Source organism: Dermacentor silvarum, chromosome 9 (assembly GCF_013339745.2).
Source record: "Dermacentor silvarum isolate Dsil-2018 chromosome 9, BIME_Dsil_1.4, whole genome shotgun sequence".
Taxonomy (NCBI): domain Eukaryota; kingdom Metazoa; phylum Arthropoda; class Arachnida; order Ixodida; family Ixodidae; genus Dermacentor; species Dermacentor silvarum.
In genome coordinates this window covers 49494727-49554814 of record NC_051162.1, presented here as the reverse complement: position 1 = coordinate 49554814, position 60088 = coordinate 49494727, and the positions used below count along the sequence as shown (strand labels likewise).

At 46.0% G+C, this 60088-nt stretch overlaps 2 protein-coding genes across 5 annotated transcripts; one reads left to right on the top strand and one right to left on the bottom strand.

Moving 5' to 3' along the window:
• The first annotated feature begins 46186 nt into the window (after window positions 1-46186).
• LOC125940379 (uncharacterized) lies at window positions 46187-48825 on the top strand. The gene is made up of 3 exons (XM_049656470.1): window positions 46187-46306; window positions 47201-47325; window positions 47578-48825. The coding sequence occupies exons 1-3, from the start codon at window positions 46221-46223 to the stop codon at window positions 48711-48713; spliced, it is 1347 nt and encodes a 448-aa protein (XP_049512427.1). The 5' UTR covers window positions 46187-46220; the 3' UTR covers window positions 48714-48825.
• Window positions 48826-50353: 1528 nt separating this feature from the next.
• On the bottom strand, window positions 50354-56202 carry LOC119465230 (uncharacterized). 4 transcript variants are annotated; one of them, XM_037726027.2, is made up of 6 exons: window positions 54447-56201; window positions 54076-54195; window positions 53115-53219; window positions 52866-52952; window positions 52685-52765; window positions 50354-52207 (listed from the first exon to the last, which is right to left on the bottom strand). In XM_037726027.2, the coding sequence occupies exons 1-6, from the start codon at window positions 54871-54873 to the stop codon at window positions 51117-51119; spliced, it is 1911 nt and encodes a 636-aa protein (XP_037581955.1). In that variant the 5' UTR covers window positions 54874-56201; the 3' UTR covers window positions 50354-51116. The 4 variants fall into 4 exon arrangements, with proteins under 4 accessions (XP_037581955.1, XP_037581956.1, XP_049512424.1 ...); XM_037726028.2 differs by having other exon boundaries at window positions 54082-54195; XM_049656467.1 differs by having other exon boundaries at window positions 50354-52765; window positions 54447-56202.
• Between the last annotated feature and the right edge of the window lie 3886 nt (window positions 56203-60088).

Here is a 60088-nt window from a genome sequence, read left to right as displayed (position 1 = left end):
ATCGTCAGTTGCACGGCGCCTGTTGGGCTACTATCAAGTTCGGCGCCATTCTCATGGCCGGTCATTGCTAACCCTCCAGACAGAGCGAGACTGACTCAGGGAGCACCTGGCGTTGCCACACTTGGATCGTCGACACCTGTGCCCAGGCAGAGTACTTGACAGTGGAGGCCGCCGCATCGTTACTTGCCTGGTTAACAGGCTCTTTTTTTTTGTTTGTGTTTGCGTGAACAAACAAACTGGGGGTAAGGGGGTGTGACGATTATGTGACGTCACCCCAGCCATATTCTTCGTTGGCCCATTAGACTCAGTGGCCAGCCAAGCTCGGGGGGCAACATTGGTTCACCGCACCGAATAAACACCGATGAGCACAGGTGCTCGGGGTCAGTCATTGTTCACCACCAGCAGGCTGCGTGTCGTCTCTGGGCAAAGGTTGCCTGACGGGGGCCCCCCTTCGTTCACGAGCCCGGGGCAGATCGTGACACAAGCATTTTGCATTCGCTACCATCAGAATGCGGCCGCCGTGGAAGGTAATATTGTGGGTAAACATGCTGCCCAAGCATTTAGATAAATCACATATTCCTAAGAAATGTGTAATATGACAGTTCGGATGGTTTATAATTGTCTGCTAGCTGAATAATCTCAGGGTTCAAACAAAATTAATGCCACATGGCTCAAAACTTTTCCGCTAACTCAAAGCTGCATGTCTAGCAATTTACTGGGTTGGCCTTGCTTTGAACTTTTGTCTAATACCTTTATAACTAAAACTGTTTTTCTTCGTGTGATGGAGTTCACACAAATTAGCCTGCCTTTCTTTTTTTTTTTACTTGCAACGACGCTCACAGACCGGCAGGTGTCATCTCAAGCAACCGCAACTATCGAAGAAATAAAAAAGTCTGTAATGTCCTGGTTTTGTGATGCATCAGAGCGAGCAGCTACATTGGAGAAGAAAGGAGTGGCTGCTCATTACTCAGCTGTGAGTGTGTGGTTTTCAACATTCTTGGTTACTTCCTGCTTTTGACGTAATTGAAGGTGTTGCATTTTAGATAGAGGTTTACTTTAGCTGTAGGCTCTCATGGTACTCTCATTCAATCAATTTCTGATGCTTCCCCAAGGCCTCTCTTAAAGTGCTATTCTCTACATTGATATATTGCTGATGGTGACATTGAAAATCAGCAAGCAACATAAATCTCATGAATTTGAACTACTTTGGGTCATATGTATTTTCAGTTGTATCTAACATGGTCAAATGGAGGCTGAATTCACTCTTAATTGCTGGACTGCGATTTTTGGAATCGAGTCACCATAGCCGTTTTGTGAAAAACTGGTAGTAAATTTGCTTACTCAGATATTTCTTTATTCTCCCCTTAAGTATCTTGCTTCTTAACTGAATAACTATGCAGGGCGTACGTTGATTTCGTGTCCAGAACAGAATTTTCAAAAATTGCCTGTGGCAGCTAGCGTAATTGTAATCCTTGATCTGGGTTGCTTGAAGCAGTAGGCTTTACTTGCCAAATAAATCGAAATGCATAACAAACTAATTAGCAGAAATACTAACTCTTAAACTAATTACTTAATAGCACATATTGCAATTTGCAAATTGTAGCCGTCAAGTCTGTAAGGCATACCTACTAGGAGCAAATAGCAAGGATGACACTGGTTTTGTGATACACACCGTCAAACATCAGGTAAAGATGCACTGTTCCACTTCCTCAAGGATATGTTCTGTGTACTGAAGTACTACAGTAACGGGAAGCTGATTTATTCTGGCGTCAACATGAAAATTGGACGAAGGATGAAAAGGTTTTTGCGAGGCAGACAGAATCCTCACGCGCGCTGCACATAGCGCATGTCAGCGATCTAGAGAAGATTAAGTAGGAATTTTATCTGATGGGTCCACTATCTACGTGACTGTTGTTGTATAGACCTTTTCACAAACCGACGTTTGAGCAGCGCCATTGGCCGACACGGGCTACGTCTAGCGTCAGAACATGTTATGCCGCCATTTTGGAGTGTGCGCCTTGCGAGCGCAGGCCGGCCGCACTTCGGTTGTGTGATCTTCGCCGCGCTTTATTTCAATTGTTTTCTTCCGCTTCGCTTGTCTTGTGCCGCTTGACTTGTTATATGTTTCACGTGCTCGCGTGAGCGCTCAGTGTAGTGTGCCATAGCAACAGCAAGCCCAGCCAGTGGATGTGGTGTTTCGTCGTCGGTAGCGGCGGCAGCCGCGTCTGCTTCGTCGAGACCTGGCGTGCTAATCAGCGGTATATTTCATTGTTATTGTTTGGTACATGTGACCGTATCGTCGATTGAATCTGATCACCATTATGTTTCGCGGTTGAGGGTTGCCTCATTTAGCGAAAGCAGGCGCATACATAGCTGTTGGGCAATGCTAGAACCAGGCGCCGGCAGCCCGGCGACGCGTCAGTTGTTGGTAGATATGCACTGGTTACTCCATACGCTTCCGACGCAATGGAACAGCTCAATCATGCAAAATTTATTGGATCTGGTGCGGTGCGGGGTGCTTATAACCAAATGTCAAAGCATAAGCGTGGCGATCGAGCAGCGCAACACCTGCAGCGAACCGACGCGTAACAGTGATCACAGATGCCAGCGCAACTGATACAGCTCAGGTGCTAGATATTTATTTTTAGTATTTATTTATTTATACATACTGTCAATCCCAATAGGGATTATAACAGGACTTGTTATAAAGATATATTTGTTTACCTATTTTTATGTTTGTTTACCTGGAATGGCTTTTCTTTCGAATGTCTGAATTTGGAACAAGCTTCGCTCACGCTGAACCTTAACGTAGATCGTGCGCGAAGTTTGTATTGAAGATATCGCGTACGGCAAGAATTGTTTGTGTATGCTATCTCTGAAGCGAAATAAGCCAATAATATTGCAGCGTTAGGGCCATCTCTGCTCTTTCTCTTGTTTCCCTTACACCGTCTCACTGTGCTATGTTCATAATAAAGTAATGTCGAGTCTTAACAATTGACGAATAAATACATATGCATATGACTGTAAACCACTACTGACTGTGAGTGAAAAGCGCTTAGTGGTCAGTGAAGCGGTCACTGCATGCACGTAAGTATTTCACTTGATCGACTGTGCGAATAATTTATTAAAGACGATAGTCTTTCTTGGGGAACTTAAACGCTGAAAATTTGGTCTGTCTGTCTGTCTTTCTGTTTGTCTGTCTGTCAACCGATTCAGCCACCCGGCCAAAGTTGGACCACTTGCTTACCGCCCACACTACTTAAACTGGTACGGCTGTTCATACTTATGAACGTTATCGATCAAAAAGTAAATATTACGCATATCTGAGGCACAACATCACTAGGTAAGTATTAGGAGGTGTGTTCCCTTAATAGAAAATACATAGATACGCAACTCTAAAGACCCTAGTTTCTTAAGCTGCGCTGAAAATGCCATGCTATGTGCGCCGACGAACGACGTTCCCCGACTGCGCGCCGACGAGCGCCCTCTGCCATGGAGGAAGGAAACCCTCTGCACAAGCTCATGTTTCCCGATGTATTGCCAGATGGCGTCCATGTCTCACGCAGCGCCTCCTCAATTTTATCAATGCCAGCCAGATGCGGCCGATTCAACATAAAGGAAGCGCTGTCTGAGGCAGGGCAAAACATAAATGGCCGCTTGATGAAATACAACCCACTCTACAAGACATGCCCAGACAACGCAGGGAAAAGACCGACGACCAAATTGCAGCGGAGAAGCGCCGGCGTGCAGACGCTCGTCGTCTCAAGCGTGCCCAGGAAACGTCCGAGCAACGAGCCGAGCGGCTAGCGCAAGATCGTGAGTCGAGGCGCACCCGGAGGTAACAGGACACAGACCAGGTGCGCGACGCGCGAATCGTCAGCGACCGAGAGGCTAAGCGAGCATACCGGGCGGCAGAAGAGACGCCCGAAGCTCGTGCCGAACGGGTAATCAAGGGCCGCCAGGCACAACGGAAACGCCGGGAAACAAACTCCGGAAGATGGCGCCCAAAGGCGTGGAAAAGACCGTGAAGCCAGGTGAGCCCGCCGTGAGACAAAGGAAATGCCAGAAGCGCATGCCGCGAGAACCACCAAAGACCGCGAGGCCAAGCAAGTGTACCGGGCTACTCAAGAGACGCCAGAAGTGCATGCGCGGGCTAAACGCGGGCTAAAGAACGTGGAAGTACTGAAGTACGCCTCCTACTTCAGCGTACACAGACCTCTGCTCTGCTTGGTTGCCAATGCGTCGGACGACGAGGGATGTCATGTTGACACTCAGTGTGCCAATGGTACCAGTGCCACTGTGGAACGTGATCGTGCCTCACACCCTGGCGTCACCGGAGACGGGAAGGCGTCTACTTCGGCGCACCAGTAGTACATGCGCACAGCCATTGACCCTTCCACGCAATAAAATACATTCATGTCTCACAAATGGTTCTTCTTTGCAAACTATCATGCTATACAGTATACCACACGCGACCGAAACATTGCTGACATATCGTGGAGGTACGAACACATGGCATGCCAGCAGTGATAATGCGGTAAAATGAAATCTGTTCAAACAAACCTCCATTGCATTTATCATGCCAGGACGGAAATGGTACGAGAACAGCATCACGGGTGGCCGCGGATCAGACCAGCACTCATGTAGTACGGCCGGCAGAAGATCGTCTTTCGACAACATTTGCAGCGAAGCATGCAGATAAGCGGCCATTTTTTTTTCGTTACTGTTATTCTTGCAAGCATGATGCTATTGTCCGCGTACCCATGAGAATACCGTTTTTTACGTTCTTACTTGCGCAGGCTCATTTAGCGCATTTCTACGCCACGCACAGTTAGCGCATTATGGTTCCCGAACTCTAGCACTCGCGCTAGGCCGCGCTGATGAGGTTCACACGTTTGTTTTTGCATTCTCTTGCTGCCCAAGCACATAGACGCTCAAAGATGGGTGAGCTCGATGCAGCACCACACTGTTGAAGTTAATTACATTTATGGGCAGAGCCGCGCAGGGTGCGTGTGAATGCAGAGACAATGTTTTGGTGGACACAGGGTCTGCATAAATCTTCCATATAGGACACGATTTTTCCAGATCGTTGCGAAGTGTATTTACTGACTAGTTCTCTTGCAAAGTGCTCCAATTTTTCTTATACCGGTGTCACACGGCCACTTTTGATAGCGATCGAGACCAATTCGAAATGTTCGACCGCGATTGGCTCCCTTCCGCAGATAGAGCAAAGAAGCCAATCGCGACCAAGAAATTCGACCCATATCGGGCTCGATCACCATTAAAAGTGTGCCGTGTGACCTCCGTATTAGGCACTGGAATGAAGTCGTGTTTGAAAGAATAACAAATGTAGCCTCTGCCACTACATACGAGAAAATATTGCGTCGAAGAGCTGACAATTCTTGCAACCTATTGGGAAATGTGCCGAAAAGAGTTTACCAAAATGCATTTACTGATGTGTGCATTGGTTAACATTAGACTGAAATGCCAATTCCTCAGGTGATGCAGGAAACCGGTGAAGCGTGAACATACCACATTGCGGCAGTGGTCTCATGGAATGCTGTGTTGTGGACACAGTCCCCAAAATCATTATTTTCCGCTGGTTGTTTGTGCACCCATAAACTGCACAGTGCTGGCCTCTAGCCTTTTGATGAGTATATATGCTATTATTTACGAACGTAAGTCATTCGTGACAAAAATAAACGGATACATTGAAGGAAAGCTACCACTCCGCAATGCAAGCGCAAGGCAAGCTCACAGTCCAGACCGAACAGGAAACACCTGACACATACTCTCCACGCCAGACCGTCGGAAGCGCCCTCGTGAAAATGTCTATACGCACGATGGATAGAACTTATCTCATGCCAAGTGAAGTTCGCGCGCTGCATGCTGACAATCTAGAAAAATTGACTTTCATTCACCTCAATGCGCAGTCTGCACGAAATAAGGAAGATAATATTCTTGCTCTGATTGCTGAATTTGGTTTTGAGCCTGATGTTTTCATGACAGAAAGGTGGTATAGGAATGATTCTGATGTTCTTAGGCCCCCAGGTTACACATCCTACTTCTTAAACCGTTCTTCACGTTTAGGAGGCGGCATGGTGCTAATGGTGAAAAATAAGCTAACTTGCCGTCTCATACAGCCTTATACTCTCAATACAGATGATTATGAATTGTTGAGTGTACAATGTAATATTGTTTTTGGTGTTCTTTATTGGCCCCTGGCGTGAAGTGTTCCAAGTTTTATTTCTTTCCTTGACAATTATCTACGTTGGGTTAACGAGAATGACTTCAAATTGGTTCTGGCAGGCAACCTGAATATCGACCTACTAAAAGTTTCTGCGCATGCTATGGAACTGAGCAGAACCCTGGATATAAATGGTTTCTCAAACGTAATAAATTTACCTACAAGAATTTTTAATAACTCATTTACTTTAATTGACGTCTTTGTCACAAACCATGATGATTCAGGTCTCTTGTCAGGTGTAGTAAGCGCACATATTAGTGATCACCTGCCCATATTTCTGATCGTCAATCATAATACATGCACAACTGAGAACAAAGACAATACCAACATAGTCGTAAGGGATGTTAACGAATATAGCCTTAATGCTTTCCGTAGGGAACTGTCGACAATTGATTGGTTTAATATTTATGGCATCAAAGAGCCTGAAGTAGCTTATGATTCTTTCTTTTGTATGTTCAAGTCTGTCTATGATAAATGTTTTTTTATACAGAACTCTAAAACCTTACCGCAACAGCAAAAAACTAAGGATAACTAAGAACTGCACGAAAGAGATACGCAAGAAAAATAAATTATTCAAAGTCTTCATAACTACGAAGAGCACGGAATCTCTTAAAAATTTTAAAGTACAAAGAAATAAGGTCAACAGCCTTTTACGAAGTGAAAGACGAAAATGTTTAAACAACCTGTTTAACTACGAGGTAATGAAAAAAAAAACAGACCTAGCCTGGAAGCAAATGAATAGGTTCCTCGGGCGCCGCGGAAACGAGGCGAATACATTAACAGAGATTAGCATAGATGGCAATACAATTTCAGACCTGGACTTAGCAAATACTTTTAGTAATTATTTCGTGTCCCTAACACATCGGCCGGATGACCCAAAGTATGCAGAATTCCTGGGTCACTGGCAGAAGGAAAGTGCTTTCCTGTTTCTGTTGTCTGCAGATGAAATAATTAGTCTATTTAGATCCATAAATAACAGTAACTGCTGTGACGTTGATGGAATTCAAATCCGTCCAATTAAATACTGTCATTGACATAATTGCCCCTGTACTGGAATACGTATTCAATTCTATCCTCACTCACGGAGTTTTTCCTAAGCAGTTACAAGTTGCTAAGGTCGTAGTTCTGCACAAAGGCGGAGATAAGAACCTGCTTGCCCACTACAGACCTATATCCATTTTGCCAGTATTTTCGAAAGGTTTAGAAAAATTAATTCATGTTCGTATGACTTCTTTTCTTAATAAGCATAACATAATAACACCATCGCAATTTGGCTTTCAAAAAGGTCTTTCGACAGAGCATGCTCTTTTGACACAAAAGCAAATAATACTAGACGCCTTTGAACGCGAGGAGTGTGCATTGGGTATCTTCGTTGATTACTCAAAGGCATTCGACCTTATTAAACATGTCACTTTATTCGAAAAGCTCAGCCACTATGACTTCCGCGGTGTATTTTTAGAATTAATTCGATCTTACCTTCATTACCGCCAGCAGAAAGTCATTGTTAGAACTATTTGTCTGATTTAAGAGCTTTAACATCAGGAGTGCCCCAAGGAAGCATCCTGGGACCTCTATTGTTTTCTACGCTGAATGACAGCACTATACTAATTACAGCGAGGAACCCAAGTTATGCACTTCATAAAGCAAACGACGTACTTATGAAATTATCAGTCTGGTCTACTGCTAATTCTCTTGTAGTAAATACTGCCAAGACAAAAGCTGTTCTCTTTAGGCCCAAAAATCGCAAAATTGATAAAGAAGCTGCGCTGAAGTTTGAAAATTTATATGTGGAACTAGTGCCTACAGTTAAGTGTTTAGGTGTTCTTTTCGAAGAACATATGTCATGGGACCCTCACGTAGAAGCTACAGCAACTTGAGTCGCCGGTATACTTTCGAAACTACGTTATTCAGTCCCAGCAAGTGTGAAGCTTCTTATCTATAACTCTCTATTTACGTCAGTTTTAAGCTACTGCTACCTAGTATGGGGTACCACAACTGTTTGTAACATTAAAAAATTACACATAATAAAAAAAAAGACTGTTCGAGCGATCGCGAATGCCTCATACGAAAGCCGTTCTGAGCCTCTAGTCAGACAGTTGCATTTAATTTCACTTCCTAACCTTTACGAGCGTACACTCATTAATCGCTACGAAATGGAACTGAGGAAAAAATACAATTCGCTCCAGACTATTGCCTGTTTGACGTACAACCAAAATACACACGACACTCGATTTCACGAAATGTGGGACATTCCTCGTTGCAGAACCCACTATGGTGATCAAAGATTGTGCGTGCAGTTACCACGTCTTCTAAATAAATAACTTCTGATGCGTATGCACTGTATTGGTCTTGTTATTTTTAGATCCTGTTTTTTCACATGTTGTGTACTATAACTGTAGATTTTTGTAAATCTTGTAATATGCCTAGTTAATTGAATTGTTTGCTTATCAGCGCACGGTACTCAGCATATTGCATCATGAGTTCATTTTTTATGTACTTCTTCGATTCTTTATTATTGTCATATGTACATTGTTTTCTTCTTTTTGGTATGTTGCACTGTTGTAGTGTCGTCTGTCAAATGTGATGGTCAGTGCATGCGTTCAAGCCCATTTTTGCGGCTTTTTGTCCACTGCCCACAACATCATTGTCTTCTGATGTTGAAAATAATGAATTGAAATTACAAAGTGCCTGTCAAAAGAATGCATCATTGTATAATTACTTTCAAATTATCTGTGTTAATAAAATTAATTCTAAGAACATACACCTTGTGATCTCACTGGCTATAAATTCGGAAATTGCAACATGTGCTGTGATTTCATTAATTAAAAGTGTAATCAGTTAAGTTTTCATTTGTTGATTATGCATTTAGATTTCATGTGCAAGTAATGTTCACCACTTTCAGTAACCCAGCACAATAACTACAATTACACTAGCTGCCACAGTCGATAAACTGACAGAAAAAATAAATAAAAAGCACATGGCTTTTTTTGCACATAAGAGATTGCTTTGTACATAAGAGAATGTTCATTAACATGCTGGCCTACATTTCGTCATTGGAAGCGTTTGTTGTTCGATACTAATTTCCAACAGTGGCTGCTTATTGTACTTTGCGTTTACTTCTTAATTGTTTTTTTTTTCGATTTGTTTTTTCCCTTCTATTAGGGGCCTCTCAAGCAATTGGCAAGATTGCTCACCTCGAGTCCCATTCGCGACGTTGCTGGCCCTGTCGTTCCTGTCGATTGCGTTCCCATCGATCTGCACACCACCACTGTTACTTTGGACAGGAAAACGGGTGTGTCCTGCCTTCGCAAGCAGTTCTCCATAATGCAAGCGAGCGCCGTCACTATACGTAAATTACAGGACGGAACATACAGTGAAGTGGTCTACGATTATCACAAGCACCACCCACGGAAACTCGTTTACGTTGATTTAAGTCAAGCCACCATTCTGGATGGACTAGACACACAGAAGAAAACATCACCTTCTACCACGGAAGAGAAAACCCGGATCAGGCCTTGTCCAACGAATTTCGTCGATTAGGAAAAGCATCCACTGAATACGACTACCGCTAAGTGCTTTGCCTTGCTCCTGTCCCTGCACACCTTAGCATTATGCAACATCAACGTAGACTCATTGCTCGCGTAAGTCTTTGGTGTCTCGCACGACCACGTCATCTGCAAGATGCGGGCCTGATGACTAGTCGCAAAGTTCACCCACTTAGGCAGCCCGATGACAAGTTGCAATAAAGCTGCGCAAGTTTTACAAGGTTGCTCCACTCATTTACATGCGAAGGCCACAATGTGCCTAGAACAAGCATGAATAACATCCATTTCATGTCCTGAGCCTGGGATATAAGCTCCATTCTGCATCCAGATGACATCCAAAAAGACCCGGCCAGGACCTCCATGGGACATCTTTCGGTATTTCACATGGGAGGTTTTCTAAATTAGTGTAGGACATTCTAAGAACATTCCTAGGATCTGAACATCCTTACAGGCACATCCATGAAACATCTTTAGGATGTTTATTTGTAACACTGTTTTGCAAACATTCTTAGCTCTCATGTATCAGTTTTCTGCAGTCATTCGTCCTACGACGCCCCCCTTACTCAATGCTCCCCTTGGCGCCTGTGAGGTACTTCGAAATAAACAAATAAATAAATGTCTGTGTGCTGTCTGCGTGGTGCCAACACAAAGTGTGCCCGTCATCAAATGCCGCCCGTGTTCCAGGACTCGACTGCAAACATGCACTTTTGCCGCCCTCCAAGAATTGGCAAGAGCGGCCCGCCCGAACATGGAGCGCACAGGGCGCAGGCTGCGGTTCCACTGTGCAACCATCACACACAAGACAAAAAGCCGCGGATTTGGCTTTCGTTGACTGGCCAGTCGCCACAAACCATGTCTTCTCTGACTGCACTTATAGTGCAGTCAGAGTACGTATTAGCTGAACAGTAGCTGCCGCAGTGTCTGATGGTCTAGGCATGCCGACTGCTGTGATGAAGCAAATAGAGATGGGGTCAGTACCCCTAAGAAGTGACAGGATGCGGTGGAGTCAGAGAGCCGTGATCAGAAAAGAGGATTCATTTTTGCTGCAGCACCATTTACATGTTAAATAACCGCCTGTGATCTAATAATCGGACATTGGTACAGCCAGATGCAGCTTCCTGGAGCTGGTTGTACGAGACTTTTCACAATATAACATGATCTTGTTAAATCGCAAGTTTGCAGTTTAAACAGAGATTTCAGTAAACTGATTTTTTTTATTGTTTAGGAAAGTCACGATTTTGATGAGCCAGAGGCATCTCTACACCCCATACGAACCTCCGGCACTTCTGCAACCTGACAACACGGCAAATCGTCTGATCTGCATGTTGCGACAAGGTGTGTACAAAACGGTCACTGCCACTTACACGAGCTGTAGGTTTTGTTGGTATAATTCACACCTAGCAACTCTCCTGAGTTGCCCGACAAAAGCAGGAGGGCTTTGGTTACCTTTATTGTTACAATTTTTTGTAGACTTCTAACATCCGTGCCTGCACATATTCCTGTGTTCTTAATCATATTTCCCTAAGTAGTCAATATTGTGTATTACATTTTTTTTGGTGCTGCGGTGGGTATTTATTCACATAATACTACAGAGAAAGGGACCTCAAAACAAAAAGCCACAAAAGCTGGTTCAAAAGTGTTCGAAGCCTGGAATTCAACATTCTGTAATACGGCACTCTGGATTCCAATTCATCTCTATTCCGGGTTGTCTCAGTTGACTTATCAAAATTCAGGAAATTGTTCAAGCTGCGTAACCATTGTATTTTGCCAATATACGGCAAGACATTGTTCCTGATATTGTTTCACGGTTGTACTTCCCAAAATATGTCCCTAAATTATGTCTCTGAAATTCATTTTCCTTCTTTTACAGAATATACATGCAGCAACTTCAAGTGCGCAGACCTCAAATTGGAAAGGGCATAGGCTCCATGCTGCAGAAAATGGTGCCCAAGAGCGACTCCTCTTCCAAGGAATCAAGTGGCCAGTAGATACTCACTGACTACTTCATCGTTCATTGTGTTGGGGCAGGCACTGTGACACACAAAGGTAGTGAAAACAAAAACACATGACAACTTGAAGCACGAACTGTCAACTGAGTTTGGTGAACAAGAAGGAAGAACTTATACTCATAGCCACTATCATCAGCTGTCTGCGGGTTATATGTGCTAAAAAGATGGGGATAAGATGATCAGAATGAATCAGAACTGACAAGGCGACGCACTTGGCTCATATCGAGCCGATATTATGTTGGAAATTGAGTGACGATGAGGTAGAGCCACAGACAGCTCGTTCACACAGGCTTCAGCACCAGCCACAACTGTGCAAAATGATTCCCATATCTCTCTTGTCACTTTGCGCTTGCTTCTGAAGAGGATTTCCACGCTGTGAAAAGGTGGCGTGCAACCGCATCTCGTGCAGTGCACAGCCAAGTTGCCTGCGCATGTACTAGGCTGAGAGCATATCTGTGATCCCAGAGCTTCCGATTCCAGCACCGATGCATAACGTAAGCGCAGTTGCATGTGAGCGGTACTTTGTAAATGACTCTTGCTTCACACGCAACCATGTCCCCAGTTCTTTATGTGCGAACAGGCAGTTGTTTAGAAGATACCGCTCACATGCAACCATGCTTACGCAGGATAAATGTGCTGGTGCTTGAATCAGAGTCTCGGGGAGCACTGATATACTTTCAGCCTTGTAAATGCACCAGTCAACTTAGCTGTGCACTGCACGAGATGCGGTTACACACTGTCTTTTGAAAGTACGAAAATCCTGCTCAGAAGCAAGCGTGCAAAGTGATGAGAGAGATATGAGAAGCATTTTGCATGGTTGCGGCTGCTGCTGCAGCCTGCGTGAGTGAGCCATCCGTGTCTGTATCCCATCACCAAATTCAATTTCAAACATAATATCGCCTCTATATAATTCGAGTGGGCCACCTTGTCGGTTCTGATTCATTCTTATTATCTTTTCTCTGCCATTTTAGTGCATGTAACGTCCAGCTGAAGCTAGCGGCTATGAGTATAAATCCTTATTCATTAAACTCTGCTGACAGTTTGCACTTCACTTGTGTGTTTAAGCTTCCACTAACTTTGTGTGTCGCAGCGCAACAAATGATGAAGCTAAACTAGAGCCTGTTTAAGCTTTGCTTACCTTACTCACTGCTTCATTCCTTGGACATTATATTTTTGGTTTGAACCAGGCAGCCATGAAGAAATCACAGCCGAATAAAGAGTGAAAAGAATACTATTGCGTCTGTTATTTCATTGCATGCGTGCATGCATGCCTGTTCCCGATAGGTGGGCTACACAGATTCTCCCAAATGTCTGCTGATTTGCTGCATCCTGTGACCACAGCCTCGACAGACTTTCTGCAGACATGCTGCATCCTGCGGCTACACAGGCTGAGCAGACTTTCTGCAGAAAGGGTGTTCCAATTGCCCGCTGGGAGGTGACAGGAAGTGACAGAAAGTCTGTCACCTGTCTGCACATATTCTGCATCCCAGATGACTCAAAGTCTGTAAGATTTCTGCAGCAATACTGCAACTTTTTTTGTAAGGGCATGCTGCTGCCATTGTTGGGAAGTCGCCGGCTCGTGCATCGGGCGAATGCGGCCACGATGATTTAACTGGCGCTCATGACGCCGGCCCGATGTCTTCTGCCGGCCGCCTACCGGTGGTCGGCAAATAAGCTGGCCATTTGCAATAGCCAAGCCCGGCCCGACCTAGATGGCTGCGGTCGGTCTGTCTATACTTTCACTGGCCATGGGCGTCGGCCTGATTTACCGCCGTGCACATTTTTTTTTTGCTTTGGTCATGCTACCATCTTTAATCAGCTTACGAAGCTGATATGCTGCTGCCAACGCCTGCTCAACTAAGTGGCTGGTCGCTCATAAGTACAGGTCGAAAATGGATTGCTTTTTATTCGATTGCTGATTGCCATGGCATCTCGGCGATAAAAACACTTGAACAGTGTAGGACCATTTCATTTCCCAGATGCACTTTAAAACTAGCCATGTCACGGGTACCGGAAAACGAAAGACGACGCATTGTAAGTCTGTGCCTACAGAACTATTCTCAACGAGTTGTATCGGAGATGACAAATAGGCCACTGAAAACTGTAAATCGAATCATCCAGGCGTACAAAAGGACGGAAGAATTGCGGATGCTCCCCGTAAAGCCAGGAAGAAAGTCACCACTGGACCTGAAGACATGGCCGTTGCTGCGGTGGCGGCTGCAAACCCCACCTCAACTGTTCGAGAAATTAAGAACAGCCTTAGGCTAGGTGGCGTCTCCGAGACGACGATCAAGCGTTGCCTCTATGCGGCAGGTCTCAAGAGCAGAACTGCGGCGCAAAAGCCAATAGTGAGTGCGGCCAACAAAAAACGCGATTAAAATTCGCCCTGCAACATGAACATTGGACTGAAGACGAATGGAAAAAAGTCGTCTTCGCAGACGAGTCCACCTTTAAAACAAGATGGGACCAGAGGCAGCGAGTTTGGCGCCCCGACAACTGTCGGTAAGCATAATTATAGCATGAGCTCTCGTGTCCTAGAACGTGTGCATCAACTTAGATCTCGTAGAGATATGGAAACGAAGATAGGTGTATCTTCGCACTCAATTGGTACAATTTTGTCAGTAGGGTGTATTCGAATTATATTTCGGGTTGCGCTTCTCTCACCGTGTTTTAAATTAAGTATTACGCGGACAAATGTGATCTGTTGAACCATACTGTCACCATAAGAGTCCTTGGGTTTCAGTCGATATGAGATAGGTTTGTGTAAGCCGTATTTACTTTCTTACAAAAAATGTTTAAAAATTTTTAAACCAAAGACAATATTCGATTTACTGGCGCTGTACCGGACACACCTGGACAAACACAAACAAATGTTTGCCTGAATGACCGCCGCGGTAGTGCAGTGCTTACAGTGCGCGGCTGCTGACCCGAAAAACGCGGGTTAAATAGCAGCGGTAGCACAAGAGGCCCGTGTACTGTGCGATGTCCATGCACATTAAGGAACCCTGGATGGTCAAAATCATCCACAGCCCCCCACTACGGCGTCTCATAGCCCAAGTCGCTTTGGCACGTTAAACCCCATAAACCATAAATGTTTGCCTGAAGCTGGGCACACATCATTATCTCTGTTGTTACTGGTGTTTTAGGTTTAACGACTTGATGCGACATAGGCTAGGAGGAACGCCAACGCACAGGGCTTGGGAAGAATCTTGACCATCTGGGCGATCTTTAACATGGTTTAAAATCGCACAAAGCAAGGCCGCCTTTACATTTCGCCTCCATTCTATATAACGTGGCTGGCACGGCTAACATTCGATCCCGCGAACTTGGGTTCAGTAGTCTTGATCCACATTGTACATTGTAATCTGTGATCATAAATTAAATCACATGTGTGGCCACACGGTTCTTTGTTTATGCCTTTCATATTGGATTCATGATAGCAAGTGGAACATGACACAGGAAAAGCAGTGGTGGCCGTACATTTGATGGTGTGGATGAGCTCAAATGCGCAGCCTATTAGGGCCAACCAAAAAACCATAAGAGGTCAAAAGCTTTCTGTGTCCGTTCCTCATAGCCTAGACTTTGTGTGCGCCTGTTCGAAGAAGGTAATCAAAATTTCAATTTTTTTTACAGATATATGCCGGAGTTCATCCAGCGGGTCGCAGCCAGCGGCCGCTCTGCTGTGAGCGTCTGGGGCGCCATAACATTCCAAGGCCTTGGACCCCTTGTTCGAATCGAAGGCCGCTTCAATGCAGACTCGTACTATTCCATCCTGGATGATGTGCTGTTGCCATATCTTGTCGAGGGACCGACGTTCCCGGACAATGAATTTATACTGCAGCATGACAACTCGCCAATCCACAAAGCCAGAAAGGTCGGTGTCTACCTGGACGACCGTGACATGGCAATTCTCGACTGGCCACCACGATCACCCGTCGTCAATGTCACCGAGAATGTTTGGGGCAGAATGAAATTTTCGATGGCAAGCCGACAACTGCACGTCCTCTCAGCAGACGCGCTTTGGGCAGTTGTGGAAGAGGAGTGGGGGCGGCTTAGTTCAAACACTACTTTTTGTCATTCCCTCGATGCCAAGCTGAACGCGAGCCATCATCGACGCTGGTAGGAGAAGCCACGCGCTACTGTACAGACTGGAGTCTGAAGGATGAGCTGCTCTGCAAAGATGCAATCAACAATGCGAGCTGAGTGTTTGGTGGCTTGCTTAAGTCCGCCATTATCATGCAGGGAGATGCGAAAATCTAATCTGCAGGAGATAGAGCTGGATTGTGCTGGCAGGTCCCCGGGTGCCATCCCAAACACCAGCAGAGAGGTCAATACTCTTACAGTGAGCTTCTGAAACGCAGGAGCCATCTGGAAGAATTATACTGGTTTTCTCATTTGACACTACGGTTGAGGCCATGCTAGTGAGTCTACCCTTTAGCCTAAGAGGTATGGTATTTATAACAAGATATTACGTTGTGGAAGTCAGAAATAAGCAAACCGTTCAATTGCAAACAATGACTTATGCTGGCCTGCAAACCCGCTGAGTGTACATATGTACGTATGTTGCCTTAGGGCTGCGCTCAGCTAACGTGGCTCTGGCGAAACTTTTCAGCGGAGTGCCGGAATGTCAGATAAGTGAACAGGCAAAGTGGCCATCTGGCACCTGGAGCTGGTCTGGACACTGATCTGTACTATAGTGGGCTGGATGGCGCTTCGAGCATGCGCAGCTGAAGCTACCGGAAATGAGAGGCTTTGTCCCGGAAGTTGGCCATTTGCGGCTTCGCATCGCTTTGCAGCTCGCATGCGCTCGACGTTTTCTTTTTCTGCCCAAAAATGCCTGCTTGTTGTGTCGTGAATTGCACAAGCAGGCTGGAGAAGCCTTCTGGAAAGACGTTTCACGTGTAAGTATTTTTCAAATCAGTGTTATTTGCATTGTGTGTTGCGTCAAACCAAGGCTGTACCGCTGGCACTTTGGCGTGCATCCCAACACTGCAGACCACAGGCACTACAAGTTGATTCATTTTATGCATAGGTTCCCGTGGTCTCGGAGCGATTTGTGCAGTCGATGGGTTGCAAACTTGAGGCGAGCTTCACAAGTGGAGGCCATCACCGGGAAGCAGACTTTGTAGCGACCACTTCACTGAGTCGTGCTTCGACAGGACGCGAGCATGAACGCGGCTACAAACTGATGCTGTCCCTAAGATATTCAATTCTTTTTAACATTCTTTTTAACAACCGGTAGTCATCAGCATTGCTGAAGTGCGTTGCACAAAGAAAGATGCCAGCATTTTTTTATTTCTGTATAATAAACAAGATGTCTTGTGCATTAACCTATATCCTTTGTACCATTTCCTTGCACCGTTAATAGAGCTACATGATTTGAAATAAATGCATGAGGTTTCTTCACTAAACTTTTTGGTATTGAAATTGCTCCAACTTGCTTCTCGATGAATATATATATAGTTCACGAAATGCACGGGAAAACGCGGCAATCAATCGCTGCGGCTGATTTCGAGCGCCGACAACAGCTTGTGCGCGTGCATACAGAACAGTGGCGAGGACGTAGTAAATTCAACACCAGAAATAACGATGAACTGAATTTGGTTGATTGTAACATGAAGGCAAACAAAGGCATTTGAAGTGCGTGCGCTCATCCGTTTTCCGCGACACACTTGCACAACCAGGAAACTTGCTCGTGTTTAGGTTTCTTGAGGGCTGTCAAAGGACGTATTGCTGTTACAGAAATGCTTCGTTATTGGTTTGCAAAGCATGCAAATGGAGTCATTGGCCGACCGCCGTCAAGTAGCTTTGCGTGTAGGCTTGTCGTTTGCCGCAACAAAATACCAGGAGCAAGTAAAACTTGTCCGCAGATGTTCATTAGCATGTGCACGGTGCCCTGTGTCCATATTTTGTTTGTGCTGGGCTAGCAGGACCCCAAAATGATTTAAGGCAACTACATGATGTGTGCATATGTCTCTGGCAATATTTTCGAAGCAGTGGAATGGAAGAGGCATGATTGAAATTTTAGTCATTGTGAAAATTTCTTAACGCTGATATTTGCCTCTCAAAGGTGGTGGCACTCCGGCGGAAAGCCAAATGAGTGATGAATTGCAGAGGGTTGGTACAGTGGCATCACACATGGCCACACGTCTGGCAAACCCCTTCGACAGTGATCAGACGGGACCTGGCGTGGAGTCCACGCCAGTTGTAGCAGCACTGCTGGCTTCGTCACAGCCGGGACGAAGCACTGATGCAGACGGTGAGCATAAGTTAATCTGGAATACTCGATCTAGGCTAATTATTTTAAACACCAGATTTGGTAATACAGAAAGGCACCAAATGAGTCATTGCAGGTGGCTAATGAACAACTTGTTCTGTATTTCACATTTTACGCAGCAGTATTGCAAGAAACTAAAGCTACTTTTTAATGTCAGAATGCTGACATTACTTTGGCGCATCATGCTGATGAGGTTGTGGCAGCGCAGAATGGGTTTTATTTTGGTACACTACGAGGAATTGTGCTTTCACTGGATCTGTCTTGAAGGCTTCCAAAAATGGTTTTGACAGGTGTGTTTGTGCATTACTTCACTGATTTCATGTCAGTGTCGCAAACATAAAGTGCTTTTTTTTTTACAGTGGAGTGGTTAGGGCCACCAAACTTGTGTGTGCGCAATGTACGGGGCATATAGGTAAATATGCTCTTGCACTGTCTGCGTCCAGAAGAAACGTCCTTATCTTATCTGCACTGAAACATACGAGGGGCCATGCCTTGTGGAGGAAAATGCAAATTGACCATGCAACATCATCTCCTTTGTGTCCTGTACTATCTTAGATAATTGATTAGCTGTGTATGTTCAACAGAATTACCTGTCTGGTTGGGAAAATTGATTACGACTCGGAGAGTGACTCCAACCAAATAAGAAAATTTATTAGCTCGACAAAGGCAATTTATTAGCCCGTGGAACGTCGTTCCACAAAGTCTCCAGTTATGCCAACCGATCAACACAGCGGAAGGCCGCGACATCATCAAAAAGTCACCAAAACAGTTGACAAAAAAGTTGTCACCAAGTATAATATAACTCAGGAACTTGAAGCTAAACATTTCGCCAGAATTACCTGTACGGTTGGGAAAATTGATTAAGACTTACAGAATGACTCCAACCAAATAAGGGAATTTATTAGCCTGTGGAACTTCAACGAGTCTCTAGTTACGCCAACCGATCAACACAGTGGAAGGCCGGGACATCACTAACATGGCTCAGCAAACACTGGTGACAGCGCGGATACATGAGAGCCACACGGTGATTCGGAAAAAAGAAGTCGACGCGTTTTTTGCCAGAAGACAGCTCGAACACCAGGTATCCCATCTCTTTTCATCAATTCATTCGTTTGCAAAGGCGACTGCATCCTCAAAGGAAAAGAAACACCACGATACACAGAAGAAGAAACTCTCTTCCTTAATCAACCAAAGTGAGAAATCAGGAGTGTTAGACTGGCACACAATAACCAATTTATCATCAAGGTAGCTCACACAAGAAGAGACTTCAATCGTGGTGAAAGGTCACAAATTCAATGTCACCCCAGATATCCTCCCCCTGCCCAATATTGTTGCCGCCCTCAAGAGCGGAATCCAGCAGGATCCAATTCAGTCCAGGAGTTGAATAATTTCCTATTATTGCCCCTTGTTGCATATCTGCAACACCCGAGTTCCGCACCCTGCTGATTCCGAGTATCCTAATGCATCGGTAAAAGTTGTCCATACTATCGTTCCTTTGAGGGTTTTTCATTCCACGCAGTTACTATTTAAGCCGCTTGGGAGCCAAAGTCGTCGTATGTGGAGTTTGCAAAATGGCAGCACCCACGCCGTCTGCGAGCTCCGCAAACAAGGTATCGTAAACTTTTTTTATAGAGCCGTTAAGTGAACTTGTGCTGCTTTTTTCACTGAATGTGTGTTGAGGACACTCTCGACACTAGTCTAGAACGTAAAAGTTGGCTTTGCGCTTCCACTGTTCTAGAAAATACTTTTTGCACGTGGTGTGTTGCACATATGCAACACTGGGCACTAAATGCCATAATTTCCGCTGTTGCAACATTGCTTTTCTGCATGAAACGCGTCCTGTATATTGTGGCGTGCGTTCATCTAAAGCGTCGTACTTGATATTTGTTTGCTAATTTTGCTCTTTTAACGATTTTTCAGGGATCTACTGCCATTTCAACTTCAGTGTTCTATTCTGTTCCAAAAGAGAGGCCGAAACGTTTTGTTCATGCAAACCTGCTTGATGTTATCGACACTAATGAGAGCGATTTTTCCGCTGACGAGAGAAGTGAAGATGAAGTGTCTGGAGACAGCAGTGACGAAGAAGAGGCCGTCTCAACTGAGGTTGAAGAAGCTGAGGCAGAAGTTGCAAGCTTGACAGATATGCCTCCAGGAGATCGGAAATCACGTAACGTGAAAAAGCGGTACACATGGGTGAAGAAAGATGTCGATAACGAAGCAGAGAGTTCCGAGAACGACTTTCCGCTGCCACGTGCAGGGCCGCTGAGTGCTTAGGAATACTTCGCCATGTATGTTTCTCGATCCATGCTAAAGGCTGTTGTGGATGAGAGCAACAGATACTACTTCCAGAAACACGGAACCACCCTAAACCTCACTGTGGAAGAACTTACATCTGTGCTGGGCATGTTTTTCAGGATGGGACTCATAAACATGGACAGGGTTCGCACTTACTGGGAAAATGGAAGTAGATACGAATTAGTAGCCCAGATAATGTCCCGTAACAGATTTGAAAAGATAACACGCCACCTGCATTTTTTTGATAATGAAGCAGCCAATGACAAAGTCAAAGACAAGTGCTAGAAAGTGCGCCCATGGCTCACTTCCTTGTGCAGCAACACACGATTGCCTTGCCCCAAGAAAAAAAATCAGCAGTGAACGAAATCTTGATCTCCTTCCGTGGGCGCTGTTACATTCGTCAGTACATGCCTAATAAACCAAAGAGTAAATGGGGCCTGAAACTTTGGGCACGTGCAGGAGAATCATGTCTGTATTATGATTTTGATGTCTACCAGCGCTGCAACAAAGGTTTTTATGGCAACCAGGATGGCTACCAGCTTGGGTTGGGAGCTGGTGTTGTGCTCCAGCTGTGTTCCAGCCTCCCAAAGCGAGACAATCTAGTTGTCGCTGACAACTTCTTCAATGGCGCTCATCTTGTAGAGGAACTTTCAAGAATGGGAATCTCCTATATCGGAACAGTCCGGGAAAACAGACTCAGCTGCAGCAAGTTGATAGATGAAAAATCGATGAAGCGAGGCGGGGCACCTGTGATACTTCAGTCACCTCTTGCGACCAAAAGACAATGGTGGCAGTGAGGTGGCACGACAACCACACTGTCACTCTCCTTTCGAACTGCATTGGTGCCGACCCTGTTACCTCCGTCAAAAGATGGGACAGCAAGGAAAAAAAGCACATCTTTGTCGATTGTCCAGCGATCATTCCTGCCTAAAAAAGACAAAATGTGCTTCTCGTATCATTTTTCTATCAGGTCAAAACGCTGGTATATGTATTTATTTTGGCACACGCTCAAAATGGCTGCTGTTAATGCATGGTTCATGCACAAGAGAATCCTCCAGCAGCACAAATCGCCGCCCGCACCCTTGAGAGAATTCCTCTCTGAGCTCGCAACAAACCTCATCTTGCTCAACAAGCGACCACCAGGGCGCCCTTCAATTCGGAATGTCACGCCACTCAAGAAAGTGTGCTATAAGGAACGAAGCAACTGCGCATCCGCTGCATGCATCAATTATGCATCAATGTCACCTTTACTTGGGAGTGCGGAGAGCTGCGAGCATGCGCTACTCTCGATGGAGGAGAGAGACGACTGGCGGCACGGCAAACGAAGATTTAATATATACAGGAGTGGTAGAAGCACGCGACACACAACACTAAAACCACAACTAAACTAAAGGCACGCAAAACTAGACATAACAAAGCGAAAAAGCTTACTTAAAAGAACATCCAAATCTGTAACTATACTAATACAACACTACTAGAAAGCAACTATCTCATTTCCGGAGCCTAGCTCCGCCTTAAAGTCTCTAGGTCAGTCCTAGCCTTTGTTCTTAAAAGTCTGACCACCCTGGCCCCGGCCTAGCTGCGTCGATATCAAAAACGTGTACTCTTACGGGCCGCCGACTTGACGTTCCTCCCGTCGGGTCCAAGTCGTGTTCATTCGGGCGTTGTTGCTGCCGTAGGTGCTGACGACTCGCGTTGTCTCTTTTTCGGCGGTGAGCTCGTCGGTTCGTCGGTGATGAGCTCGTCAGCGATGACGCTCGGCGTTGCTTAGGCCCACCTGCCTAGGCCTAGCGTCGGGATGCGTCGCAACTTCTTCAGGAGTGCCGACGTGTCATCCCGAGGAGATTAGAACGTGCCGGTCTGCCACAGAAGGGGGATCCTCTCTGGGGTGCCTGGTCCTGCCGTGAGAAGCTGCAGCCCGTCCAGGAGCCTCGCCCGAACTTGCCGAGGTCGACGGCCACACCTTGGACGGCCAGCGTCGCGGACTCAACCAGACCCCCAAGTCTCCCGTCGCCAGAACATAGCTGGAAATGCGACCTTCCTGACCCGATGCCACGTTGAAACTCAACGGACAGCGCCGTTCATCCCTCGACTGTGCCTCGGTTCGTGCGCCTCGCGTGCTCCTCTTCTTTTTCGCGCCACCGGCGGCCTCTTACATGTGACAATCAATTATGCATAAATTGATGGCATGTTTCTGTCCTATTTTTGCGTCTGCTCTAGAGTCCTTTGCCATGCTTAAACGAGCAAAGAAACTAGTGAGGCAAGACGGCGAAGTGTGTCTCCCTTCATGTCTTGTCGTGTTTTTTTTTGCGCTGTTTCCCTATCGAGAAACTAGTGAGGAAGTTGGAGAACCTGACGGTTATATCATACTAGAACTGTTACAATTTTAACTGTTGAGGCAATTTGTGAAACATGAATGGGTTCATTATAGTTTCACATGCTTGTTAATAGCTAATAACTGCACACAATATTTTTGTTCTTGGTATTACTAAGGGAAACGCGTACATTACGCTGATAAGGAAATCTTACCCTCTTACCGTTACATAGCATGTTTTTTTTTTGTTTTTGCTTTTTGCCGCAGGTACAGCGTAATACTACTGGCAGTCGTCGACCATGGGTACCGCTTCAGGTACATAAATGTGGAGGCACCTGGTAGGTGTCATGATGCATACGTCTATGGGCGATCATGGCTGTGCGAATTAATAGAAGGTGGTCTCCCGGAGTCTCCAGCAGCCATTACAGAAAATTACAGTGTCAAGCCTGTTATTCTTTGTGACCAGGCCTTTCCGCTGACACAACATTTGATGAAGCCATATCCACCTGCCTCACCTGGGACCACCGAAGCTGTCTTCAATTACAATTTCTCGAAAACAAGACGGATTGTCGAAAACGCCTTTGGTAGGTTGAAGGCACGGTTTCGGTTCACAATGAAGCGGATGGAGTGCAAGCTTCCCAACGCTAAACAGGCTATCAGAACATCGTGCATTCTGCACAACATTTGCGAGTCCTTCAACGACACCGTGGAACAGCACTGGGAGCAATATGCACAAGCATTTCAGGCAGTGTACGGTTCATATTGGTCATATTATGCAAAGTAATTTAACTTTACAGCTGTCAACACATTTCTCGTACTATATTATTTGTCTGTGTGAATATTTTGCTTCGTGTTTGGGTACAAGAATGAACAAACTGCTGCTATGCTAGTCAACAGGCCTGTCAGGGAGACTTTACGGCATAGGTGGTCATAAGCTATGGATACTAACATCTGAAAGGAATGAGCTAAGAAAAAGCAGTAAACGTGGGCTAGCAGGAATTCTAAACAGCTACTTAAGTAGGACAAGCTTAGCTTGCTATCTCGCAAACTATAAATGTCAAGCCTTGCAAAAAGATCAAACGCACACCAGCCACCATTTAAAGAAAAATGTTATCTAAAGCATACAAGTTAGTTGTTCTTTATATTTAGGGTTGTTCGTTTTCGGGTAAAACCCGATTTTACCCGATTCTTGCACCCCGAACAAGTTTCAGGAGAATCGGGTTAAACCCGATTTCTCCCCGAATAAGCCTCCCTGTAGCGATCTGCACAATCGTGAGTTGCTGCTAACTCGTGTTGATGCTCTTCCCCTTCTCTTCTCACCACTACCTGTCTCCTTTGTCACCCCTTTCTCCTCTCTAATCTTTACATCCCCTCCTCCCCCCCACCCCCGCACTGGGTTGTATGCAGGTGAGCCCACATTTGGGCTCAATAATATCCCCAGTGCACTTCCTTTCCTTTTCACCCGAACCACTTTCTCTCTCTTGACGGTCTGCCGTTCTCTCCTGGCGCCCCGCTCACAAACAAACGGGTGCATTTCACCCTGCTGCTTGGAGAGTAGCGCTGCAGTTTTTATCCACGCTTTCTAGACAGGTCGCCGTGAGAGCGTACATGCACCCCCCCCCCCTAAAAAATGCTTGCAGAAGAAAGTGGGAAACACCTTTGAGGCCGGCCACGCTTCGAGTACATTGTGAACAAATTTAGGGTGAAAGAAAAGCAAAGAAATCTGCCCCTTTGCCCACTGCAGATTAGTCTCAGGTATGTGCACCTGCTTCCAAGAATTTCACGCGGAAGGGACGGGTGACCAGTCGGTGGGGGAGAGATTGAGCGACGAAGAAGCCAGCCATACCCTCCCCCAGCGTCCAACCCCGCGCGAACGCCCCTCACTCTCGCGCGACACCCTCCTCTCACCGCCAAGCCCCCGCCGCCGCCGAGCGGACGCAGCGGGCAGCCAAGCCCCATACTCCCCCACCCCCTCCCCGGGCCTGATAAGGTGTCGGCACCTCACGCCAGACAGTTTCGGGCCCTTTTCTCTCCTCCTCCCCCCCCCCCCCAAAAACCTCGAAAGAAAGAAGAAAGAAAGAAGCCACTGCACTCAAAATCCTGTTTTGACAGGAGCAGCAAAATTCTGGAAATTGTGGTATTGCTCTTTTTCGAAGAACTTCTAAAAAGGGTCACGTTTTTTTAGTGGGTGGGGATAAAGACGAACGAGAAGAGAATGTGAACAAAACGCGATCCAAGGTTGGTCTCCTAGGTTTTCTTCCAGTTTTTCTGTGACGAAGTGAATCAGGCTTCTGATTGGTGCGAACTCTAACCAACGAGACGCATATCGCCATCCTCACTTAGCATTACCAGGCGCGTCTTGTGAGCGCAAAGCCACCGTCGCGGACATAAGGCGGCACCGGAAACTTCAGCGTGGAGATGGGAAGAAAACGAAAGACACTGGATGACTGGTGTAAAGAACATGAAGATCTCCAGATCGCAACGAAAGACAGTGAAGGCACCCGCACGTTAGTGTGCAAATATTGCAACACCGAGATGGTCACCGATCCAGCGAAGAAGCCCTACGACCGAATTCGTGAGCATCTAATGTCATCTCGTCATAAGAAGTTCAAGACGGCTTCCAAGGAAGCTGAGACTGCGGGAACGTCTCAGCAGACGCTTTTTGATATGTCCTGTAGACAGCGTGCGAAAGAAACTGAAGCGGACGGCGTTATCCATGACTTTGTTCGTGCCCTAGCGTACAGCGGAATAAGCATGCACCAGGCGGACGGACCGCTGGGAGACTTCGCACGCAAATACTGCAAGGCCGCGAAGACCATGCCAACAGGACAAAGACTTCGGCTGAAATACCTGAAAGAAGCTTTTGACAAGGACATGGAGAAAATCCGCGATGATATGCGAGATGTGAAAGTGAGCGTCATCGTCGATGAATCCCCAGACATCACTGGTGTGCCTACCATCAACACTCTCCTGTGCTACTATAGCCAGAAAAACGTGAAGAAGCACGTTGTTCTGGTCGATGTCGACAGGGTAAATGCATCGAACAGTTACACGGTGGCCAGCGCAGTTAGCAAGGCACTCCTGACGGTTGGCAAGACGTGGAAAGACGTTGTGGCAGTAGCCACAGACTCAGCGGAGTACATGCGAAAGATGGTTCGAGAAATCTGTCAGGCTGAAGGGATCCAAATCTTGCATGTGAAAGATATAGCACACCTTATTCATGTGAGTGTTGACCATGCCATTTCTTTACCATGCATGTCTGATGTTCGATCCGTAGTGATCAAGTTTGGAGCGTTATTTAAGCACGCTAACAAGCTTTACCAAAAGTACACTGAAATTTGTTCTTCTAATGGCCTCTTTGGACCTGACATTAAGAAGCCACCTTCTGTTGTCCCGAATCGATGGCAAAGCTTCTACAAGGCACTTGTGGTAGTCGTAGAAATGTGGAGCTCGTTAACAGAACTTGCTGAAAGCTCGCATGATAGCAGCAAAGCGGAAGCTATTCGAGGGATACTTTCTGAAAAAGAAGTTGTTTATGCGAAGGCAATCTTGATGAGAGATGCACTCGGCCCACTTTTGGAAGCCCAGAAAACGCTTGAAAGTGGGAAGCTTTTGATGCCCAGCTTTGATCACCTGGTAAACGTGAAGCTGCAGCAGATTGTCGGGGAGCTTTCGGCGATGATCGGTAAAAGCGATCAGGCCAAAGCTGTTTTGTCTATGTTACCCAAGCGCAGCGCTAATTTAGTAAAAACATGTTCTGAAGAGTTCTGCACGAAACTCGCCACAAAATGGCGCTGCACTCTTGGACGGAACGTCTCAGAAAAAGAGGAAAACCAGCTAACTTTGTGGAAGTTGGGAGCCGTCCTTGATCCGTTTCAGAAGCGTCTGCTGGGGCAGTCATTTGAGGACTACCGACCTCTGTTCATGTCCGTAACCGACAATGTAGATTCCCTTAATGACGAGTTCAACCAGTATTTGCTGGAAGCGAGCCCCACAAACCCAGCTGTCGAACTAATCGAGTATTGGCATGACTCTACTTCTCGCTACCCAAGGCTTGCAAAAGCTGCACTGACATTGTTGTGCCTAGCTAATGGTAGCTGTGATGTGGAGAGAACTTTCTCCCAGCTGAGATATGTTCAACGACCGGACAGATCTCGAATGGAGACTGACATGTTGCGCATGCAGATGATAATGTATGTCAACAAGGACGTGTAAAAAATCGATGACCAGATTTTCGAGAATAAAATGTATAATTTCTAAGAGTCAATGTTTACTGATTCATTCATTTTCAAACACCACTGATTCATTTTCAAACAAACACAAAATTTCGGGTAGTATACTGTATTTGCTATAATACTCTGGTGTCTGTCCCAATTACCAGCTTGAAACACCAAATTTAACGTGTTATACTTAAAAAGCCCGTGATACGTTTTGATAAGCTCAGTGTAAGTTCTGATAAGTACAACCGTATATTTAACCCGAAAAAACCCGAAGTAAGGAATGGTTTCGCAAAAAAACCGATTTTTCCCCGAATATCAGTTTGAAAAATACCGCCCGATTTTTACCCCCCGAATTTGAAAAAATATAAAACCCGAAAACGAACAACCCTATTTATATTGTGCGTGTGTGTGTGCTGTTATCACTGCTGCTGGGCATGGTAATAGTATAACAGCTTAATTTCACACTGAGAGTGTTTGATGGTGCTGCTATTCTGAGTGCACGGGTGCGCAGTCACATGGTATTTTTCATATTTTGCGGGCTTTCGAACTCATTACATGACAGCCGAGGCACCCTGTATACGCACACATACACCACATTTTCTATATTTAGTGTCTTGCTTGCTTGTACTACAGTGTTGGTCTGGCATATAAACTGGCATTATGAAGAGGTGTTGTCAATCCGCGGTTTTTTAGTTCCAGGAATCCCGGACATGGTTTCTTGTTGCCAATACTCACAGCCGTAATATGCCATATTTTTAGAGCTCATTTGTGAATTTCGTATGGGCACTAGTAAATTTACTATTCTTCATTTGGGGCCTGTTTTGGGGCCAAGTTTATATTTAAGAAAGCAAGAAAAGCAAAACAGGGTCCCCTGTCTGACTTCTTAAACCTGCAGGAATAATCAGGCCTCCCCACGCTAGCACCATCCACTTATTGATGTGATGGAAAGCGAAATATTGGCCCCCAAAACGTGAATGCTTCATGAGCAAACATCATGAACATTTTCATTTGTCTCTGGCGAAGATAATTCTTGCTGTGATTGTAGATTAAAATGCCTGTCTACAGAACACTTTCTGAATTTCAGAAATGAAAAGTTGACATCTTGAATAATAGAAAATTTTTTTGTATATTTCACCAAACAGTAGCATTTTCTGGCTTCGACTGTAGTATTTTTCAACTGCTAGTGTTGGCAGGTCAGGGCAATGAAAATGTTTTTGACAGAATGCAGGAGGGCATTTGACCTTAGGACAGAAAAGATGATTACAAATAAAATTCAGTATTTTAATAGACCAAGTGCAAGTTTTTCTGACATCTATAGCGTTGCAACACCTGCTTTGTGTGTACATAGATCTTAATTCAGGAAATCTTAATGTGTCTCTTTCTTGTCTTCATTATGCAGGTAGATATCGGAGGAGGTGCACTTGCAGAAAAAACAGTGCTCAGCCACCTCCATGCACATTGCAATGGCCTGCCTACAAAATTTGCCCGCAACTTGTTGCGGCACGTCTTTGGGGACGAGGAGTTAGGAGGAAAGTCCCTGTACAGGAAAGGCTCGAACACAAACAAAGATGGCCCATTGAAGGAAGCGCTTGACCCGTTAAGGCTGAACGCAGTCATAGGTATGTAATAGTTTAAACCACAAAGACAGGGTACATAAAAAGGTGATCCGTGTCTGTAGAAATACCTTTAGGCTTTAGCAAGTCGATGCACTAGTCTAGTTCTGGATTCTATCAAGGCTGCAGTGGGCGCATTCCGATGGTGACGGAATACAAAAACACTCGTGTGCTGTGCATCGAGTGCATGTTGGAATCCCAGGGGGGTCAGAATGATTCCTGAGCCCCCGACTATGGTGTGGCTTTGATACGTAAAGCCCACAGTATTACCGCAAGAAACAGATTTTACAATGGAAAAGATGCAGATATACTGTCACGGGATGGAAATTTGTTCCCATGCAATCAGGCAGCTTTTTTTTCGCTCTCTGTGGACCACATCATGTTTCTCCCTATGTATTCCATTGCATTTGATATTTGACTGTGAAAGTCATGAGCAGGATGATTACGCATGGCTCAACTAACCACTGCACCAGTTTGTCTTTTGGTGTGGCTGTTGCTATAGCTGAATGAGCAAATAAGTTTTTGAATTATCCTTAGTACCTAATCTGGCACATTATTATGACTAACCTATGTGAAAAGTTTGTTCCCACACCACCTTGTAATAATGGCACTAGCCTAGAAGTAGGCTCTTGCAAAAGCTGTGGAGGCAGTTTTGGTATTGTACACAATTGCACGCCGTTTGTGGTCTGAGAATTGGGTAAGTACAGTGTGTATTTCTGTGGTTGATTACTAAGAAAGCTTTGTTAATTTTTTGTTCTTTCTTCCACACAGGATACACATGCGGTCACTTCAGCACCACGACCCTCCACCTCAAGAACAGCCTCTCCTCAATGAGAAGTAGGGAGATAAAATGAAAGAAAATCTGTTCGAGCAATTGCTGCTCGAGTTGGATGACATGATTGAAAGCCATGGGAGAAATGTTGTGTTGCTACTAAACAACTGTGGCGCACATGGCGTTAGTCAGAAGATAACATCTGTCGAGTTCATGTTCCTGCCTCCCTATACAACAGCAGGCCTGCAGCCATGGGACGCAGGCATGATAGCCAACTGTAAAGCTTTGTATCAGCGGTGCATGCTTGAGTGGCTCATCTTAGTCATTGACTGCTCAGCTCCTGGCACGTAGGGCCATGCAGAGGGGCTCCCTAATTCGAAGATCAGCTTTTTTGAAGGCCATGTGCTTGGTGCGTGGTACGAAATGAAACAGTCCACCATACACAAATGCTTCAAAAATTTCCAGTCCCAGCTGGAACGGACTATTCATTCTGGAACAAGGCCTGGGTTGGCTGCACGAATGTTATTGACCTGCAATGCCTGGGGCATTGTTGCAAGTGAATGGTCATCGCCGCGAGTGGGGGGTGGTAGGGCTTTTGACGTGAATATGCGCGTAATGGAAGCAATCAATACCATCGGCAGAGGGGCAACTGCACTGACTGACTTTTGGTCAGTAATGACTGTTTCACACAGAGGTTTGCACCTTAAAACATTCCAAAAGATCTGAAATCAAAATTCAGGTCTGCTGGTAAGGTGGCTGTGGCAAGTGTCTTTTGTGATGCTATCGCAGCTGTGTGGAAATTTTACAGCGAAATGGAGCCGGCATTCACAAAAAAATGTGATCATAGTCTACGAAGCGACATGGATGACAAATGGTCATTCAGCCCATATTGGTGTGGGCTCAATAACTGAATTTGACGCCGAGCTGGTGCTTGACTGTGTTGTGATCTCCAATAGATGCCATGGATGCCCACTTGGGCCGAAAGAAGACGAAGGCTATAGTGAATGGAGAGACTCACGTGTGTCAATAGAACACCGATGCAAACTCAATCTGAATTGAGGTAGAGGCAGCATTGATCTTGTTCAGAAGGTCACTGGAAAGGAATGACCTCCGCTACACATCCATTGTTTGTGATGGTGATAGCTGTACTTTTCAGGCCTTTTGTCAAGACAAGGCCATACGGCTTCATTACATTCAACAAAAAGAACTGTATCAAACACCTAAAAAAAGAGGATGGGTAGAGCCCTGCGCACACTTGTCTCAAAAAGCTCAAATAAACCAATTGGAGGGAAGGGTGGCCTGACCCAAGACCTAATCAAAAAGCTTACTAATTATTATGGTATGGCCATATGTAACAACAGTGAGGTATACAAAGGGCCATAATGGGAACCTTCAATCATGTCACTCCAACAGATGAAAAGCCTCATCACGAGCTCTGGCCTCCAGGACTCCTGAGCTGGTGCAGACACCGGGCTGCTGAAGCTGAAGTTAAAGCTCCGCCACAACACAAGTACAAATTGGCAAGACATGTCGCAGCTGCATTTCTGCCCGTGTATCAATGCCTCTCAGATCCTCAACTACTCAGCCGCTGCCAAGGCAAGAAGACTCGGAATGCAGGCGAGAGTCACCACTCTGTCATATGGTCAATTCTACCAAAACAACAAAATGCTTTGTTGATTGCAGCAGCAAGAGCTGTCAATGAGGCAGTCTGCAAGTACAATGCCAGAACTCTTCATGCATGCAGAGTGTCTTGTGCTTCACTTGGCTTGAAGCCAGGAAAGCATTCTATTAGAACAGCTGCAGAAAACCATGACCTACAAAAAAAAGGGGTCATTTTATGTGTCACTTGCCACATAAAATGGCAAGTGACACATGCCCCGAGCACGGCACTGGACCACCCGATTTGAGGCAGTCTGTTAAACCACAAGTGAGGAACAGTGGCTGAAAAGTAAACTCCCTGCTCAGCTGTGGCGAAGAGCCTACCTCAGGGGAGAGACAGGGAGCAGTTCAGTGCACCTGCACGAGCTGTGTCTAGCGATGTGTGGAATGTTTTTGGAACTTCTACCCCTACACTTCCAAACACTGGTTCCCAGCGACTGATGGAGAAGGTGGAAGAGCACCTCTAAGCGCCTGTTTGGCCCCGCTTGGAGAATCCTATCCTGCGGTGGAAGAATTCCGGCGAAGTCGTGTACCTGTGACTGTCCCAGCTAGCTCGGCTGTGCCTCTCTCTGCCAGCAACCCAGGTGCCAGCAACTCTCAACGAGAAACATAACTTACGTCCGTATCACGTCTAGATATGACAACCGTTTTGGAAGTGTAAATACCTTCCGACAAACAGGCCCTTCCCGTGGCGACGGCCAACGAGCTGATCGCCCACTTTCCGGTTAAGGAAGAGGAAGAAATCCCTTGGACCCGCCAACCAATGAGAGTGCAGCCACATTTGCTAGCACCTCAAGCGAATATCTGCAACGTGGTCGAGGCAGAGGGCAAAGAAGAGGCCCATCGCAAGGAGGAGGACGTGGACGTCCTAAAGGTGAAGCCAGCCAGGGTGATGGAGGTAGAACATCTTTTACCCCTCAACCCGAATTCTCAAGCATGCAGTCAGACGTTCTAAACCGCGACTGCTTTGTTCTTGAGGGTATGGCGTTTCACCAACTTACTCTCCCAGACTACATCTCTCCAGAGATGACTGGTCTCAACACACTCATCGACACAATATACGTGAGATTAAGTGCGACAAACACTTATTTTTCAATAAACGTTACCAAGAGCATATTTTCGTACTATTGTTGTGTCTTTGGGTACGCTCGTGTGCTCAAGCTGTCTCAGACCAGTGACAGTCCGTTAACTCACAACGAGACTGCTTTCGTTGACTTCTTAGACAGCAGCTCTTTCAAAGTGCCTGAGCTACTAAGCATCAACCTTTCCGCTTTCGGTAGAACCTTTCTCGCAAGCGGAACAAAATTTAGGTTTAGGATGGCTCCCCGAGCCTACACGAGAGTGGTTGGCATTCAAGGCTTTTTCAGCCATGTAGATACTGACACGCACTACCTATATGCAGCTTATCCCTGCTTTAGTGTTCCGAGCAATTAGTGTTTATACACAGCAACATGCACTACGAAGGAAGGCTGAGTGAGCAGTGCCCAGTGGTATGAATAAATTTAACAATGAAAAGTCTCGCGCCTCACTTTTACAATGGTTCGAGAAATATAGTGGATAAGACAGCCAGCTAAGATCATTGTAACAAGATAACGTACTTCACTTTTTCAATTCTACTGTTGTGAAATGGTAGTCTCAAATATTCACTTCGCTTCAAAATTATTTGAATTAGACAACTATTTGCTTCGTATTCACTTGGAAATGAAAAACCACTACAGTCGCCAACCGTTTATTCGGACGCTGAAAATTCGAACATGCTCATTCATTTGGACACCCTCACGGCACCGCCACTCGTCCCATTGAAGTAATTACCACGACCGATAGTTAGGACGCCCTACAGTGCGCCGGCCGTTCGATTTTTCGGACTCCGGCTGCCTGGTCAGGTGCGACGTTGACCACCACGACAAGCTGACCACGATGTTTGCATTTTATTTATTTGTTTAAATATATGTTACAGGCCTCAATTGAGGCATTAACTAAGGGGGGCAGAACATAGAAAACACACAGAAAATACATAGAATATTTGACATACATAAAACAGTAGCAATTGACATAACTCAACCGGATCCTCAACCAGAGTACTAACGCAACATAGTGAGATAGCGGTAAACGCGGCGACATAACAGTACCATCGCTACAATAAGGTGCAACAACGTAGTGTAAATACAAGAATGCGTGGTGCGACAATCATAAAATTTCACATTTTATTAGACATATAGTCTGTCAAGGCGTCACGGAATGAATCATGGTTGGACAGGCATGCAATGGTATCCGGGAGGGAATTCCGAAACCTGACCGCACCGAGGAAGGGCAGAATATTGGAATGCTTGTGTAGAACCGTAAAAGTGGGCAGAGCTGAAATGATTATGAAGCCTGTGTCACGTGGAGTAGGGTTGTTTCAAGCATGCCGGTGCTCGAGTGGAATGAATGAATTTGTGAAACAGTGTCAACAGGGCAATGTCTCAGCGAGCGTTCAGGGATTGTAATGAAAGTTTAAGCTCGGTTTCCAGCACTGAAAAGGTGCACTTACTATGGTTGGATAGCTGGTGTTTATATCCACGCAGCATCTCCAAGTTACAATTGCCGATCTCGAACGCTGTACTTTTGTTGGCTGCCCGTAATGGTTGCCGTGTTTCGGATTTAGCCAGTTTGGCATCCACTGACTGTCTACCACGGTAAAAACTGCAGGCCAGGCCAAGCCAAGCCAGTGAGCTCGGAAATCGGTACTCGGCCTTTGCGTTGTCTGTTGTTTCTCGACCCAGGCCTTGTCGACAGCTACCTTTAGAGTCTCACTCTGTTGCTTTGTGTGCTAGGCCTGATCTGCTTCTACACGATCTCGTCCAGTCGTCACGTAGTATGGAATGACACAACCCCTGCCATCTGCACCAACGAGACGTGGCAATTACCAGACTCTGAAGTCTGCAGGGAAGCAGAAAAATTTTCGCGATGGCAGCCATCTGATGCTGGAAGTGTCCCTGAGCATGTGGCTGAGCGCTAGTGCAGCTAGGCAGATACCAGTGTCTGGCGATATGCTCAGACAAAAAGCAGAGACGCTGGCCCTGCACATGAATATTACTGGATTTAAATTCAGCGATGGCTGGCTGCGGAACTTCAAAAAAAAAAAAAAAGGTACAACCTGGCATTTAAACGAATGTGTGGCGAGAGTGGGGCTGTTGACCAAACCATCGTGTTGAACTACCGCGCTGACAAGCTGTGTGCATTGCTGTGCCAGTAACTCTCTAGACAACGTCTTCAACTGCGATGAGACGGGCCTCTTTTATAAGATGTTGCCTGACAAGACGCTTGCTTTGTCCGGGGAACCCTGCCACGGGGGAAAGCATAGCAAGGAGTGTCTGACAGTTGTCTTGGGAGGAAACATGTCAGGAACGGAGAAGCTTCCGCTCCTCGTTATAGGCAAGTCAAAACATCCTAGATGTTTTAAAAGGGTTAAGTCACTGCCTGTCTGGTATGAGATAAACTCTAAGGCGTGGATAACCCAGGATCTTTTCAAAAAATATGTACAGAAGCTTGACCAGAAATACGAGCTTCAGAACCGCAAGGTGCTGATGCTTGTCGACAACTGCGGTGCCCACTGGCACATAATCAATCTAAGTTGTTTGCCGCCAAATACTACAAGTGTATTGCAGTACATGGACCAGGGCGTGATTAAGAACTTGAAGCTTCACTACCGACCGCGCCTTTTGAATCGTGTGCTCTTGTGCGTGGACCGCGGCAAGAACTACCGTATTTACTCAAATCTAACGCGCACCTTTTTTTCCGATATTACGGGTCCAAAAATTGGGTGCGCATTGGAATTAAGTACGCCCCTAAAACTCTGATATCATATCGCCATTGGCATTCAAAATGACCGCCTTGTACGCACTTCAAGCCTAGCTGTCTATGCCTAGCTGCAGTAACATCCTCCGTCTGCTGTGGTGGTACATGTGCTTAGGTTAATCTACCAGTTTTCCGTGTTTGATCTACCAGCATGAACGTGCCAACAACGAAGGTACGCCGAGTTCATCATGATGCCGCATTTAAAAGGAAAATCATCTTGTGTGCGGAGACGGACGGAAATCAGGCCGCATCACGCGCGCGCATTCAGAGTTCCAAAAACATGCGTGCGGGACTGGCGAAAGCAGAAGGAGATCTTCGCCAGCAAGGCTACACGAAAGGGTTTCAGTGAACTGAACGAAGCAGGGCCGGTTCGCCGAAATAGAAGAGTGGCTCGCAGAATACGTTCAAGAGCAGCAAGCGGCGCAGCCGGCCCGTGACGACCGATTTGCTCAAAGTCCGGGCAGTGCAGTCAGCCCTACAAACAGGGCTAACGCGGAGCGACTTCAAAGCTAGCAGGTGCTGGCTGTCAAATTTTTATGAAGAGAAAAGGCTTTTCTTTTCGAAGGCGGACGAGGATATGCCAGAAGTTGCCTGAAGAATATGAAGAAAAGCTGCACAGGTTTTCAGCGGTTCGTTTTGAGCTTGCGGCCACAGGAACGGCTACCACCTCGGCCAGATTGGAAATGCCGATCAGACACCGCTCTACTTCGACAGGCCTGCCACCACAACCGTTGAAAAGAAGGGGGCGAAGCAAGTGTGCGTGTTGTCTTTCGGCCACGAAAAAACACGCATCACCGCAATGCTTTGTTGCACCACGGATGAACACAAGCGGCCCCCGTATCTTATATTCAGATGCAAGACACTCCTGAAAGGAATCGTGTTTCCGAGTGGCGTGATTGTGCGAGCAAATGAAAAAGGTTGGATGACTACGGACTTGGTCGCCAACTGGATCGATCACGTCTGGCGCAAGAGACCCGGCGGCAGTTTGGGCCTGCGTGAGATGCTTGTGCTCGACGTGTTTAGGTGCCATCTCGACCAACACATCAAGGACAAGCTCGCTGCGTGCAACACCGACCTTGTCATGATACCCAGCAGCATGACACTCGCAGGTCCAGCTGCTCGATGTTTGTTTAAACAAGCCGGTTAAAGATAGGATTCGGGCACTCTACACCGAATGGCTTGTCAGTGGCTGCCATGAATTCACTCCCAGCAATAGAATTAAACGTGCCTCGCTGCAAGACTTCACTGGATGGGTGACAGATGCGTGGTGCACGATACCGTCCGCCATGGTCAGCAAGGCCTTTCAAAAATGTGGGATATCGAATGCCATGGACAGAACCGAGGATGAAATGCTTTGGTCCGGCAAAAGTGATAAAGAGTTGTCCGACAGCGAAGACAAGTGAACCTTGTGCCGGCGTAGTGAAAACAATCTTGACAAGATAAGCTGTTTCCTTTTGTGTGTGTTTTTTATTATCGCAACTTTAGTGCATCGAGATGAAATCCTTGTTTTTCCAAACGAGACAAAGTTGTATTGCTGTATGAAAGCGTGAGGTGCGCGGTACTTTTTTTTTTTGATTGGTCATGGAAAACGGGTGCGCGTTACAATCGAGGGCACGTTAGAATCGAGTAAATGCAGTACGTTGTGGATGTGCTCTCGGCCATCAGCATCCTGTCTGATGCCTGGAAGGCAGTGACGGTAGACACAATCCGCGACTGTTTTCGCCATGCAGGATTTGTCCTTGATAGTGAGGACAGTGCCACAGGCCAGGACTCCGTGGCTGAGATGCTGCCTGACGCAAGCATTATGGACGACCTCCTTGCCAGTACGATATCCCCACCGTTACGTTTGAACAGTTTGCGAACTTCGAAGGTGCCGTCCAGCCCTGCGCCGAGTTGGATGATGAGGAGATCGTCCGTCAGGTTATGGAGCCATCGCAAGTGGACAGCGGCTCTGATGACGACGCACCACCCACACCACAGCCATCGAGTGCGTACTTGGCGCAGGTCTTGGCGACGTTCTTGTCTACTTATTGTAATGGTCAGACACTGTCGGATATACAGGCTGACCTGACCGCACATAAATGTGCGCATTTTTTCCGACCACTGGGACCATAAAGGTACTTTTTTCTGGCGAATACCTTTTTTCGGACTCTCGAGTATTCCGACTTTTCAGCGGTTCCCGTCGAGTCCGAATGAACAGTCGGCGACTGTATTCGCACATGCCTACATCTGAGGATACAGCTCTAGCAATGTTTCTAGACCCAAGATTTAAGGATGCCTGTTACATGGAAAGGGCTGAGAAGAAGTGGGCCTGCGCTGTTCTCACCAAAGCTGCAGAGGGAACACTGCAAGTTGTATGCTGTGAAACATCAAGTGAGAGTGGTACAAGTTTAGATAGCTCCGAAGATGCTTTTGTGTGGGGGGGCCTTGGCAAGCTTTGCTTCAGATGGTTCTCAGAAGTCTGGCCCTTCCATCGATGACGACAGCTATCAGAGGACTCCCCCCCCTTCCTCGCTGTGAGAAACCACTTGAATGGTGCAAGAGAAAAAGGCGTTCACCCGTCCCTTGTAAGGGTAGCCCGCAGGTACCTTTCAGTGCCAGCAACCCAAACAACAAGTGAAAGGCTGTTCTCGACAGCAGCTGCCATTGTAACCTGTAGAAGGAAGCACCTTCTTCCCCAGCATGTGGAGCAACTAGAGTAAAGCCTCGTTATTGGAGTAATTCGGCATCCTCGCTCCCTCCCGTCAAAAATGTACACAACCCCATGGCAGTAGACCTTCGTTAATTTGGCACAAAACTGCACACGCACAGGTTAATTCGGACTAGAGGCAGGCCAACGATGGTGCTGGTATACAACCTTAAACGAGTTTTCAGAGCACGCATCACTGCCGTCATCGGTGTCGCGTCGATGCGCGAGGTGTTACTGCGCTGTTGCTCTCTGCTGCGGTGGCGGTACCGGCTAAGTGCGCGAAGTACGCGGCCAAGGACTTGGCAACCACAGTAAAAATTCACAAGGCACTGAAAGACAGCGCTTCCAGAGAAGAGGTGATGCGCCAGTTTGACATAAAAAGAAGTACACTATCGACATATGTCCACAATGAGGCACAAATAGTGGAAGTCTTTTAATGCGTGTGGTGCAAATAGTCTTTATCTGTGATATTTCTTTACTTGAAACATGTTATTAAAGGATTTTCTGTGATTTCTTTGTGTGTATTGTAGCCTTTTAAGTAGGAGAAGGGAGGAACTTTTTCACTGCGTGTGGAGCTACTCATCTTTATGTCATTATGTTTTTTACTTGAAATATGTGACCAAAGGATTTTCGGTGATGCATTATGCATGTGTGTCTTGTAAGTGTTACCTGTTTAGAATGGAGCACCTTCACGTGTGAGCAGCTAGTCTATATAGATAAATTTTTTTTACTGGTTAACATAAATTATGTTTGCCCTAGAACCTAAACTTAATCTTAAACTATGATTTAACTATTCTGAGCCAACTGTGCTGCTTTAATTGGTCTTGTTTAGAGAGGGGTACCTGTTTTATCTGGTCAACCTGTTAAGGGGGGAAGAGGTTTTTTAGACATAAATGTTTTATTATTTAAGTTAGGATGATGAAAACTTCAGTGATCATGTATTTTCATGGGTTCACATCAATTATGAACTCAGTTTTTATGCAGACCATGCCATTAATTTTGAACTAATTATTCATGAAAACGTCATTTTATCACATCTTTATTGAACTGGCTGCACCGATCCTGCTGAATTAAATGTCATTGGATTCTACAGATATCAAAGAGTGCAACAAGATTATTTTATGGTTCTAGCTTTCCTAGAACAAAAGTTATGAAGCTTCAAAGTTCACATTTGAATGACTGAGAAGAAATACTTTTCTTATTTCACCCTTTCTAAAAATCTAACTTCTCACAGTAACATTTGACATCCTTTTGCACTCACTAAACATTCATATTTCCAGCAAAACAAAAATGATCAAAATTGAGTGTACCAAAGCTGAGAAAAGCCTGTCAGAAGACTAAGGTAACGAAAAAAAATTAAACTGGGAGAATAGCAAAAAACAAAACTCAGCGTATTCAAGGATTGCTACAAAAATAAAGAGTGCCGTACTTTGCACATAAATGCCTTAAAAGGCACCAGGTAAATAGTCTGCATCACATTTCTGTCGTTGCCGCTGTTTTGCTTGTTGCAAAAACCTGGCCGAGGCTGCACGTTTCCGCTCAGCACTCATGATTCGACGGGAATCTTTCTCTTCTGCCCTTCGCCTGCCCTTGGAGTTTTGTTATAATTGAAGTTCTCTAAGAATACGGGTTGAGGCTTCCTTCACTCCGGAACTGAAACGCATCACCGCTTCGGCAACTGCAGTCTTGACGGCAATCAGTGAGGCATGTTTGCCTTTTAGCACAAGAGACCATAACTGAATGGAGTGCCTTGTTTGCGTTTTGCGTCTTTCCTCTCTGGCACCGTTTCAGCAACACCATGTCAGAAAGTCGCTCGTAGACTGGAAGCAGTGCTTCACGAATATTTTGAGGAAAATTGTAGCTGTGTCTCGGCAGTGGTTCTCCCCTTGCAGCGGCAGCATTCTGCTTGCACCACGAGCCACTGCCACTCGGGAACAAGGTGTGGTTAACACTAGTGTACCGTCCGTCTTGGCCGTACGGAGGCTTGCGGGACTCGTTCGCAAAGCAATCTTTTGTTCGCTGTTGTCGACGTGCGTAGGAAGATGCCTTGAAGTTTGGTTTGCTTCTGTTTTGTGTATGGACAGTGTTCAGCATGAGGTACTGCTGTGTGCCTATGTGCACATCAAGTGCAAGAAAGAAGGACGCCGGAGTATCATTCCACGAGATTCCTGCCGACCTCGAGTTGCGCCAACGATGGCAAAAGGTGATCTCCCGAAAGAACTGGGAGCCGAACACAACATCTAATTACTCCGTCGTTTGCAGTAAGCACTTCGTTGGCTCGGACTTCAGGGAGAATACCAAAATCCGACAACTAAACAAGAGAGCGCTGCCCAGCGTGTTCACGTGCTATCCCTTGTATATGAAGCCTGCACTTGCCAAGGTACGCAGTGATGCAAGTAGTCGAAAGCGCGCTGTGCAGCTTGACTGCGGCCAGGAGAAGGATAGGAAAAAACGGGAAGCGGTAACTGCTACTACCTTCGACGAGAATGAAGACCCTGGCTGTCCTGGCGTCGCGTTATTAGCCGTTGCGCGAGCAGCTTTCACGCTGACTAAGAGGCCAGCATGCTCGAACGCAGCTCTTACTTTGAGTGGCACAGTATGTGCTGTAGCAACGTCGGTGCATACCAAAGTGTTACCTCACAGAACAGCGGCGTTTGCGAAGCGAACATTTTCAACTCAGACGGAAAGGACCCTAAGTGCAAGCAGTTTCGTAGATCGCCGAAAACAGAGAGCCAAAGAGAAAGCCCTTCAGATACAGATCGTCAGGTTGCAACAGACAGTTGACAGTTAGAAAGAACAACTTTGCAAGCTGAAGGAGGACTGCAATGTGAGTGCCTTTGTGGACCTTGTAGCCTGATGCGCACCAAAATAAGGCAAATGCTGTATTCATTGTGGACCAAGTTATCAATTACGGTAGGAAGAGACCAACGTGGTCTGAAACTACCGTGGGGTACTGCGTGATCTCGAGGAATCTCTCGACCAAGACCTACGAGTATGTGCAGATTGAACATCTTCTGCGTTTACCATGCAGAAACACTTTACAAAAGTATATTGGATCGGCAACTGGGGAAATTGGCTTCAGCCCTCTGGTTCGCTGCAGGCTCAGAACAGAGCTTCAGGGACTAACAGCATCACGGTCAAAAGTGCGCAGTTTGGTAGTAGACGAAATGCACTTCAAGCAAAAGCTTGAATATAATAAACAAAGACACGCTTTTGTTGGTGATGTCAATATGAGCATTGATCTGGAGCATCTAATACCAAGTGACAGCGACCAGTTAGCAAATTAATTGCTTTGTTTCTTGCTTTGTGGCCTGTCGACACGCTTTAAAATACCTGTCGGGTACTTTTTTACTAAGGCCTGCACAGGAGCCGAGCTCGCAGCAGACCATTCGTCACGTTGTCAAGAAGACAGAGGAACTCGGTTTTGAAATAGTTCGTCTTGTCACTGATAACCACAAAACAAACGTCGCTGCCATGGACATATTAAGCAAAGGAACGGCTAAAATATCTGCTCCACATCCAGCGGATCCTTCAAGATTCCTTTATCTTGCTTTTGACCAATCCCACATTATTAAGAATATGAGATCACAATTTCTTGCAAAGGACATACGTGGCAAAAATTCTCGCCTCCATTGCTAACTCCGCCCTCTCCTTCCTGTCCGCCCTGGCCCTTCGAAGGCATTGAGGAACTGCCGACGAAATTCTTCCCATGACGTCAGTGTCGCCTCGTGGTTCTCAAACCATGTTATCGCGGAATCTTCAAGAGCGAAGTACACGTAGCGTAGCTTACGCTCGTGGGTCCAGTCGTTGAGGTTGGCGACCCGGTCAAAATGGTCAAGCCAGTCGTCGGCGTCCTCTGAAGCACTCCCATGGAACGGATTTGGCGTCCGGGTCTGATTGACGACCACGTGCGACGCTGCAGTAGCGGCAGGAGGTGGTTGGTTTCGTCATTCTACTTCGTTCGGGTAGCAGACCGTGCTGTGGCTGGAGTCCCTGGAAACGTCGGCTGGTACGTACGTGCACAGGGGTAAGCTCGGCTGAACTACTCGCCAGGCTTAGGTCTGGGGTACGCTCCGGAGATCTTAATATCGACCGTACCCAGCACCTCCACCAGAAATGTCACCCAGCTAGTACAGCTAGAATAGTTGACCAGCAACAGATAGGCAAAAAACACGGCAGCCTTTAATAATGGCTGGACCTCGGAGAGCGCGCGCGCAACCACGAACTTTGTCGTTCTCGCCTCAAGGGGCCAGTGTCGCCACGTGCCAACTTATTTCGCAGTCAATATAACTTGCTGTCACGGCTAAAATACTGATCTAGGACGCATGAAAATTGGCAAGGTTATGGATCAGCAGTGGCAGAATCCAAAAAAAGCATTTTCAAAAAAACTTATTTTTTCGCGATTTTTGGTCTCAAAGACCTACTCTTCCCCCTTGAAAAGCAATAATGTGGTATGTGTAGCATACAAACTACATTGTGGCAAAATGCACGAAAACATATGCCTTGGGTAAGAGCAGCACAGGTTTGTGCATTTATGAGGTAGTTCTTTCTTCAATAATTATATCAAAGTGTTTACTCATGCAGCGAGTTTATTGAGTACTTCGTTAAGTGTTCGGCTTCCATGCACTGTTTATGGCTCTCGTATTTCTTTCAGGACAAAGAAGGTTTTGTTGATAAGCTTGGCCTACCTTATTTCGACAGAGTTTCAGTGCACAATGACTGCAATGCAGACTCAAAATAAATGGAAGAGTTTGGAGAGGGCATATAAGCGCAGCAAGTCAAATAACCGCTCATCTGACCACTCCCTGGTTACCTGCGAGTACGAGAAGTCAGTACAGGCCAGTACTGCCATTAGATCGTAAAGCTCATTATATTATTCCTAGGGAATTGGCTTAAGTGCTGGAATGAGAACATCATATCACACGGACAGTCCTCCAAGTGCCAGGGGAGACTCTTGAAAGCAACGGGTGAAATGGTCCTACTTGAAATGCAATTGTTTCTGAGCCCGATTTCCTATGCTTCAGAGAGGGCAAAAGAAGAAAAGAAGAAAATCTACCACCTCTGTGGAGGCTCTTGTTGAGTACAAGGCTGCGAAGCAGGAGCACGAACTGAGATTTGAGAAAAAAATAGCACTTCTGGAGTGCCTTGTTGGTGCTGTAGAGGCATGTGCTGCCATTAAATAAGTTTTGAGCATGAGTGAACTTTTATTTTTTTGTCAAACTTAACAAGAATGCTTTCACATTACCTTCCACATGAAGATAGTGCTCTTTAAGGAGGGACGCAGCTTCTGAAAACCGAAAAATCGTGTTGCTGTGCAACAAGAACTTGGCTCTATGCCAGCAACCGAGAGGAAGTTCCAAGCGATGGAGCCTGATCCCGAAGCTGCCACCGCTACAACTGAAGGCGAGAAATTTTTCCTCGTGCAAGTGGATGCCCTAGGCGACCTGCTGTCCAAGACCCTATGCCAGCGCTGCCTCGCGACTGGGATGTAAGTCCAAGGAGGCACCCAGCTTGGACTTGCCATGAAACTTGAGCTGGTATGCCCACATCGTGGAATGTAGTGTCAAGCGCCTGGTTTTCTGCTAGTCAGAGCGAATCAATGGCCCTCGATGTAAATGTCAGAGCCATTATGGCCACGAAGAAAATAAGGAAGGGACAGATGGCCCTCAATGACCTTTGGACAACTATGAATGTATCCCACCGAGGCCTGCACCATAAGATCTTCCAAAAGTACCTGAAGAAATTCAGGGAACCAGAGGGCATGGAGCAGTTCTATTCAGAATCAGCTCCTGCTGTGAAAAAGGTCTACAAGATGGACACATCCTTCTGCAGAGACATCACTGTGAGTTACAATGGAACATGGCATAAGCGTGGACACATGTCCCATATTGGAGTTGGGGCAATAATTGAATACCATACGGGCGTCATCTTGGACGCCATTGTATTATCAAGTAGGACCAAAAGCCTGGAGACCCAGGATACGTAAGCTGGCAGGAAGATCATGCGTGCCAGAAAAACACAGACTCTAATACCCCTGTTACACGGGCGACCTTAACCCTGGTTAAAGTAACCGCGGTTATCGCTAAACACGGCTAGCGCGGTTACACGGCAGGTGAAACTGTGGTTAGCCGCTAACCACAGTTGACCGCAAACCGGGCTTGGCAACCTCAGTTTAGGGTAACCGATGTTTCGGAAACGGGCAAAATGGCAGACAGTACTTCTCCCGAGTGCAGCGCTGGCACTTCCCAGATATATTCAGAAAATCATATCATTTGGCCTGACGGGACAACTGAGGCACTGATACGCAAATTTGGGAACATAATCTGGCCGCGCGGCGCTCAAATAGTCGAAACGCACGCCTCTACACAGAGATGACGGCTACGCTCAACGCCAGTGTTCCCGCCAGCGAAGGACCATACTCGACGAAGCAAGTGCGCCTGAAGCTCGACAACATGAACAAACGTTATCGGTAATTGAATAATGGGAAAGACCCCGTGCAGGGGAGTATGTACTGGTCAGAGGACGCGGTGCCTGCTTGCTACACGAGATGCCAGCCACTAATGCCTGGATAACCCAGAAATTCAACCAACAAAAGGCGCGGGCGGGAAAAGCCTCTAGCAAACAGCAACGCGTGAACATGAGAGAATGCGACCAGTTATGCCATCGCCGCATGTCAACACTAGGGCTTTATGGCATTGATACGCGTGCCGGATTATTTTTAAGCTTGGTGTAATTTCAGCCGTAGTCATATGTTTGTAAGGTGCATGGGCAACTCGCCGTATGGTCTCTCTGCTGTCCAGGCCCACCGAATATGGGGTCATAAATTGGCCTCTATATCTGTGCAGATATTCAAACCATGGACAAGCACTGCATACCACCATGGAATGCGAGTTGAGCATTGTGTGCTGTCATGCGAAATTTTTATATGGTTTTTATCTATTGCATCACCCATATTCCTGTGCCTATGTCCTGTGTAATTTTTCTGTTTGTCTTTTAACATGTTTCTTTGCTCCGTGCCTGGTCAGCTCCTCTGGTGTCGCTCCTGACCCTCACGTCCGATTGGCCTCCGGACGTGGGTTTCACGGCTGGGGTTTCTGGTTCCCCTAAAACCAGAATGCATGACCATTGAAGGAAAAACAAATTCACTCACCGCCATATCGCAACATCCTCTGTTTGAGGCCGCACAGGCCGCCTGGGCACAGACTGTCCCGGCGGTAATGCCCTTGAACAGTGGAAACCCCAACCATCTGGACCAAAATGCACACCAGGCCATCGGTGGTGCACACCGTCTCCATACGTATTGGCAGTGGGCGGAGCCTCTCAGACTTGTTGGCGTCAAGGCACACCTGGTGCCCAACCCGCACTCTGATTTGGCCCCCCACCTTCCGGTGCGGATGGCGCGCAATGCGCAGCATATTGCTGGACCCACCAATGATCTAGAGGTCACTCCTCTGTTTCAGCAATTGTTGTCGCTCAATGAGACGTCCGTAGGCGACTTCCAAGCAGGCCGCCTTTTTTCTGTACCCATGGCGAAGGATTCCCGATCCATGGCGTACCTTGTTGCCGCCCTAGCCCAGGGGGTTTCCGGCACCAAGGATGAAACCCCGTTCCTCACTGCTGTGTTGATTTCTGTGTGTCTGGTGAAAACATCCAAGCTCCCACTTCTCACCCAGTTGCCGGTGAGGGTGTGTGGGAACCTCCGGGTGACAGGCGTCAAACGAGAAATGGTAAAGTATTCGTCTCCTGCTCCCGATGGTAAGATCATGGCTGCCGATCTGGCCAGATTCATGGCCTTGTACGCCAACATCGGTGAGACGGAGGCGTTTTTTTTTTCAGACTTCACACGTGCCCCACGCCAGTGTTCCCGCCAGCGAAGGACCATACTCGACGAAGCAAGTGCGCCTGAAGCTCGACAACATGAACAAACGTTATCGGTAAGTGAATAATGGGAAAGACCCCGTGCAGGGGAGTATGTACTGGTCAGAGGACGCGGCGCCTGCTTGCTAGACGAGATGCCAGCCACTAATGCCTGGATAACCCAGAAATTCAACCAACAAAAGGCACGGGCGGGAAAAGCCTCTAGCAAACAGCAACGCATGAACATGAGAGAATGCGACCAGTTATGCCATCGCCGCATGTCAACACTAGGGCTTTATGGCATTGATACGCGTGCCGGATTATTTTTAAGCTTGGTGTAATTTCAGCCGTAGTCATATGTTTGTAAGGTGCATGGGCAACTCGCCGTATGGTCTCTCTGCTGTCCAGGCCCACCGAATATGGGGTTGTAAATTCACAACTTGCGGGAAAACGCGCGCCATCTACAGTGCATCACCGAAAGCTGCAGCGCTTTGGGTGCGAGGCTATCTGTTTGGAAAACTGGCGAGAGTAGCAACGCCATTTACTTTGTGGATGCGCATTCCTCGTGCTTGCGAAGACGTAAAACTTGTGTCTCTGCGAAGTGTATTTTCGTGCCCTGCGCTAGCGAGGATCATATGCTTACAGTATGATTGAAGAAGACCCGATACCATTCGCATTTTCAGTGAACGGATGGACAACAGAGCTGTCGCAGTGTACGATAAGTAGCGATTGTGTTTGGCGGTATTTACACTCAGTTACACACAGCGTGCGTCAAGCGCATCGTGGCTGGACTCTCAAAGAAGAAGGGTACGTGATGAACGCTATGCTGAACGTCAGTACCGCTGACGCAAAGCTCGGCCTTGTGCGGGCGGCGTGCAAACCGTCTATGAGAGCAGGTGTGTACACTGTGTCGGCATGGTACCTCCGAGCCTCGGGCAACATCGCTGGAGCGCATTGCGAATGTGTTGCAGGGTAAGAAACTTTTTACTCAGCTGTTTTTTGAAAATGCAATATAGACGCGCTGAACCGTTGGGACTTTGCCGAATAGCTATCATTTTATAGACTGTTGAAGTTAGATAAACTGTTGCAAGTCAGCGCTGTGTGCGTGTCGCTCTCTCGTGTCCCTGTTTTGCGCTGTTTTTTATTTTTTTCAAGCTATCATTTGCAAAGCTCTGAAAATCAGCTAGCTGTGATGCAAAGCAGAACCTTTCCTGCCGCAACATTTGTTACTTTCCAAACTTTCTGGAGAGTAGCTTGCCCCAGCAACGCTTCATTCCTCCGTCGCGACTGCTGAAGTGGTTATCGCTGTTTAGGAAACTAACTACGGTTTCGGGAAGGTGTTGACCTGTCCCGGTGATCCAGTGACCGTTACAATGGTCCTGAAATGCTTGAGAGAACCGAACATATGAAGCGCGCCGGCGAGTATCTTGCTTTTAGCACATACGTGCATGTGAATGCAGCTTCTCTCTGATTCTCTGTAATATTTCACAGCGCGGCAGCAGCGTAGAAGGTTCACGCTCGCACTTTGGGCACTTGCACTATCATCGTTTGTTTCCGTGATTGTAAGCCGCGTACATGACATGATCGATGGTCGTGCGATAAATAAAAAATGCAGGACGCTGCTCGGTCGTCGAAACGTTCGGTGATTTCGCGGTTAAATGGCGATTATATGCTGCGCGATCGACAGTCGCGCAAGGTCAATAGATAAAAAAAAAAAAAAAACGGGAGGAGCATATCATTCTCGGGCGTCCCAAATTTTTGAGTTATGCACCATTTTTGAGTATGTTAGGCGCACTGGAAGAAAACGGTGGGATGGTAGATCGCGCCTCACAGTATTTTTAGGTAAAATACTGGTCGCTTTTTCAGGTTGAGTGAGACCTGCCAGCACGTTGCCGGCCTCTTATTCGCCGTTGCCGACAAGGGGGCTGTGCCAGACGAAAACAAGCCGTCGTGCACGGACTTGCCATGCAAGTGGATTGTTCCTTCAGAAGGTTTGTATTATTCTGTATTTTTTTTTTTTTTTGCTAAATAATTCCTTTAGTTAAGCTTCAAGCTGTGGGTCATGATTTTTGAAACGTCGAAAATCACCACATACTTGCACACTCAACCTGCCTACTGGTGCATTTATAATGCTAAGCCGTTATGGAAAGTAGAATATGATTGTGGGGCCTGCTTGTTCTCTGCTGATTATGGCCAAAAGTGCATTGAAAAATTCTTTAATATGCTCATTTTTTTCATTTCAGCAAAGAAACCAGCACTGAAGCTTCCTTTGCAGGAAATTCCTTTTCACAGGAACGTCATTAACAAGCCACCATGCCTAAAACAGCCACGTAACTACAACCCAAGCCAAAAGGTGACTCGTTATGAAGATATTGTCAAGCTGAAGACAAGGCTTGTAAGTGCGTGTCCAACACTGCATGCAGTGCGGTACATGTGCCCCACTGAAAGTGATCTAGCCACGAAAGCAGCAGCAGCATATGTACCCTTGGAAATTGGTGATGAGGACGACTTATGGAACAGTCATGCCTCAGAAGTTTTGGATCTCCACTACGAGTCTTTGAAGGCAGTGTCAAGTGCTGAAAGACAACTTATATGCACCCGCACACTCGGACAAGCTACCAATAAGAATTGGTTTATTGAAAGAACAGGCCGCTTGACGGCATCATTATTTAAGAGGGTATGTCGGGTTACAAAAACGGAGGGTTTGCTGAGGACCATACTTTACCCAAACGACAAAGCAATATCAGAAGCAATGGCATATGGGCGGACGCATGAAGACTGTGCAGTGCAGTCTTATGTGCTACTGATGAAAGCCAGAGGCTACAATGTTGAAGTAAAAAACACAGGATTGCATGTGCATGAAGAATATGGATTTTTGGCGGCATCACCCGACAGAATTGTAAAGATTGATCAAGAAGAGGGCTTGCTTGAAGTTAAATGCCCATTTTCCAAGATAGGAATGACTACTGAAACAGCTTGTGAAGATCCACGGTTTTGCTGTAAGAAGGTAGGTGGAGAAGTTGTGTTAAAGAAGGACCATGCGTACTATTTCCAGGTGCAAGGCCAAATGGCTGTTACAGGACACAAGTGGTGTGATTTTGCTATTTGGACTGAGAACAGCCAGCCTGGAATGCCAGCAAACATCCATGTGCAGCGTGTGAGCTTTGATGAATTTTTTTGGCAGCAGGACATGCTGCCTGCCCTCCTGCACTTTGTAAAGCATGCACTGATTCCAGAGATGGTGACCAAACGCGTGAAGAGGCTGGGGAAGTTGTACACTTGCGGACAATATGTGTCTTACAAGAAATTGCAGCAAGGTTTTTATGTTTGCAGCCCTGTAGATGAGAGCCTCACTCTAAAGATCAGGAAGCTGAAGTAAACTGAACATCGGTTAGGAAGGTTTTTGCAGTAGCAGAAGTGGTATCTCGCTTAAGCCAAGTATGACAACCTTAGTGTTCAGGAAATTAATACAGCTATTACATTTTGTAGTATGGAATGATAGATCTTCGAGGAAAGCAAATATACTGCGCAAGATTCGGACAAGGACGAAGTGAGGAACACTTCCTAAAGCTAATTGAAAGTTAGCGCTTGTCCGTGTCCCTCACTTTGTCTTTGTTTGAATCTTGCGCAGTATATTTGTTTTCCTCGAAGTATGAACGAACTTGCCCAGCCACAACTTTTATGGAATGATAGGTGATGCTATTTCGGTGCAGTACTCTTGAAGTTAGTACTGCAAGTGAAGAAGACTGGAGGTAGGAAGGTGGACTAGCTCATTTAAAAATTCAGCAGCTTTGCACAAGGATAGTGATAAATGCAATGCTACGGATTGAGAATAGAACAGAGTAGGGTCAGGGAACAATTTGGAGTTTATAGTATCCTAGCTAAAATCAAGAAGTGCACATCGTTGGGGCACATAATGCGAAGGTAACAGCAAAAATGGTCCCCTGGGGCAAGAGAATCTATTCCAAGAGAAAGAAAGCGTATAAGTGAAGTCAAGTGAGCTGATGAGAAAAGGAAATATGAGTAAGTTGGTTGCAGCAAGCACAGGAGAGGGTTAGTTGGTGAAATATGGAAGAGGCCTTTGTCACGGAGAGGGTGTTGTTAGGCTGATGATGCGAATTTTCTGTATGAATATAACATACAGGTTTGTGATTGCATGGTGCCCCTAAAGGATATCTCAAAATTCATAGAAAACGAATAGCCACGAGAGGCGCTGCAAGAACAGGTGTGACGTTTAAAAGAAACAATAGTTGTGGCTGTAGGAAAGGAGTGGTATCTTTTACTTTTCGAAGGGCACCTGAACTGCACCATGGGGCAAAGGGAACGAAAACGCAAAGACAAGTGCTGTAGTGGACGCCCCCACAATAATGATCACCTGGAGATCTTTACTGTGCTCCGACATTGCACAGCACATGGGCACATTCTACATTTTGCCTCCACTCAACTGCGACCACTGTAAAGCAGATTGAAATCTGGTGTACCGGGTGGTTACAGAGTCCTAAGCAGACAATGCTCTTGCTAATGATGCAGCTTTATGAAGTAGAACACTCAAAAATAAAAATACAAGCATACTGTTCATTGTCATGAACAAGCTGTGATAACACTTCTCTTTTTCATGGATCTAAGGTTAGGTCGACTGCTTTTCACTTCCAAGCAGCGACTGCAGAGTTCTCATTCTTGAAACGTTTGAATCCAGCAAAAAGATTTTTTGCTGCTATAATATATCTTATTGTATGTATTTGTCTTGTGTTTCTTTGGCGCATAATAGTGGCATTTAAAGATGTTCTTACTGCTCATGTGTTTTTGTGATGCTGTGTTGTATACTACTGCTTGTGTGCCTTTATGGCACACCAATAATAAAAATATGGGATCTCGCAAGCCATTTGAATGTGGCAGCTGATGTGTTCTCTGTATGTAATGTCACAGGACCGCACACGTGACAATATACCTTTGTCTGATACGTGTGCCTTCTCTGAATAGACTGAAATTGAAACAACTTGCATTTTACACTGTTTTCATGAATTTATTTCCTTACAAAGCAGTAAAATATCAACACACTAATACAGTAAAATCTCGTTACAAGAGACACTTGGTTATAAGAGACATTTGAAAATGGTTTGGTTGGTTTTCCTATGTTCGCCATGTTAACATCACATACAGGAGACATGATTAGTACAAGAGACATTCTGTTACTAAGGACAACTTTTTAGGTCCCTAGAGTAAGTTCTTCCCTATTTAGAAGAGACACAACCCAGACACCGTTCTTCCATCCAACCTAGGATGGAAGATCCTGTGGAAAACTGCCCTGAAGATAAAGCTTGGGCCTGCATCCAAGAGCCTGCAGATGTGGACCTCTTGTGCTCCAAAGAGCATACAGATCATGCAATCCTTGCGCAAGTAAACGGTACATGTGCGTTAGAAGATGAACCAGAATGGGGGGGAAGAGGACGACGAGGACCATGCAGGGCAGAAAGTGTCGGCAGTTGAGGCTGACGAACATTTAAAAGCACTTCAAAGGTATTGCGAGCAACAGGAAAGCTTGCAAAGTGAAGTGCTTTACCTCCAGAAGTTGGGAACGAAGCTAATACAATCTGCAGTCACTAAAAACAAACTACTATGAATGACTTCTTTAAGCCATCCTGAGCAATTTCCTGTAGATGTGTTCAAACACACTTTGATGCTGATGTATAATAAAGTGGTCTAGTCCGACTACTCGGGTGTTTTTAGAATTTTTGGTTACGAGACCAAACAGCAGTTTTTGCACTGAAATTGTCATCAGTGCTTAAATAGCCGCTTCACCTTTTATGAGCGGATTCCTGAAATTGCTGAGGAAGCAACACACTTGAAACACATGATCAGCAATATCAATCATGGAAATTGGGAATGGCCGGTCGAGTATACGAAAACTTTTCACGCGTGCAATAGCCCGTTCAACATGAACTCTTGCACAGGCAATGCGCCGCGTTTCATGGACTGCAGCTGGTGGCATCTGTTTTTGATGGCGCTGACGGAATGGAGGTCGGTATACAGTCACTCCAGGTGGTAAGTAGGGGAAGGTGAAACCCTTATCCACCATGACTGCATCTCCTTCTACCAACTCGTCGAGTAGTCTACTGCTTTCCAGGATCGTCGTGTCGGACACCGACCCACCCCAAAGGCGGGAAACAAATGCTATGTACCCATCAGGGGTGCACCCCAAAAGCACCTTGTATGTATTATAATGTTTGTATGGCGAAAATGTTTGCCTTTGGGCACTCAGCGACGATGATCGTTGAATTCTCACTTCAGTTGCATCGAGGACCAGTCTTGTGTCAGCAAAGTCTCGAAATGACTTCGGCAGGTACGGTTGTAAGGCTTCCCGAGGAGGCAGTGTTGTCAATTCTTTTAGCTCTCGTTGCAGCAGATTCACCCATGTAGTGAAGATGCGGCTAACGTGGCTTTCACATATTAGGAAGTTGCGTGCTAGCTCGACACCACCCATTCCTCTTCTCAGCCTAAGCAAGGTCATAAAAAACTCATTTTCTATTTCACTATCTTTTCGATGCCCACGAGGGCCATTTTCGCCTTTCTGGTTCGAACCCCAGTATGTCATTTCACTAGCGAGAGGTTTTAGGTGGTCAAGTAAGCTTTTGAAAACTTCAATGTTTGGCAGTCCGACGTAATACATGCATTTACTTGAATCATGCAGTATTTCTACTGTGAGAAGTCTTGACATGACACTGTCAAGCTTGTTTTCAAGCCTTAGGTTTCTGTTCTGAAGCCAGATAGCTTGTTTCTGAAGTTCACCGAGAGTGCGCTCCATGCGCCTCACATTGCCACAACTGCACTGTTGACAACTGCATTGTGGCAGGGTCATCTGCAATGGCCTGGTATCTGGAAATGATGCCAAAAGAAAAACTGTCACTTTCTCAGGCAGCAGACTTGCTGTGATAGAACTTATTGGTGGCCTGGTGGCAACCACTGTTTCCATAGCTGTACTGCATATGGCACAGGAAGCTTTAGAGCGTGCTCACAGTTACTACAATAGAATACCTTTATGGCTGCCAGGTTCATTTCTTAACCAATGAATATGTTGTTGAGAAGCATTACAAGAATATAAACATTGTGCCTTGCTGGGTTCAGTGCCTGATAATGCACTGCATCATTTCTTGGAAAATGTGCAGTTATGTGCTCTGTAAAATAATGAAATAGATTTTGGATATAAGGGAGTAATTATGCACCTAAGCACTGAACCAATGCAATAGATTGCATTGAATGCATATCGTGTAAAAACATTCAGTGTAAATGAGAGATGCAACAAACAAACTGCTTTAGGGAAGCGTCAGAGTTCGCATGTGCCCATGAGCTTACCATCTACAGAAACCTGCTGCAGTACATCTTTGTGGGGTACCACGTCGTCATCTGATAAACACGCAGTCATGTCAGCATCATCTAAAAGAAAAAAATGACTGTCATCACAACAGCATTGCATGGGAAGCAACCCAACTAAGCACTGGTTTTAAGTGACGCAGTGTAAAAAAGGATATCTAACCAATCTCATTGCAAAACTCCTTCCCAAGTGCTTGGTGAACTGTGTCGACAGAACTGTGTAGACAGGCATTTTCATTCATGCCAGCACCTGCAGGATGAAGTGAAGAAATACAAAACATTTCCATAGGTTGTTAAGTCACTTCAGGCAAAACCTTGGGCTTTTTTTTGCTATGTGCACTTAGCAACTATAATGCTAACGCTGAGTATACCCTGACAGCCTTTTGCTACTGTGGTTTAATATATAATATACCTTTACTGGTCTTCCCTTGGTTCACCGAAGGGGCTGTAGGTTGCTGTGTGGCAGGAAGCTGATCTGCTAGGTTCTTGCTACATTGCTGCTTTTTAGAAGCAGCGCCTGTAATGAAGTTTCATGCTGCTTAGAAAAAAGCTGGTAAAGCATGTACAGACTGTTTAGGCAGAAACGAGAAATCACAATGCCAGGTGCCTCTACAAGTCCAAGGATCACTATTTACATATCCTAAAAATTATGCGCACTGTCATCACTGCAGTGAACAAACACACAGCTGTGTACACTCAGGGCGCACCACCTAGCAGCGGTGCAGACCAAACACAGCATGTATACATCCCCATCACAAGCCACATGGTACTTGCATGCTCCCGTCGAAAAGCCTACGCCTGCGTTGCTTAGCACTAGTTAGTGTGATAAGTGGTATTAATCTGCCACGGTGGCTCAGTGGTTATGGCACTCGGCCGCAATCAGAAAGACAAGGGTTTAATCACGACCTCAACGGGCGCGTTTCAATGAAGGTGAAACACAACGCGTGTCCGCGAGTTTGATAAGAGTGCACGTCAAAAACGCATTAGTCCAGAACTCCCCACTACAGATTTCTCATACTCCATAAGTTGCTCCAGGGCGTTGAAAGCGAAAAGGAATAAGTGGAAACTTGCATGGTCGCTTCTCACACCCAACGCAGCGCCTCAAGCTATCTTGGTTAGCGTGAAATGTCCGCAAAGCATACAGCAAAACAATAATATCGAGCTTTACGCTTTTTTACCGGTCCTGAGCAGTTTTTTTTTTTTTTCATTTCGCTATTCTTGGGTTACTGCTCCATTCTAAACGTATTGTTGCAGCGTTCCGCGCGGCTTCTGAAACTTCGCCGCGCTCAGTCGTGCGTATGTGACTGGTAGCTTACATCAATGCCCATTTCACCCTACAAGAAGGAACAAGTACATACAAACTGCAACCTTACATTCACCTTGTTTTTTCAGCCAACGGCTGTGCCGATCTGCACCAGCCTGGCCCGGAGTTCTCGTGTAGCAGAACACATTTGGCACGTAGTCGGGATGATTGCTGAAAGTTGACGGCTGCCCTGCAATTTTCGAAAATATTATCAAAACCCGCGAAGCTGTCATACTTGCATGAACCAGCGCAAAAGGACACGGAAAGACGACACGGACGGATGACCCGGATACCGCGCATCCGTCCGGGTGGTCAGGCCAAATCGTTTTTCACCTTGTCGATTGTTTGTGCTGGCTCATCAAAGCATAGAAAACTACCTAGCTCAACCGCATGCATTGCACAAAACTTGTCTTAAGTCTATCAAGTTTGTTTCGCACTTACCTGTAATGAAATGCGCGCTACAGATGCGTGAATGTTCGTTCGGCTGCCACAATGAACCGTCTTCATTCTTCCTCTTTACCGCAGCAATCCAAGCATTTCGCTTCTCGGGATAGAGTTTCGCTGACGGAAATCTAAAAAACTTTACCGCCGCTTTGCCATAGAAGTAATTAGTGCAGCCATACGCGACGCAGTGCGCTGGCATTGTGTCGAAACGTACAGCCCTGAAACATCGAGATTGCCGGATCAACGTAATCTGGCGGGAAATCGTCTGTCGGCTTTCCAACCAAAGTGAGGGCGCGCTGCTGTCCCGCTTTCGTCGCGCATGCACAGCAGGTTTCCCGCAAGTTGTCCATTGGCCTCTATATCTGTGCAGATATTCAAACCATGGACAAGCACTGCATACCACCATGGAATGCGAGTTGAGCATTGTGTGCTGTCATGCAAAATTTTTATATGGTTTTTATCTATTGTCAAACAATTTCATTGCCATCTTCTAATCAGGAGAAAAACATTTAACAGAAGTGAATGCTGTCAGTATCAGTTTACCGTGAAAATACATGTTTAATAATTTCAAGCTCTAGTAGTTTAAGCTTACCTTCATTTTCATGATTACTGCTACAATGACTGTACCTTCAACAATGTGTTGTGCAGATGGCTATATTTGTTGCACAGGAAATAAACACTATTGCAGAATTGTATATCCTAGAGGCCACACTATAGCTTAGCATTTTTAATTACATCTCTGTTAGTTACACTTATTTTATTAATTGCTCCTTTCTTGATTTATTATCAAGGAAAGGGAAACTAGTGAAGTCATTATTCATAACATGTATTGGTTTTTCCTTCTTTCTGCAGCAGTGCTACATAGATTGGCTTTAGTAATCATGGTACATTTCTAGCACCTGTATTGGAGCGATGACTGCGTGGCATAGGCTGCTCTTTGACGAGATGAAAATATTATAATTTCAGGAAGCTCAGGCGCACCGCCCCCTCAACTGGCTCGAAAGCCATCACCTGGCTGTTCTACCCAACGTTTACAGAACTCCTTTCAGTTTTCAAACTCGTCGCTGTTACGCGGCGCCACCGCGCTGTAGTTGCACCAGGCGTAGGCAAACAAGTGGAGGCGTGCGTCGTGTCTGGTCGTGTAGTGTGGATTTTTGCAGTAAACAGGCAGAAAGCGCACACGTGCAGCTGTTTTCCACCGAGTGTGGATGTTTGTGCGTCCGCAATGCCGATGTGTTGTGTGCCCGGCTGCACAAGTGGCTATAAGACCAACAAAACATCGAGGTATTTCTTCTGGGCCCCGCGTGATCCGGCTCTCCGCGCTGCGTGGGATCGGGCCATGCCCCGTCTGGACAAAAGGCTGTCAGACAAATCGCAAGGGTGCGATGTGCATTTCCACTGCCAGGACATCTTGAAGACATACACCCACGTTGTCAACGGGCAAAAAAGTTCTCCACGTGTATGCAGTGCCAAGCTACTACCACGGACGTGCACTGTGTGCCAGCAGCAGCTGCTTAAACTGAAAAGAGGTCGTTTGTCCCTGGCGCTTTTAGGCACACTCCCCAACCACTAGTAAAGCTGTTGGCAGGTATCGAGCCCGTCATAGAAAAAAAAACAAAAAAAAAACTGGAAAGGTTTTTGGCAGCCTCTTTTGGTCTATTGTAGACCTGCTATCTAATCGGTCACTTGTGCAACTAGGCTGTGATGTGCATTCTGAAGAATTTACAGTAAAGATAATCAAGTTTTACTTGATAATGCGCATGCATTTTTACTCTAGGCACCTTGCGGAAAGAAGCCAAGTCAATGAGCAAGTCAAGAATGCCAGAAAAATGGCTTGTTTGCTCTAAATCTCAAAACCATTCAAAATCTTGTGGTTCTTTTGAATATTGTAAATAACCCAGCAAAACTGTTTAATAAAATATGCAATTCATGTGCTTTTGATCCACTATTGTGCTCTGCAAGGATAAAACCAATAGCTGATCACTTCTTTATAAATTCTTTTATGATGGCTTACAAGCCCATTCCAATGCATTAAGCGAGAGAAGGCTGACAACGTAAGTATTGATTTTTAGTACCCTCAAGGAATATGTGAATAATATTCGAAGGGAGGGGCAAAAAAAGAACTATAACACCTAAACAAAAACATATTTTTAAAAGTAGAGCATACTACAAGGTAAAAATGCACAAAGCACACGAAAATATAGTTAAAAATTCAAGGATGTTACAACATCCACAATCGAAAACATAAGGCAGCATTGTAATGTTCAATGAATTTTTAACAGAAGGACCATAAAAACTTAATCTTCTAAGTGTAATTCAAAAAGTGGTAATAACAAATGACTGAAACAAAATTAAGAGCTATTTTTCCTCTTTATGAATGATTAAGGCTCATTATGCCAGATTAGGCCCTCAGTACGAATTATAGTATCATGTGAGCTGAGAGCCTGCCTGCTTGAAATTCATGAAATGCACTCCGCTGCATTCGCGACCTAAATAATCAATGTGCAGTGGTGTTTCCTAGTATCTCCGCCATTTCTAAGCTGAACGTGTCTACCATAATCTAATCCGGATTGCAATTTTCATAATCATATAGGGTCTCGCCGCAAGAAATGCAAGAAAAAAACCAATAATAAACACGGCTACACGAGACTGCACGCCGAGCGCGCGTCCGACGGAATTCTGCAATAGACGAGGCAACCTTAAGTTTGCCCGGCGGCACCGAATACTCCCCTGGCGGAAGGATGGAAGTGTCGAAGGTCGCCGCTGGGCCAGCGCACACCCGTGTTCTCTACGGCAAGCGCGACCTCATCAACCAGGAAAGGTGGCACGCAATACTGCTGTGTTGTTGACTGCCACAAGAGCCTCAAAAGGTCGAAAGCCATCCGTGAAGTCCTACCGAATTCCGGGGAAATGGTACGAGAAGGATAGACAACAAGCGTGGATAACTGCGGTGCGCAGAGTCAAGTAAGTGATGTACTTTCACATTCACGTGCAATATCTCACGTGCAACTCACGTGCAATATGAACGAGCGGCCGTGCAATATCACGGCCGCTCGATGATAACGCAATAGTAATGTGTCTGTATTTAGCGCATATCCGTTTGTTTAGATGTGTCCCGTAGTTGAATCGTACAGTGACATCCGCCGTGCTAGCTTAGCGGTAAATGCATACGTGTAGCGCCGCTAAGCTCGACGACGCGAGCTCGATTCCCGGTCACGGCGGCCGCATGTCGATGGGGGCGAAATGCACGAATACACTTAGTTGTTCGTGTACTTTGTTTTTTGTGCCCGTTAAAGAACCTCCGGTGGTCAAATTTATTCCCGAGACCCTCCATTACAGCAGTGCCTCAGAATGATATATCGTGCTTTTGGCACCAAAAACCCACAAATTTATTTGATTGTACCGTTCGTTCACTCGCGATCGGCAAGGACGAGCTCAAGAAAATTATATCCCTTCTCCAAACGCTGCAACTTAAATTGCTAGTTGTGCAGGCAACAAAAGGGGCCACGCGCTGCTTGTCTTTTGTGTGGTGGCACTCCGTATTTAATGCAAACTGCGGTCATCGCGTGCATCGGTAAGCGGCAGATTGGAAAGCAGCTGCCCGAAGCGTGCGCATTATATTTGTTGCTTGGCCATGCTTTTTAGGTTCACAATATCCAAGCATGCTTTAAAGTAATTGCCACCTTGCACATTCTTCCTGCCAAGAATCTTCGTTTCGTGTAGTAGCCGGCCATCGGTGTGAGCTTACTTTAGCTGCAGCGGGGCATTCGCCCGACGAGAAACTAGATTTGCTTTGATGAGGCATGTATCACTAATTCTTGCGCTCACGCTGCTGGTCCCAAGGCAATCGCTGGTTACCGTGATCTGGGTTCATTTTGCGGAGCAGTTTGTACAAGTGATTTCTCATGAGCAGTGAAAAGATACCTTGCTAAATAATGCAATGGCTCTAACATTGAATAATACTGCATTGAATAAGGCATGATATACACTAAATATTTATACAGCATGATATAAGGCATTATGCACATATGTAGTACTTACATCGATAATTCATTTTATTGGCTTATTGGTGCCTAATGCACGTGTTCTTTCTGTTCCGACAGTGGTGATGCAACTCACTGGGAGCCAAAATGAGAGCAGCTGTGTGTGCGCGCCGAGCGACCAACGAAACCAACCGCAATCGTCACCGTCTCTGCACATCTCTACAAGCATGCATGACCGCTTTGTGACTGCATCATAGAGAAATAAAAGTGACTAAATTACTGTACCTTTAACTCTATGCTCTGTGTCGCATACAATCTTGTTGGACACCTCCGACACGCACTTGGCTTTCACTGGCACATCACCGCCCACAATTTGTTCAACACCACACACGTGTGGAAGCAGACGCTCCCCTTTCTTGAGGTTGCTGCCATGAAAAAAGCTGTTGGGCGTAGGCAACCGCCTTGAAACCACACTGCAGTCTTTGCATCGCTGTTCAGCAAGCAGGCGATCTGCCGCCGTCGAAAACGGAGCGCCGTGAGCAGGAGCAGTGAAGGAAAGTACGGGTGAAACAATGTAAACAAAGTGGAGACTGCACCACGGCACTGTCAGCAGGTGCAGCAGCCCCTTCTCGCGATCGTTTTCTCGTATATAGCGCATTTGCTTCCCAACCTACGAAAACCTTTCAGTTTTCTCTGCTGGCAAGGAAAACGGTCAGTCAAAGTCAACGTTTATAGAAACTGCGTCAAAGCTATTCTTTTTGTCGTCGCAAGCGGTCACAAGGTCCGTTTAATCAGTCAGCAAAGTTACTTTGACCCTTGTTGCCTTGCACTTGACGTGAACCTGCGCCAACCGAGCTCCCATGTCGAACAGTCCTGAGATATTAACTGCACGACTGCCTAAAGGGGGAAATTATTGGTTGGCTAGGCAATTCAATATTTGCGCGTGGATAGTCGCAACTGCAAGTGAGCCGCCGCCTTCGCTCGTATTCTGTTGTCTGCTACATAGAGCCTGTTGCTGCGGTCGTGCCACCTGTACCGGAATTATTTGTGTACTGGCTCATCCCATCTCAAACAGTTATTATTCCTGCAAGGTTGCATGTTAATGCATGGAATTGTGCCTTATACATGTGCTTACACAGAATTTAACGTAAAAAATAGCGCACTACATATTCACAGCAAAAAGGCGGGGAAGGTTGGTGAAAATTTATCCACCAAAAAGAAGGATCAGTGAGCGTAAACCTGAAACACGTTATGACAAAACATAAATGAAAAGCGAAAACACAAGACATTACGAGGGGCGCCTGAAAAGTTCATGGCCTGACCCGGGCGTAGTGACGGTGGGTCAAAATTTTGCAGTCAGTTCTGGACATCGTCTCCCTTGAGGGCCACACATGTATACCATCACTCATGGAGTTTCATTATTCCACTTTGGTAGAACATTTCGTCACACTCCTCCAACAAGTATTTTACGGCGTCCATGACAGCTTCATCAGAAGAAGAACTACTTCCACCAAGGTGCTTTTTCATAAGTGGGAATAGGTGGTAGTCCGAGGGAGCCAAATCAGAGAAATGGGGTGGGTGCTGAAGCAGTTGGAAACATCGCAACAGCCAATGTGTGAACTGGCACATTGTCCTGGTGAAACAGCACCCCTTTCC

What these genes read in the sequence shown, in the direction of transcription:
- LOC125940379 (XM_049656470.1), top strand. Translation starts at nt 46,221, where the DNA reads ATGAGAGCAGGTGTGTACACTGTGTCGGCATGGTACCTCCGAGCCTCG. An exon ending in CATTGCGAATGTGTTGCAGG is followed by an intron (nt 46,307 to 47,200) that starts GTAAGAAACTTT and finishes TCGCTTTTTCAG; the next exon opens with GTTGAGTGAGACCTGCCAGC. An exon ending in GTGGATTGTTCCTTCAGAAG is followed by an intron (nt 47,326 to 47,577) that starts GTTTGTATTATT and finishes TTTTCATTTCAG; the next exon opens with CAAAGAAACCAGCACTGAAG.
- LOC119465230 (XM_037726027.2), bottom strand. Translation starts at nt 54,873, where the DNA reads ATGCTCAACTCGCATTCCATGGTGGTATGCAGTGCTTGTCCATGGTTT. An exon ending in GCTGAAAAAACAAGGTGAAT is followed by an intron (nt 53,220 to 54,075) that starts GTAAGGTTGCAG and finishes ACTTCATTACAG; the next exon opens with GCGCTGCTTCTAAAAAGCAG. An exon ending in GCAGCAGGTTTCTGTAGATG is followed by an intron (nt 52,208 to 52,684) that starts GTAAGCTCATGG and finishes CATCATTTCCAG; the next exon opens with ATACCAGGCCATTGCAGATG.